Genomic DNA, 71,304 nt, shown 5'->3' with positions numbered 1-71,304 from the left:
GATGGTAAGAGTCTCACGCAACACAGCATCTCAGAAGAGGATTTGACCTCAACTTCATAAATACTGCCCATCAACAATTCCTGCATGTAGCTATAACACCTCAGAAAGTTTAATTACCACTTAAGAAATGGAAGACAAAATGAGCTACGTGACCTTTCCCACCCCAGATCCTGTAGGTCAGCATTATTTAAGACAACTGGGAGCCTGAAAAGCTAAACATTAGTGTTGGCAGATGAACAGATGGATGGATCGCTGCCAGCATAATCCATCTTCCCACTTGCCTCCGTAGGACCGTGTGACATTCAAAACTAACTACTTCCCTATGCAAAGAGAAATGCACGCAATGCAATGAGCAGGCTTTAAAATGGACTCATCAGCTGGCAGGACCAGTGGCAAAATGCTTTATGGCTGCTATTTAATGTTTCAGGCAAGGCTGTGAACAAGAGACATCAGGCTGTGATGAAAGTGGGGAATGTAGTGACCACAGTGGATTTGCTGTAAGCCAACCCCTGAGCAAGTTGTAAAAATCTGCCAGGATGCTGTCATTTTTCCTTTGTGTATAAATGCTCTAAATCTAATTAACCTTTTAATCAGAGCGGATAAAATTATGGTATTATCATCAAAGGGGATGCTCTACCTACAGTTTCATGAAAAATTTCCATCTCTGCTCAACTTGGATTTTTTTTTTTTTTTTTTTTTTTTGCTTGGAGCTCTACGAGTAAATCCCCCAAACACTGAAAAATAGAAGAGTAAAGTCCATTTCGCAAGAGATTTCTTAACACGGCCAGTTACTGTGCAGACATCAGCTTGCCTGATGCCAGATGGGACTCGGTCCAGAGCTTTCAGATCCAGCTCAAATACCTGTTGCCTGAGCACAGAGAACGCCCCTGCTCCGTGACCAGGGCAGGCACAACAGGAGCTGTGACATGGTGCACCAGAATGAATCACATTACCCTCCCCGACAGAAAGGGCACTGAAACCCATGGACTCCCACATATCCCAGGACTTTCAGGTGCTCAGCAAGGATTCAAAGCTAAAAGAATTTCCTTCATCTACTAGGTATAGCAGACCGCTCTGTCAGCTACCAGACTACAACACAACTTTTCTAAATTGACACAAATAACTCTAACATGTACATTTGTACCTATAGTACCCCAAAGGACAGACACCTCTGTCTCTGGTCTACAATATGACCCGGATCAGACTGTATGTTGTTGGGTTTTTTTTACAATGGATGAAGTCTTCAGGATTTTCTACATCTGCCGCCAAACATCAGTACTGTTGACAAAGTCAGCCAGTACAGCCAACTGCAGAAATAACCCCAATCAAGATCTGAGCCTGGGACTCCAGGTGAATGAAACTTCCTGACTAACCCACTGCAGCATCTGGCTTCACTGAACTTGCCTGTGTAATCTGAACCAAAAAAGCACTCATTTCCATTTACTATTGCCCATATGCCACCTCTAAGTACACTTACATATCAGCATTTATGTAACATTCAGTACAAAATCCATATGGCTCCTTTCAGCAAGCAGCAACAGCAAAAAGGGGAACTTGCAGAGTCTGGAGATGGAGCTTGTGAAGATCTCTTTCTAAGCACCCTATAACATTCATTGCAGTTGGATGGTGATGGTAGAGTTGTTACAACCTGCTCCAGATGGGCCATGTTTTCTTTTTTGCATGAAGCTAAAATGGATTTCTTTTATATGAAGTGCCTACTAGAGATCCCTCTGGAACTGAAGTTGGGTAGCAGAACAGATCCAGGCCTAGGCTGAGGAGTGTCAGAGCCCCTAGTACAACAGCCTGTGATTACCTCGACCAGCCTCATCTGGGACCTCCACCCTTGCTCCTGCCACCCACTGGCCTGGGAGCTGTATTTAAGTCCTTGCCCTGGTCCTTGCTTGAGCTAGGCTGTATGTATACTGACTCTGCCCCAGCCAACTTGACTTCCTGGGTGACAGCAGAACTGTGTTAGGACTATGGCTTTCTCTGTTGATTGCTGGACTGTTGGCTGAACCAAGATACAGTCATAGGGCTCACTCCGCTCTTCCCATTTGGGTGCAGGGGAACTCTACCCCTTGCCCAAGGTTGCTGTCTCAACCTGCCCTGCTGCCTGGCTTCTACCTCACCTTCCTTTCCAGAGATGTCCACTCTTACTTGCTCCCTCACAAGGAGTTTTCCAAGCCCTTGGGTTTGGTGAATATTACTTCCCCAGGTTATACAGAAGAAAGAATTGTTCACGTAGAACAAAAGAGTAGAAAATCAAGAGTTTTCAAATGTCCCATGCAGCAACCACTGCCAGGAGACCTTCCAGGATGGTCTCCTTTCACAAGTGGCCTTCTGCCTTCTGAATGGCAAATCACCCAAATGAGAGCCTTTGAACATGAAGGATTTGCTTTAACAGATAAAGGGCAAAAATGTGTTTGCTGTCACTGCCTAAATCACAGAAAAAAATGGGGCTATCAATTAACTACTTCTCAATAATGCTTATCTTAACCATCAAGACTACAAGACCATTAAATATTCACATGCACTGAAAGAGAAAAAGGCTACATGCCTGTAAGAGACTGCAGTCAGAGTGGTAAGTCAGGGGCCTCATGCTGCTATTACTCCCAATCTTATAGATGATGGGTTCTTAACTCAAAAAATTGTTGTATCCCTTGTGGGCACATGCTGTGTTAGACTTAATCTTGACAGATAGCAAGGAATTGATCACAGAATTAAAAACATAACTGGTTGCTTAGTTACCAATGATCACTACACAGTCCTATTTGCTGTGTGCAAACAGAGCCCAGTGCAAACCAATTGTCCATCATTATGACTCTAAAAATGTCAATTTCAGAGAGCTGAAAACAACCCTGAGCCAGGTAATAAAGTAAATTTGAGTAGAAAAATAAAAATTATAATTGGGAGCCTATTCTTTTTGCTAAATGTTCAAATAGCCACAATCCTGTGGCTGAGGAAAGTAAATATATTGGTTTGGAAAAAAGTAGGATTCTTGTTTATTGGGAAAGTGAAAGCAAGCGTGTTATGTGGATAAACACTGGGAAAATAGAAAGTAGTAAATAAAAATGACAAGCTAAGAATTGCACAAAACTGATAAGGGAAAAAAGACACAGGGAGAATTCAAGAGCTTTAGGCTTAATGATGGCACAAAGGAACTGAAATACATTGGGTCCTAAAAACAGCATAGTGTCATTCCAAAAATGAAGTGGAACTACAGTTAGTAGCAGTGCCATGAACGTAGAGTAAGTAGAAGGCTACCTCTGCCAGCTGCTCAGCAATAACTGTCTTGGGAGCTCTGCAGCATTAATCTGAGATGATTTTTTTTTTTTTTTAATTGAATACCAAAACATGAGATAAGAGTGGCCTTAGATTTATGTCAGTTTGGATAATACATTTCATAAGAGCAGCACTGCTAGAATAAAGCAGACTACAGAAAGGTCCATGATTTCATAGTGAAGCTATTTAACCTCTAGGACAATTTTCTGGGGGCTGTGATGATTAGTGGGAATGGCTCGGGCACGGGAAACAGCCCTATGTCTGTGTGCAGCAGACTAGAAGAGCCAGCAGGTGCAATGGTTCCAGGGATCTGTGAATGTCCCTCCCCCTTCCTGAAACACAGATATATGCATATTGCTATTTAATACACTGTGAGGGGCCACACACTTATTTCTCACAATTAAGTGCTATTCTTTCATATTCCATCCCCAAAGATCAAATCATTAAATCTCCCACAACGGTGACCTTCCTTTAGCAAGGTCTGTCTTTCACCTATCAGTCAAACCAAGCCTTGGTACCAGATCTGTGGATAAGCTGCTGTACTTGGATGCCTTACCAGAAGCACATTCATGAGAGCATACATCATGTACATGCTGTCAGGTTAGATACTTATGGGCTAACCCGCGCACTGAATTTATTACCATGGCTGTAAACAATTCATGCTCTGCATTGCTGGTGTCCAGTCTCTCTTCTCCTCAGCAGTTCATCTTCCTTCTCCTAAAATATATGATAACAAGAGCAGCTACAGAGATTTCTACCTTCCTTGCATGTGCTGTGAAGTGCAGCTATGCTGTAGCTGATCATACCCTCATGACAATTAAGCTCTCTGAAGACAGGAATAGTCAGGGCTGGATGCAGCCACAGTAGAAATGGGTTTGGGCTGAACGCTCTGCTTCTCTCCAGTAAAAACTGCGTGTTCTGTGTACATGGGGCCATGAGCACTAAACTCTCTACAAGACTTGGGCTGGAGAAATCCCCTGCCCTGAGTAACCCACAGTTTACAGAGAAGGAGAAAAAGAAGGACATAGGTCAATCTGACTTCTTTATGCAACACAGCAAAATATGGTAAAAATAAATTCTATAGGGGATACAAAGCATCTTTCTGCCTTTGATTCCATTATGAGATCGGTTCTTATTTGGCCAGGAGAGTGGAAGCAACGAACAAACTGAGCAATTTTGAGGTTGACTGATAGCGAATGAACAGAGACAAGAGTGTTCCTGCGTACTCAAGGGTTGTATAGAAAGTGCTAATAGTGCTTCAGGGTCAGAAAGTATTTTCTGTTGTTGAGTTTAAGCAGAAGCTGAGGGAAAGATAGGCAACAAGAGTCATCAGAACAACTTCGCATTTGCTGTGGCAGCTATTGTGCTGTGAAGAAGTTTGTCAGCAGCCTGGACAGGATGCATGCAGTGAACCAAGAGATGCTGCTTGCATATGTATTCACAGTTGTGCATGGCAATGCGTGCATGTGTTACATATAAGATTGATCCACATAGATGCTTACTAAATGGGATTGGTTCATAAACACCACAATCTGCCTGCTCTGGAGAAATATTAGAGACCTAGGAACAATTTCATGAGAGTGAGTCTGTCTGAAAGATGGGAAGTGCCTCTCTCAGCTGCTGTGGTGTCCAGGCCATCTGTCTGAAGGGTTACGCTCTGCCCTGGAGGTCAGCACGTAGCAGCTGAGTCCGTTTCTGTACATGCAAAGTCATCTTGCCTGTGTAAAGACAGGGCTTTGCCACCTCCTGAGAGATGGGGGAGTTCTGTTGCCTCTTCTGCCCACTGTAGATCTACCCCAAATTAGCACTGTCTGCTACTAACCTCCTGTTAACTATAAAGGCGTTCAGGTATGTAAACCTGGACCAAATGAAAAAGGCCCCAGGAAATAATGGGCTTACCTCATCATATCCCAGCTGGCAGCACTGCCTAGAACATGGTGGAAAACTTGAGTTATTAAAATTAATGAAGGAACTGGCTAGTCTTGAATAATTCATTACATATCAGCTGCTGCTGAGGTAATAGGAGCTCAGCAAGATCCTCTTTAGCACTGCACTGCCTAAAATCTTGAAAGAAAATTAAGTCAAAGATAGGCTAGTTAAAGATTGAAGGGCTTTTTCCCTGTGACGTGGGAGGCCCTGATTCCTGAGCCTGAGGTCATCCGGCTGCCATCTGCGAAAATTGATGAGATCTCTCAAACGGAAGCCAGCCTGCTAACATCACCAATGTTTGCCAGGGCACAAAGCATTCTGCCTCAGCCATCAACTTCTGCAGAATATAATGGCTCCATTTTTCTTGATTCTTACTGAAATCAAGTTTAGATTTTGACATTTACCATAAACTAGGAATGTCTGAGCATGTTGGCTTGCTTTTCTGATCATTAGGTATGAAAATAAATCAGCTGGACGTGCAAAGAAGTAGGCACTACCATCTGAGTACACAGATCTTAAGATGCAATCTCTGTTGCTGCTCAGGGCTTTCGTCAGTGCCAGCAGAATCAAATTATCCACAGCCTGGGCAGTGTCAGGGCTGGATTTTGCAAGCATGTCAGAAGCCCTGGAACAAAATCCCACTAACTTAATCTGGTGCCACTTGAGGGAACAAGTGCTCTTTTTCAACTCTGCTGAAATCAATAGTAAAACCTTTGATAAATGTGTAAAAGCAGCAGCAAAATCAGGCACTGTAATTAGATGGTTGAGACTCCTCTTCCTGTATGTCCTCTTTCTGCAGAGGTCAGAGGAATTGTAGTTAATAAAGAAAGAGGAAAAACAGATAAATGCAATGAACGCCCTCCTGCCTCCCAGCTGCTGATACGGGGTCTCCTACCGCAACCATGAAACTCTCTGCTAGCCACAGCTGAAGACCCTCCCTGAAACCCATCACTTTCTCTCTTTCCAACTGGTGACAATGGGAACTGGCCCCACAGGCCAGCGCTGTGTCCCGTGATGGTACTGTTCTCAGCTCCAGCTCAGGTTTGCATTGCCTTCCTTCGTCCCACACTGGGCACCTAGGAATTTGTGGTGCCCTGATAGTACAGCAGTTCTGGATCGTATTAAGACGGTTGCACAGGACAGCCTTTGACTCAAGATCCTGATGAATAGGGAGAGATCCTGATGCCTTGTTGATTGCCTCAAGCCAGATTTTATTTCCAGATGCCATTCCTGCCTTGGCCAGAGCAGATGATTTTGGCCAGGCCTCAGTGTCTGAAGTATTTTGGTAGAAGTACTCTGATGTAGGCAGTTGGCATCATGAGACATTTGACCTAGCCCTGGGAGACTGCCAGTCTCCTCTCTTCTCCAGAAATACTACTTCATCCATCACTTTTGAGAGTGTTTTAAAAATTAAAGCCAACTCCCCTTTCCTTGAAATGGAGGCAGCACTTTCTCCTCTTGCTGTCTGTTAATAGCCTCTTTGTGGGAGGTCACAGGACATTGATTTACACTCCCGAACTTTCTGTGGACATAGGTTAAGATCATTTGGACGTTGTGACTTCTCACTCTGAAGTGTGTGAATGAAGCAAATATTGTAACTCACAGCTGCAGAGTGGGAGATGCTGTGAACATGTTGTAACCTGGTAACATGTGAGACTGACGTCTGTTCCCTGATTTCCTGGGGTCCTCCCAGACAAGACACTCCAATTCCTGTGTTTTGGCTCTAATATCTGTAAAAGGAGATAATAAAACTACCTTCCAGCATCTGCGAGAATTAGACCCTTCCTCTCCTTACAGTCTTTGAGCACCAAGGAAAGTCGGGTAAGGTTTCCTAAAACTGAAGTGTAATTATTTGGAACTAATGGAGCTCTGGGACCTGTGTTCAAGTGTAACAGCTCCAAGCCACTGTCTGAGCACAAGCTGGCATGGCTGTAGCTACCTCAAAGGACACGGGTGCCTTCCCCTCTCAAGCTGTAAGGAAATGCAGGTATGTGGGCAAGGACAGGACTGCGGTATCAAAGGACCAGTCCGTGAAGCATACATGCCTCTCTTACACACCACCAGGGTAACTGTGTGTGTGGTTGTGTCTTCGCAGCTGCTTTTGGACTTTCACCATTGTTTTCTTCTCCTTTTCTTTCTTTCTCTCTCTTTCTCCCTCTTTATTTTTTTATACAGTCATCTGTTATCTTCTGGAAAGGGCACCTGACTAGTGATGATGTACAATTGCTCTGGGAGCTGGTTTAGAAGGCATGGTGCCCCTCTGACTTGCTAGACAACAGCAGTTGCTACATGGCTTCCTTTGCTTTGTTCCTTCAGGAGACCAGTTTGTATTTAAAGCATTTTCTCTAAGCAAGGCATCATCCCTGAGATATACTCACATGAGAATGTGAGGGAATTCCAGCTGGGAGGTGAAGTGTAAAGGATTTTATCATTAAAAAACCCCCAAGACACCACACCACAAAAAACCCCACAAACCCCAAAGAAATCCTGGAGGGGATGCTGTTTCTTTCCAAGTGATTCTGTGACGTAGGGACTGTAAGAGAAGTAGGGAGGCAAGAGTTTTTCCAGTTCCAATACAATCCCTTTTTTTTTCAGGAAGATGTTAAAAGTCAATTTCAATGCAAACTATTTTGGGGAAGGGTGGAAGCAGGAGCCTGTTCAAATAGTCACCTGGTTTCCACTTTCCCAGCGTAAACAGTGAAAAAAAGTTAGAGAAGGGCACAAAGCAGCCTAGTTCTTATTCCAGGCAGAAAGGAAGGCAAACTTGGTGTAAATCAAGAGTAGCACAATTTAGATGCTTCTGTTAAGTTTGTTATTTCTTTTTTAACGTGAAAGATATAAAATGGATGTAATTGAGCTAGCTGGCTAGGACTTTGGGGACACTGGTGTGGCTGGGCTGGGATCACAAAACAGTCTGTAAGTTGCTTGAAGAGACACATTTGTTTCCCCAGGGTACAACAGTGAGGGAACAGAAGGGCTCTCTCTTCTCCTGGTTCTCCCAGTTCTGCCCTCGATGGTGGTGTGCTGAAGGCACACTCAGTGCCGCTGATGGGTTAGCCCAGCTAAGTGTTAAACTTGGCTTAGTCTAAGCAGGAAAAAAAATAAGTTAAGTGCTTTTGTATTTTCTCTAAGGATATGGTGGAACTGAGCCAGAAGTGTGTATTTGTACTGCTTCGCCTAAGGCAGCATAAGCACCTTCTCTGGTGAATCACTAGGTCCCCAAAGCTTTTGTTCCTCCTAAATGAATGCCAAGTATCCTGGGGAAATGCTGCCAGGTACAAGGACACTATGACACCGCTGGGCTAATGCATGATGGGTGTTCACGGCTGAGGGTCTGCAGGATTCTGCCCCAAGCTCCCTAGGATGATGACATTTGGGATCTAATCCTCAGTATGTGATTTTTCACTGTGCCCCTATTTACCTCAGTTTTTCTGCCTAGTGCTATTTTCTAATATTCCAAAAAGCATTTTCCCAATCTGTTGCCCAGATCTGGAAGCTGGTGACAGCAGTTCCTCACTGTTCAGGGGCCAGCATGAGCAGGATGTTGGGAGGTAGATGCACAGGATAGCTTTGGAGGTGAAGGAAGACAGAGATGGACAGAAGATTGCTGCCACCATGATGCTATGGACAAGTCACACATGGCAAGGTTTGGAAACAAAACTTCTGCGAGATGGAGATAAGGGGGGCAGGCACAAATGCACTCAGATAAATGTAAGGCTTCCTTGCAGCTCCAACAGCCATGTTAACATACACTGGATGAAGACCAGACTCAACTGTTTTGATGTTAATTGCCTGTCTGCTTTAATTGGATATAGGCTTCTAAGTCCTAAAGTCAGCTGTGTGACAAGACAAACTGGTATTTACCTCTCATCTCCTTTATCATGGCTTGCACAGTGCTGCATATCAGTACATATGTTCCCGTGCATTAGAATTGTCAAGAGAGCTGATGGATTTCTTTGCAAATGGAACAAGTAACATTTCACACCTGAAGTGACTGTTCAGACTCCGAGTTGAGGCAAATCTACTCTGGCCTAAGTTCAGTTTCTGCTCCATGGAATGCCTCCAAGGCACTGATAACCATCATCAGCAACCAGACAGTAATCCCTGAGCTGCAGGGCTACTCATTGGCAGTGCAATGACTGCACTTGGATACCCAACGGCCTCTGATGACGTGACACTTGCACCACTCACACAATGCAGTCAGTGTTCCTCTGGACTTGCTGAGGGACACAGTGGTCTCACGCTGTAACGACACACAGAGCTAGAGTATCAGTTACCACAAAGCAGTGTTTTCAGCTGCAAAATTATAAGTATGGCTGAGGATGTGGTGGCTTTCTAAGATGAGTCTTGGCACACCGGGCTTCCTGCTACGGTCCGTGCCAAGGGGCTGGCATGCGGAGGGATGCAGGGCTGCCGAGTCCAACTTCTGCTTTTCTCCTCCCTTTCTTCTTTGGCTCTTTGCTATCTAAGAGACATAGGATAGGAATATCATGGGGGACAGAAAACACCCCCACTGCTTCTGAACACTGCACTGCCCCATGAGCTAATTTGATTAGGTGGAGCACCAGGTTTGCAGCCAGGCCCAGCAAGCCACCAGCAGCCAGGAACAGCAGGCTGTGTGGTGCACAGCTAGTGTGTGGTTCCAGGCTAGGGCTGGCCATGCACTTGCACCAATACACTGACACACCCAGCCTGGCTCCACTGGGGTGTCTCTGAGCCTCTGGAGTGAATTCCTACTAATGTGGCTGTAGGTTATCTTGCAGTCACCCCTGTTAGAGCCAGAAAGGCATTGTCTCAACCTCCTTATCTCCCCCTCTGGTTGGGCTTTGTACTGAGAGAACTCAGAATCTGTCCCTACCCCCGTTACAGCTTCAATGATGTAAAAGCAGAGGAAGACAGACATGAATTACTCTGCATTAAGGACTGCAGGGTCTTTCTCTAGAGAAAGTGGGGGAGGATCCCTTGGTACGGTGTAGTCTCATACCACAAGCTTTGCTGTCAGGTTCCCTCACTGGAGGGAGGCCCTGAGGCTAAGAGTATCACTGCTGGTCCACAACTCTGTGGACAACTGGGCAGTGGTGTGGTCTACCATGTGCCCATCAGCCAAGCCTGGCACATGGGTACAGGGGCAAGAGGCTGGCCACTGCCTTGCAAAGGGGCTTCCTTGGAGGAGTGTGTGTGCTTGGAGGAGTGCTGCTGGAAGATACTTCTGACTACAGCTCTCCTCCCGCCTTGCAAGATGATTCCCCGCAGTGAGGACCACCTCTGTGTGCTGGGCCTAGAAGCAGGTTCATCTCCATCAAATGACCACAAACCTGTCCTCACACTCAGTACATTGAACAGAAAGGAAGGTGGGAGACCTGGACTATTGCATATAAAGAGGCACTACCATAGAGCCGAGTTTATCCTCAGTTACATGGGTGTAAATAACCTGATCAGATGCAAGCAAAGGTACCTGATTTTGGCTACTGCTGGAGTGAGGAGGACACTGCATGCGGTACAGGGCTACCAAGGGAAGCTACAGTGAAATCAACCACCTCTGTGAGCCATTTACCACATCATGAGGCAAGATGAATCAATAATATGTATTGAGCTGGGAAAGTTAATCTGCATTCAGAGCATCATAACAAATTAAAAGGAAATAACATCACTACAATTCCACTGGCTCTCATTACTATCACAGTGGAGAGTAATTAAAATCCATGGGCCAAATTCAACGCTGGAAGAACTCTCCTGAAGCCGGAGGCACTGTACAAGGGCATTGCTTTTTCCAGATGCTGTGTGTTTCAAACAGCAGCAGGAATGGCAAAATGGGCAGAGAGGATAGGACAGGGTATGAGGGGAACCTATTTAGAAGCCAGACATTCTGCTTCTTGCTCTTCCTCACCTGGAGTCATGCTGCTCGCCTGCTGCTTTGGTGCTTGATGGGGCTGAATCTCAAAAGTTCCAGGCATTTGTATGTGGGGCTCCTACCTTGATTACAAGGTCTTCCCAAGCCAATACACAACTGCCATTCATCAGCCCTGGCTAACACCCCTGTCCTGCCTCTTCCCTGCTGCACTGCCTTACCCTGCTCCCTCTGAGCTCCTCTCTCCTCCCCACTCCTCAGCACAGCCACCCCTGCTCTCTTCCCTGTTACAGAAACTCCTTTCCCTACCACAGTGCACCCTCTGCTACCCTGTAGCCTGACGAGGCTCTCAACCCATCTTTCTGCGCTTTCCTATAAACTCCTCATCCTTTGGTCCTCCCAGACCCCTGAAGAAGCAGCAGCTGAAGGAGGACTATCACCTGCCCCCAAAGCCACAGCCACTTGCACTCCCATTACAGCTTTGGTCCAGCCCTGCATGAATTAAGCTGGAGCTGTGCTATGAAGCAGGGATTCAACTTGAAGCATCATCTGCTGCCCACACCTTGATACCCTGCCCCTCTGCAAGGCCCCAGTGCCCCACCAGCTTCTGCCTCAGCTCAGTCCAGCAGCTGATTCCCATTGAGTGGAAGGATAAAGTGTGATGCACCAAAAGCACATCCCCCATCACCACACACAGCACCGTGTCCAACTAATCAGCACTGCAGCACGAGGTGAGAGCCACCGCACAGGCACCCAGAGAGGCAGTGGATGGTGACACCAGCTGCTGACAGCTAGCAAGGCTGGGGATGTGAATGCCAAAGTTTGGTTCACAGGGCTCAGGGGCTGGCAACAGCCATTAAAGGAGAGAGTCACTGGACAGAAGAAAGCAGTGTGGAGAAGTCCTATAGCAAAAGATTACATCTCAGCATTCTTGTTAAGGCTTCAAGTTTATGAACCTCTTATCTCCTGTTACCACACCCTGTGTAATCAGCAGAATTATGCAGCTGCTAAATAGCGTGTGTGGCAAACTCCAGTCTGCACACATATGTTACTGCTGAGGGCTTTTACACATGGACACATTTACTATGCAATAATTATTATAATCTACAGAGATAATACAAAGTGGATTGTTAACGCTATTTTACAAATTGATGTAGTGTGGTCCTGCAGGTGGAACCATGGACTGAGAGTTGTATTTCCAGACATACCATGATCTTGTTCACTGTCTGGAAAGGTGGACATCTCACTTGACCTAGCTTTGCCTCAGTGTTTTAAAAGTTCAGTCACTCTGCTAGGACATATCCACCTCTCTAACCATGTTCAGATCCACCAATGAACAGCACAAAAGCCTCATTCTTAAAAGTGTTCAGCACCTATACTCATAGCCATATTATCACAGAATGTGCTACATCATTTCACCAAAAATAAGCGCTTGAATCTTTCAAAACAATTCAGCAGGAACTGCAAGAGACCCCCTGAAAATCTGCCCCTTAAATAAGTACCTCTCTAGGGGCCAACCTCCCTCATTTCTCTAATTTTCATCTGAAAACAGCAGACCATCTCTCCTGCTCCAGAAAGCCAGGACTTCTCTGCTAGGACACCTTTTTAGCTAGCCCACTGAAAATGAACAGCATGAGCTTCTGCTGTGTCATGCAAGCAGGGGCATTCACCTTGGCTACTGTGGGAGGGAAAGGCTGGGTCTTGTTCTGGGAGGAAAGCAGAAGGCATGACCAGGTAAGGGGAAGTGTTTCTTCCACAGATCCTAAGAAATGAAAGCATGTCTAAATTGTTCTCTTTATGGTGGGCTAGAAGTATTATTTTTAATGATGTACCACTTAGTTTGTATATATATGTATATATATATAATCTGCCTTACCTATTACAACAACTTTGAGTTGATTTGTGTAACATTCAGACATTCTCAAAGGGATTACTCCCTATGGCAGTGTTAGCTTGAGGCATAACTGGAGTTTTGTCCTGAATATGACTTTACTCAAAAATGACTGTTTTTTGACAGTCTTTATATGAGGTGAGATACAGGTAAAAGCATGGCTCTTATTGCAATGAAGAAATAAAGCTGCTGACTGTCATCCCTCTGGACAGGCCAGAAGGAGTAGGGAGCTTCTTCCCATGGAGGTCAAAAGCCATCCTGTACAAAAAAATCCAAGCTACACGCTAATGCATACTGCACTGTCGTAAGCATCGAGGGCATGGCTGACCTGACTGTGGGCTCTGCTAGTGCCTGTGGTTGCTTCTGGACTGGGCTAGCTCTGTTTTATGGATTTACTTCATGCTACTGCTATAATGAAGAAAAGGCTGAGGAGTGTGCTGAGAGCCAGAATAAAAAGTGTTGCAGAGTTATTGCTCTACTGTTTTCATGTGACCAGAAATAACACAGTGCTGTGTAGATGAGCGATGGGGGACATGGGGGACATGGCTATAAGGGGGACATGGCTATAAGGCAACCAGGTAGGACAGAACCTGGAATAACGGGCAGAAGATCCTCCCTGAAAGACACAAGTGGCTGTAGAGGCACTTTTGTATTAGCAGACCTGGTTCCCAGAGAATGGGATGTCAGCTCTTCCCATACTTCCTGGAAGGTGTCCTGAGACTCAGGAGGCAGATCAAACAAGCAAGCTGTGCACCTAATCTTAAAAAGCTCATCAGCTCAGGGGCTGCTTATCGGTAAGTAAGGCTTCCACAGCCTACTCCTTCCTCTTCCAAAAACAGATTTTCTTTTTCTTTCTTTTTTCTCCTGTCACTTTGGCTGATGTTTGTTCTCAATGATACTGAGCTTTCAAAGAAGCTGAACGAATGACTTGTGAGGTCTCCCCACTGCAGGTATGGCTTCTGCAAGCATAAAGCATCAATTTCCAAAATGATGTCTAGCCCTTAAACTAGGAAGAGGACTGCTGCATTGGGGCTCGCAGACAGGTTATCTTGTGTTGTGGAAACCTGAACCCTGATTGTCCACAGAGAACAGAGCTGTTGCAACAGCTGTGGTAAAAAATGGGGCACATCAGTGCAAAACAGTTAAGCACCGCAAACCAGGACTCCTCAGGGAGTACTCTCAGATCTTCTAGTAATTGAGAGGTCTCAGTTCAGTTCAGGCCTGAGGTTTTTCCAGGTTAAACTACCACAGCATGGATTAGCAGTGAAACTCTATTGATCCTTTATGAGAAGCAGTTACCTCCCTGGCTCTTGAAAGGCACTTTCAAGAGGGACCTCCTCTTGAAAGGGGTTGCTTCTGAGTACTCCTAGAAGCAGGCTGGAAGGATCAGCCACACCACCATGAGTGACAGGAGTACTTCTGCACAGAGCTGATTAATATCCCCAGGCATCAATGTCCTCTTAGTCCAGAGGACTCAGCTTCAATCTGGTACCAGCCATGGCTGGTGCTAATTCTGCTCCAGACAAACTCTGAACCACTGCTTTGCCTCTAGACCTCTCTGCAGGGTGGGTTTATTGAGCGAGGTGTCTGAGATGCAAAGATCCTTAAGATGAGCAAGGACTTGATTAAAGGGAATGGTAGGCAAGTTGTCCTTGAGACAAGCTATGAAGCCAGCAGATAAATCTGTCACAGCAACTCTGACTGGCTGTGGCACTAGGAACTAATGTGTATCACTTCTGTGCTAGGTCTGAATGGAGCTGTCTCTCCTCAGTGTCTGAGAGTCTTTAATTCCCTTCTTCCTGGGGGAAGAACCTCGCATAAAAATTTCAGCTGTGTGTAGTCCGAGTCTTGTGGATCAGTCGCTTGTGGTAAAAGCCACCGTTATCTTTCAGTCGCTAACGGGCTTCCTAAACATGCCTGCAGAAACAGTCAGATCGCTGTGTTGCAAACAAATGAGTTTTGACAAGACACTGCCAGCACTGCTCCCAGATGCTGCGGAAGCCACAAGATGGGCTACACAATGTCTCACTGGAGCAGCTCTAGCACTGCATCCACAGATAGTGCAGTGTCTGGCTGCTTCTCCAAGCACTGACAAAGAACCAAGCCTGTAAACTCCCACTAGCATCTGCTGAAGCTTCATATCCCAAAGGAAAAATGGATTTTTGCTTACACGTATTTTTAAGCATTTCAGCAGCAGAGAAGGCAAGGGCGTAGACACTCTCTAACTAAAAACACAAAAGCCATGTTTTTTCTTTGTAAGAAAAAAATTACTGGTGCTCCTTGACTTCCTGTCTAGGACAGGAGATGGAGAAGGATTTCAAAAGCTTTAGTACCTTCAGTTCTTTCCTGGGAAGAAGTCTTTAGGACAGGTACTGTTTAATTCCCAATCAGGTTACTTCTAGGTGAGGGGACTGTCTCAAACCCAGGTTCCAAAAGGTCTGCAGAGGGCCCTGAGCTGTTCCAGGCCCTGAGTTGTTACATGGTAAATGAGTATCAGCAGACAGTGGAGATTTTTTTTTTTCTTTTTCCCCTTGTGCTTCACCTTGAAGCAGCTGTTAGCAAAGCCAGAAAACTCCTCTGCCCCTCAGTGTACAGCCTTGGCAAAGGGACTGCAGTCTGTCGTCTCATGAATATGGGAATTGCCTAATTCTCCAGCTATTCTTATTACCTCAGCCTGAGGGTCCCAGCTTTCCATAACTAATTCCTGAAATCACAGACTTCCCACTGTCCTTGCTGTCCTTGAACAGCAAATCGCTGCTCCTCATATAAACGATGCTGGTGTCTGCTGTGGTGACACAGGTTTTCCCAGGTTCCTCCCTGAGCAGGGATGGCACTGTAGACAAGGGAACTGACCCCAGCACTCCTGTGCAGTTCCAGAAGCTGCTCACCCTTTGTTGCTGTAGCTTACAGTAGGGTGTGTTGAAAATAACAAATGCTGCATGGCACTCTGCAGTGGCTCAGGGCTGGCTGAACAGCTCTGAAGCCTGGGTAGCGGGCTGGCAGGCTGGCAGCAGTAATGCAATCTTTCCCTGGCAGCAGAGGAGATCCCTCACCCTGTTCCTACAAGCTACAGAGCTCCCTGCCTCTTTCCACGTCCTACCTTGTCTGCAGCTCCCACAAAGCCTAGGGGTTTGCAGTGCCTCCTACCTGTCGTTTCATTTCCCCCTCCTTCTCACATATGTTCTCAGTCTACCTTCCTCCCTGTGCCCATGCACGTGTATTCTGCTCCTTCAATAATTTTCCTAATAGCACTGATCCTGCCAGCCCTGTCCATCCTCCCAAGACTCAGAGCTAAAGCTGTTCCTGTGCTGGAAGGTGATAACGGACACCAGGAACCAGCTGTTAGGGCTGCTGCGAACTGCAAAGCAACTGGAAGCTGAGGCTGAGATAATTATGAAGCAGGGACTGTGAAACTTGTGGAGGTTCTGGACAGAGGTGCCTAGTTTATTCCCAGAGACAAACGGGCGCATCCTTTGAATGTCGGCAGGTGACATGTGAGCAGGAATGTCACCAAGCTGTGGACAGATTTACAGTCCTGGCTACGGGATGCTGCATGTGATGCCTCCTCATCTCACAAACACTCATGACTGCTGCTGTCAAGCTGCTCTGGACAAGGAGAATGTGCTCACGTGCTGCAGTGGCAGCTGAGGAAATCTTAATGCTGATCTCAAGGGCCAGATTCCTGCAGAGCATAGGCAGGTAAGAGCTTTTCTCAGAGGCCAAGAAGTAGCTACAGTAGCACAGGCTACTGAGTCAGGATCATGGCAAGGTGGAAAAAACCTGCAAGTTCTTCCTGTTTCTTTTGCGATAAAGGATTTTTTCCCTTAGAGTTTGCTAAAAGGGTAACTGCATCAATGGTAAATAAAAACTGGATTATGTCTTCTAGTAGTTCATTTCTTCTTCATGGTTCAGAACTGGCCTATACAGAAGCAGCAGAAGGAATCACCTTGGAAATCCATGGTTTTGTAATCAGAACCTCCCTTTCAATTAGTCATACTATAGGGCTGTAAATAATAATAATTCTATCAATACTATGGAACAGCCATGCTGCATTTGTATTATCATAAACGAGTACTAACGTGCCATAGAGCTAATCTGGTGTGACACTAATTGGCTGATGCCCAGCCATGGAGGCCCTGGAGCTATGCTTGCTCTCTCTTCTCTACATGAACTGTCCTCTGAAACACTAGAAAGGAAACAAACTGTGATACCACATCTTGCCTGCCAGCAATGAACGATGCTTCTCGCAACTGCAGCACGGAGGTGTTTGGCAGGGAGTGTATTTAAAGTGGAACTTGATCTCCTACAAACTTAAATATTAAGAAATCAGGATTTTCAGAACACCTTGTAATGCTTCATCAGACTTGGCAAGCACCCAATGGGTATTAAACCCAGAAAAGCCATAAAAGCATTCAGTCTGCTCCTTTCCCTTCCCTCTGTGACTACTGGGAGCTATACAACATCACCTAGTCTGCACTAGGTTTTTCTTACACAGATGAAGCTTAAGAAGCTTAAAACTTTGTAAATGCTTTTGGGGCTACCGTTGTTATCTTGTGCAGTGCTCTACAGACAGGGCAGCGAGACTTAAATCTCAGACTGCAGCTGGGGTTCTCTGGTTAAAGGCCTTAAAGTAGATCAGCATAAGCAATGCCTAATGATGGGAACCCGATTCTCAAACACAGCCCACCTCCTGTCTGGACAATGAAACCAAGTGGACAGACTCTCAAAAACAGGCTAGGATCAGGAGTCTTCTGGGTTACCGTCACAATAGGAACCACTTATTTTGCTTTTGGAAATATGTCCTTCAAAGAGAATCTTAGTGATGAGAGACCCTCTCTCTTTTGTGGGAGTGGCTGTCAAAGAAGTCATAGCAGGTATCTAGGCTTTCTGTATTTGGCTCATCAGCTCTGTGCATGCTTTGCTGTCTGGCTGTACAATGCCTTGCCTAATGCACCCTCACCCATGATGGAGCTCTTGGGTTCTACCCCAGTACAAACCAAACAACAATCAGAGACTTGTTTTAAGCAGAAACCATCCTTCTCAACAGTATGGCACTAATGGCACACCATTTTTGGCAATATGCAAGAGCAGTATTTTAAAATCCCAAAGCATACATGGCCTGTCAGTGCCCAAAACAGCTCCTGGAGCAGCCAGTGAAATTAAGAGAGAATTTCATTAGAGGAGGTGGGGAAGAGTACCCTAAACAGATGATTTAGGATCTGTGAGATGATGGCTTAGGTTTTGGATTTTACTTAAATCTTTCTAGGTCTCTGATCTGCTCCTCCATGTGTAAAATGGGATCAGTGCAGCAGGGCTCCCAGTCTTAACTGATGTCTGTGCAGCATTTTGAGAGCCATGAATGAAAGAAACCATTACCAAGCCCTTAGGCCTTACTATAATACCAACAAACAATGCAGAGTTGTTTATAATGCTTTTCAGTGCCACAATGACTAGGAAATAAGGGAAGGCGAAAGTGTAGATGCATCCAGGGCTGCTTTGCTGCAGTGTAAATAAAAATGGTAGGAGCAGGTTTTATAGATTTCCCTCCAGGGAATTCTGTTGTAGCTACTATTTTTATAGATTTCCCTCCAGGGAATTCTGTTGTAGCTACTATTTTCAATAATGCAGTAAAACTTCTACCTCTATGGATGCAAACAGATGCCCTTGCTAATAGCTCAGGTATCAAAACCTATTATGAATTTGGGAAAATGCATCCTGGAGTTGAAAACGTTATGAATCGCATGGAAACAAATTAAGAAATGACTCACTCGCACCCCACAGGTTTGAAGAGCTAGGTGTTGCTCAGCCACCCCTTACAACGTTACACTCAGGCTAATACCGTAGCCGCACTCAATATTCCACCTTGCACAGGACAAAAGCCCCTAGGCATCTAAAAGGCTCTGACCTGCCGATTTGCAACGTTGCCTCTGCGGATGCTGTCTGAGGACGCCGAGAGAAAAGGCGGGGGGCTCACCCGAAGCCCTGCGCAGCGAGGGCAGCAGCCCGCGGCCCGGGCGAACAATCTGCCCCGAGCAGAGCGCTTCAGCCCGCTCTTCGGCGCCAACGGGAGCCATCGCTAAGCGCTGCGAGTGAGGAGCTGGCAAAGGCAGGGGTGGGGGGCATGCAGGTCCCCCAGCAACGAGCAGGTGTCAGCCGGGAAAGGTGTGGAAGGGTTTGGGAAGCGTGTGTCCACCCCGCCCCCCCCTCCCGCAGCGCTCCCCGGGCTGGGTGCCGAGCAGGCGGCTGTACCCGAAGGGCCCCGCCGGGGCAGGCAGAAGGACCCGGGGAACGAGACCCAGTGAATAAATACATGAAAGGCTGCGCCCGGTTCCGCTCCGTGAGCCGCCCCGAGAGAGGGGCAGAGCCAGGCAGAGGCAGGGAGGCCACCGCCAGCCCCGCAGCCCTCCCCGGCGCGCAGCCATTTGCCTTTGTTGCAGTCCCGCGCCCGCAAGGTGCGGCGCCGGGCCGGGGCCGGGGCCGGGGCAGGGGCAGGAGCCTGCGCCCAGGGTCGCTCTCCCCTGAGAAAAACGGCCCCCGCAACGCGGCGGCGAGGAGACATCCTGCGGGAGCGGCTCCCGAGGGGAACCTGCCCGCGCCCGCCCGCCGCCCGCACCTACCTACCTGCGGAGCCCGCCCGGGACGCGTCGCCTCCCGCCTTTGTTGTGCATGCCCCGGCAGCGCCGAGCCGCCGGCCCGCCGCCGCCGCCTGTTCGCCCCCTCTGCGCCCGCCGAGCCGCAGCCAGGCCCCGGCTTAGCCCGTCGCCACGGCAACGGCGGGCGCGCGGCGGCGCGTGCGGCGCTGGTGGGGTAACGGCCGCCCCGCAACAGCCGCGGGGCCCCGCCCGCCGCGCGCCCCGGGCGGGGGCGGTGAGGAGAGGTGGGCGGCGGCTGAGGGGGCAGAGCTCGGTGTCCCCGCGGGGCGTGAGGCGGGTGCCGGGAGGAGGCGGCCCCTCAGCCTCGGCTTTATGGGCACTTGACTTCGGTGAGGGCTTGGTGAGCCCTCGCGCTCCTGGAAGGGGAGAGGGTGGCAGCCCTGCCAGCCCCTCGCCGCTCCCGGCGGCACCGCGGCGGCTCCCCGACCCGCCGCGGCCAGGACGGAGGGCGGGAGGTGCCGGGCGGCGGCTCGCCTCGGCTCGGCAGCCACCCGCCCCTCTCCCCAGCCCTGCTCGCCTCCTTGGCTAGCGTGCCTGGCAGTTTCCGAGACACCACCGAGTAAGAAGGATTTGGGCTAGCTCTCAGCTTCCTCTTACGGTGCTCGGGATCCCTCATTTTCCGTGTCCAGTACATTTCCTTTCGATTGACCACCTCGGAAGTCCCTAGTATCTGGTCACAGATTGCCCGTTATTTGTCCTGAAGCAAGCATGGCTCTGGTGACTTGCCTGACTATCTTTCTGCATCAGCCTTCACAGGCTTTTCAATGTGACGGCCAGTCTCGCTCGAACCAGTGGAGCTGCTCAAAGAAAGCCAAGGCGATGGCAATGCCTCCATTCTTCCCTGTTCCTGAGCATAGTACTGAGTTGTATCCTGCATTTGCAACTATTTTATTTTAATTCGCCACTCATTTTAGGGGTAGCAGTGCCACCTTGAACACCTCTTCCCTTTCAAACAGTAAGGACTTGGCAAACTTAATGGTTGCTTTGGTTGTTTCTAGGGTTAAGTGTTGCAGTTCACTGGCTCTATCATGCAATGTTAGATTGAGCTGGGTTTTATTATCCATCTTGTGTGTCTGTATGTTCACCCTGTTCCAGCAGGTTCTGGATTGGTGAGGTGTGTTAAATGAAGTTTCCCTCATCAGAACTGCTTGCTTTCACGGGTTTTATAAGTGACCAAGCATAGGTAAAGACATTGTTTCTGTTTGAGGACGTAATTAAATAGAGAAGAACTAAATTCTGCAGAGAAAAGCTGAATTCGGAGAGAAATAAATAGCACGGCAACCCCGAGCTCTTTCTGTCTGTTCAACATCTGATTATACAAATGTTTTTTCTTTCCGGGGCCTGTCCAACTCCCATTTCACCTTAGTACAAAGGGATTTCAGTGGCACTGGGCTCACACAGCATCCTCCACTGAAGGCTCCTAAAACAAATTACAATGCAACATACAAAACCTCCTCAGTAAGCCTCATCTAAGAGAGGAAAAGGCAGAGACAGAATGTGCTCAAGGTCACAGAGGAGTTCTCCAGGACAGCTGGGAAAAATTGCCAGAGCTGCGTTGTCCTGACCTTGCCTCACCTGCCAGACTTTGCCCTTCTGTCCTGAAGCAGCAGCTGGGGTGAACCCAGCCCTCCCTTCAGGGAGGGCAGGGGAGAGAGGATGGGAGGCACCCGTCCTTTAGTTCCCCTTGATAAATCTGGGCCCGTATATTGCTCATTTAGTAAACAATCTCTTTATTAAAGAGTTTTTCTTTGTACACAAGGATGCCTGGAGGATGACCCAGTGTTACTGTGCTATAAAGAATAATAAGGAGAACTTGGAGACCTATTGTGATGACCTTTGCAGCTCCCCCTGCAAAGAGCTGCCTCCTTTTCTCATGCATGCTAATTTATAAATAGCCCCGATTCTGCTACTTGGAGAAAGCTTTCATTTCTCCTTGTACTTGACGTATGTGATACTCTGCAGTGGAGAGCAGATGTTTGTACCAGATTCTGCTCCCATGGAAATCGGCAGTAGAAAACTTGGAGGTGAGAGGTGAAATAGCGTCGGGGTTATCTCCTGTCCTCAGCTCAGAGCTCCTGTTACAGCCAGTCTGAAAGGTCAGGAGATGCCCTTGGACTTAGCAGCGTAGTCTCAAGCGCATGCCTGTGTCTCTGCTGGAGATGAGCATCCTGTTGTTTGCAGAGTCCAGTTACAGCTAAAGCTGAAAAAAAAAAAAAAAGTATTTGTCTGCATAAAAAGGAATTTTCCTCAATTGCAGGAGCCAGCAAAGGACACTGCTTTGTCTCTGGCTCTGAAAGGGCTGAGTGATTTTTTTGGGGGTTTTTTGTTCATTTTGCTGCCTTCTTCCTGCTCCATGCCTCTGGTGGCACCTTCAGCAGAACAGTCACTGTCCCTTCTTTTTTATCCATATCCATCAGAGGATTTTGGTTTCCAGATTGTTTGCTGCTGCTGAAGCTGTAGCAATAATGCTCCTGTATAGCTTTACTTAAGGGAGGGAAGAAACAAAACCACATGACAAATTGGTCCAATTTATCACAGCAACAGAAACCTGCAATTCAGCTAAATCGCCCCCACAGGCCAGCTTAGACGGCATCAATATTTAATGACCTGAGCACCGCTGCCTTCGCAGCTCCGGCTTCACCTCTGCCCCTCCTCACGTGACAGCGTGCCCCCCAGGTTTGCCACTCCACGGGTCGGGGAGGGCACCCCCACGCTTCCTCTGGGCTGAGCAGGGTCTGTCTGCAGGCTGCAAGGGCAGGCCTGCTTGCTATCCCAAGTGGCACCGCCCAGACCTCCTGGGCACGACCAAATTCTGCCCCTTTTCCTATCTGCCTGGACCACCTGTGCTGCACGTCTATGCCCGAGTAACAGCTCCCAGCTTTCTGGGCATGCCTGTGGTCTGCGGCAAGCAGACAAGCAGGAGCAGGACCGGGCCCATCTCAGCTCACAGCCTCTCTCACAGTCTTTTTTGGGGTGATCAGACAGGACTCTTCACCTCGTAGCAGGCTGGAGGTGGCTTCTGTTCAGCTGTCTGTGTCTGTTCCCGTTTTTCAGGCAGGAGTATTTTATCCTAGAAGCAGCTACCCTGAAATAAATTGCCAGCAACATGTCCTGTGCATGCTGCAGGAGGACCTGAAAAGAGGATGAGCCAAGCTATGCCAAATCCCTCCCCCCCATAAGCAAAAGGAGGGCAGCAGCAGAGCTCAGGGATCTCTTCTGCTGGGCCCAGGCTCCAAGCTGGCCACAGCAACTGGCATCTGAGTGCATCTCCTCGCTCCTCCCTGGCATGCTGCAGTGCCTCCTTTCTGGCTTGCTCTGCCCGGGACAGTAACAGGAACAAACAACAAGTTACACAGTTATATATGGCCATAGGTGCGTTCTCTCATGGCTCTCTTGCCTCGGTTCCTCTGGTCTGTAAAATGGAGATGACAGATCTGGTGACAAGCACAAAGTAAGAAGAAACATTTTTATTTATCAGAGCAGTGGTGGGGCAGGGAAATTTGCACTGCTGGGCTGGTAATAAATGACCCAGCAACCTGAATTCCTCCAGCAAGACTGCACCTTCCACCAGGCTCTCTGTTCACTTAAAAACCCCATTATCCAGCAAATTGCATATTCCAAAGGGGGAGTTCATTATCCACTCCAACGGCACTGAGTGGCAGAGGCCATTACAATAAATGGCTTTTTGGTAAGATGGCTCTATAAATCACTTGGTATTTAACACTGGTCAGGGGGGCTCATCTCTTTACGTAAAATACATTAAGCAAAGCACCTTTGTGAACATCCCCCTGCGCTAAGAGCTGTTATAATGAAGGTGATTAGGAACGAACGTAACAGCAGAGGCTGCTGTCTCAAAATAGGTTGGGTCAGTGGCTGCATGGCAGAGGGGACTGTGATGTGGACAGAGGACTCATGTATTTGCGAGGGAACAGCTGGCCTGCTGCAGTTCATCCAGAGATGCTGGGCATTTTCCAGTGCCAGAGCCTGGAAGCTGCTGGTGGGGGGGCGGGGGGAAGCTTCCATCCCCTGGAGTGCTTGGTGACTGCCCCCCAGCCCCTCCACTCTGGTGGTTGTAGGACACCTGTCTCGTTATGGCCACGGTCTAAAACTAATAGCAGGGCTGTGCAGAACAGTATGTAACTCAACAGACACATGTAAGTGCTCTGGCAAATACTTAACGGATTGTTCCACCAGTTAACTCTCCAAGAAAGGACCTGAGAGCCAATTCAGTGCCTTCCGAATCACAGCTCTGTTAAAAAAAATTAACCTACAACACAGCTCTTCCTCTTGGCAGCTGTCCAGTTATTAATTTCAATGTATCAGCTGCATCTGAATGGGCTTGGGCTGCTGCCCACTATTTCTATTTATTTGTTTTCCATTCATCCCCACTAAAATTAAAACTCAAAACCTTCTAGAGGGAATGGAAAACAAACATGCTGAACCAGTATTGCTGCCCACATACAACTGGCAGAAATCACTGCATTGTTTCCTCCTCTGTAGTGAGGTAAAATCTAATTCTTAAGACTCTCTAGGCCTCTCACCTAAAAAACAGCACAGGCACCTGCAGCACTAGCTGCAGCCTTGAGTTTTCCTTGCTTTCTGGGCACATCAGTAAGCAGCAGCCTTCGGCCCTTGACTGTAGGTTTTCACCGCGGATCGGGTCACAGTGACTGTAGAGGCCATGTGCTGGAGACCTTTCTGGATTAAACAGCATCTGCATGGTTTAAGATGGTCCAGATGGTCACACTGAGGCTACAATCCCATATAACAGTTTGGAGTGCACCCCTGTTACAATGCACTGCATTGGCTGTGGAAAGTACTGCATGCTTTTAAAGGAAAACACATATAAGCCAAGAATATTAGCCTTTTTTTTTTTCTCCTCCCTTTGCTTTTTTCCTTGTTGCTATCAAGAGGCTAATGGAGCTTGCTCAGGCCAAGCTTGCTTCTGCTGACTGGAGTTAGCTGCTCTACCGTGCTGTAAGCACCCAGCCTGCCTAGAGCTTGCTTGACTTCTTACTGATGCCTTGGTGTGTTCTGAACCCATCTTTATCTCAAAGCACATTCACCTGACAAAATGGTTTGCTATAAAAGCCCAGGCTTTTACAATGGCATGATTCTTTACACATCCAAGTGTGAATAAGAACTGAAAAGCCAAAGGTTATGAACTTACTTTTAAAGTGATGCAAATGACAAAATATCCTTATTTACAACTACAGTATTTAAATCCTATTTGCAACAGCACAATCAATAGGATCTAACTGCTGATGTACAGGAAGAGATTCTTAAGAAGATAAGTAAAATGCACTAAAATGAGGCTTTGGTCTTTTTCAGTGCTTTGTCTTACAATTCAAGTGTTTTCTGTCCTTAAAAACACATGCAAGTGAATGCATAGTGCAAGGTATGAGTCTGGCTGAGTAAGAAATTCTTCCGCCTGTTACCTAAAAGGATTTCCTTCCACCAATAAACAGACTTCCCAGTTCTGCATTTAGGGCATCATCAGGAATGACATCATCCTCCACAAACTCATCTCCAAGCTTCTTCCACCATGGCCAGTGAGTGTATTTCAGCATAGTGTTGTGGGATTGTCTTGCCTTGGTAGCTACAGGGACTGATCGACTCATAAAGACATCAAGATCTTTTTCTGTGGTCTCCGCTAACCCTGGAGCATCTGTAAGAACAAGGAGAAAAGTTTTCTGTATTTAGTTTGTGGTTTTATGATTATTTCAAACAAAAAAAAAGAGCGCTACCCTCCCACTTCCCACTGCCCTAGGTCACGTCCTTCCCCATGTTGGCATTACAATTTTATGGCAGCATGATAAACCTGATTGGAAAAGCAATCCAAATTAAGGCTAATCTGAAAAAATAAATACATCATGGGGGAGGGAGAAGAAGGGGGGAAAGCAGGACTACTTCATTCAGGTGCAGTGCTGCCATCCACCAAAACGACTTCTTGTGAAACTATGACCTAACAGAAAGAGGATGTCCTCGTTGCTACTGCTGGATCAGCGCTCCTGGCGCAGGGTGACATCAGCGTAGTGTTTCCACAGCTCCAGTGCAGCAGCACTGCGTATTGCCTCCCTGGGGGGCCCAGCACAGTCTAAGAGTGTGTTGCTGATTTGCCTGGTCAGAGAGCCGAGCTGCAGTGACACAGCATGTGACAGAGTAAGTAATGGAATTCAGTTAACTTGCTGAATTTTGTCCTGCTTGGGTGCTCTCTGGTGGCTGCAGTTTGCTATTCTCGCTCTTTCACTCCAGGCTACTTGTCTGGAATTAAGATAGCACAATAGTGAATTCCGATTCAAATAAAGCCCAGCCAGAGAAAATGAAAACATGACTTGGAATTCATAGCTCAAAAATTTCCCTCTTTATCTGGAAGAGGTGAGGGTGCTTCAACCAGCAGCTTGCTTACCACACAAGAAAACAGAACAAAGCAAAACAAATGTAGAGGAAGAGGTTGTGTGAGATCCCCTTCTGAGAAATTCTAATGCCTTTTACAGGGCCATTGCTTTTCTTGTGAACATATCAGAGAGACTGCTAGCAGAAGAATAAGCTGCTTTTTGAAAAGCAGGTGGATATACTTAACCTATAGCAACACCTGGATAATCTCTAACAAAGCCTGAATCTCAAGATAAGGCATATAGCAAAGGAAGAAAGATACTTCAGTTTTGAAATGAGGCTTTACCACTGTTTCCTCTAATTTTCTCTCTAAATTAGTTTAATCCAAAAGGTAATCAAAACCATGACCAGAGCAGTCACATACTCATTAGCAGCTCCACATCGGTGTTGACCTGAGCCAGCAACGTCTCTCTCCGCTGTGCTGCTCTCTGATCCAGTCTGCTCCTCAACAGGAACTGTGCCAGCTTTTCCTGGGCCTGCATATGTAATTCTTTACTCATTTCTTCTGACATTTGGGAAGCCTGGAGGAAAATAACAGTTTATTACCATTAGGAGCTGGTTATTTTAAATTTTTCGGGGACAGAATAATGTCTAAACAAGGAATGCAAATGCTGTTCTTAATTGTTAAATTCATAATTTTGCTTCCTCTGCAGCTGTCTCCAAAACTATCCCTCATCAAGTATATAAATTTTCCAATTACAGCTTGCTTTGACCCTTTTTATTAGATTAATTAAAATCCCCAATATCCTAGTACCTTGCTCTCAAACAATCAGGGTTAATATATGCATACCTCACATGGATTATCTTGATAAGAATTTATGAAGCTGAATATATTTCATCCCTACAGTATTTTATGTTGCATCATTAATGCGAATTATGAAATGACTAAGAAACAGACCGGATGCAATTTGATGTAGTCATCCACCTTCTGCTGCAAAGCTAGTCTCTGCTCATCAGTCAGTCCCTTGGGATCTTTCCAAGGAGAGAGAGGTCTCCTCCTCCTTCGTTTTTCCAAGAATTTACAAGCCTTTGTAAAGAACATACGAGAATAGGACAATCACAAACAGGAAGTTTGTCTTCTCGCTTCGTTTGTAATCAATCAGTGAAAGAAAAATGTTTCAGTACTGCATTTGTTAAAGCATAAATTTAGCTATGATGCTAAAAAGACAACATACAATGGTCAGCATGAATACTGAATAGTAAGTAAGAACACATAATAAATTAGTGACCCATCTGTAGTGTGGTGAAATTCCAACCTTAGGTTTCAAAGTGGCAGCTCTTAACATTTTAGTTACAAGACTGTATCAGGCTTTGTAACCTATGCAAGGTTTAACCCATCTAAGTGTTGCAAATGGGAGATTTAGATCACTTAAAGAATCACCATCAAAGCTATTAGCGAAAGTGGTTTTAACATGATGTTGTAAAAGTGCAACTTAACGAAGTTCCATGGCAAGGTTCACTCTATTAACTACTGCATGGAAGAAACATACAAAGGAGAATTGAGTTACACTCCAGTTAGAATGATTCACAGAGAGACCGGGGATGCAAAGGGTAAGGAAGACCCTCCCGTCGAGTCAGAAGTGAACCCCACTGCTTTCTAAACTCCTGATGGAGCTTTAGGTGCAGCTAGGACCAATCTTAGTCTCAGACTCAGTCAACAGTTTATGTCTAAAGGATTATTATATGCAAAGTTCATGTAATATTTCATTAGCATCAATTCAGCATGCAATCAAAGTTACCAAGGCAAAATCAAAGTTATCATATGTGATTATGCACGATATCGGTCCAAAGACCTGTCATTTTCAAAAGGTCTCTCTGCCTTGAGCAGCAACCTTGAGAGGTGTCCCAGCTCAAAGGGAGATCACTGCCATGCAGCAATGCCGCTTAGCAGGGAGAGCTCAAAGAAGGCTCGCTTAGGCTATCATATTTATGGAATAAAGTGGTTGGCTTGTAGCCAAATTACATGCAATAGAAAATGTATGCATGAGACTCCTTGTACCCACAACTTTCTTTGTTCCTTGATAAGTAAGTCTTGGAAAAGCCACCCACTATTCATGTGTCAATCGCATGATCGGTGTTCCAAGCTCACATGCATCGATGCTCACTGTGTCACTCTGCTCCTTTGCGGGTTTTCAGAGAACAGATTGGAAGTAGAGGAATTCATGGCCCGGCTACGGCTCAGGCCTTTACCTCCTCCGGAGCCTGCACCAAACCACCAGCAGTCTGGTCAAGGGGTTGAGCACACCTGTCACACTAAGCAACTTGTGGCTCTAGACTATCATCCTCTGAATAATTTTTTAATAAAATATGGCTACCTTGACAGTAAGAGAATAAACAGAGCTTTTTGAGGCATCACAATAATCCACTCAGTCCTATCTAACGTTAGAACAAAGTATATATACTTACCGCTCTCTGAATGACAACAGCTGCTTTATACTCTTTAAGAGATTGTCTCTGTTGATGAAAATTTCTTCTTGCTCTATACCCTCGCCAGAATCTCTGGATAGTTAATGCTGATTTCCCCTCCATTTCCTCCATGTACTTATTTACCTGACCTACAAATGTAACAAAAATCCAGTTATAAGACTGTGGGTTGGGATCTCTTAACAATTAGCATTTTTAATCCTCAAAATAGATAGTACCAAAAAAAGCTCAGGTGCTATCAGTTAAAAACCCCTCTTCATCGAAGGTCTGCTAGCTGTAGGCCATGTCTCAGAGACTTGTAGCTGCAATGGAGCTTTGTAACACAAGAAAAGTGGGTCTCCCTTTCTCCTGCACCATTTTGAAGGCAGCAGATCTTGACCAGTAATTACTGAGCCCTTGTAGAATTAGCGTATTCTCTGACAGATAATTGGGTGAGGAGAAGAGATAGTAAGACTACAGTGCAAACAGACATGCACGATTAGGAAATATATTTGGGGAAATTGTTCTTAAGGAGACCTAGACAGTTTAATCTTCTGATGTAGTTTAATATAAATCATACTGGCATGGATTATTTCCAGTAAGGCCAGCTGTCGTTCATGGAAGACTCTCATGGCCCTCTGCCTCTGAAGTTGCATTTGCAGTTTTAGAGCCTCATCTTCCTTCTGTTTTTTTAAATGCTGCAGCTCCTGTTCCTGTTTAGCTCTGCAATACACAAATACATTAACAATTAGCTTAAGTTGTACATTTCTTAAAAGCATCTCTCTTTCTGTTAAATGGTCCAGCACTGAGGGAGGAAATCCACAAAATAATCTGCCATCCCAGCTGTTGGCTGCAGGACCACACCAAGCAATGAGAAATCACCGCAAGCTAACAAATTACCGCATTATCTATAGCCACGAAAAATTCTGAGCCAGTCACTCAATCTGGTATCAAATCAGAGGATATATTCTCACTTAGGATAAAGTTTTACGGACCCTGAAAGGAACGATGCTTCATGTGGACCATTCCCAGCCAGCATGAACTAGAACAACAATTGTGATTCCATCATCTGGGGAAGAGGTAAAGCAACATTAGCCATCTGCTCCAGTATGCACCTTTTCCAGTGGATCCATCAGCACGCATGGCACCTGCTTTCCACAATACATACTGTTATTTTTGTACCAACTGCAAGAGTACATCAGAATGTTGGCTGTTAAGGCTCGCTTCTTAAATTTGGAGGGATTTTTTTTCCTCCAGAAAATACAGACTGACACATTTTCTCAATTAACTTTGTTAACAGAACACTGGGAAAGAATTTTCTTGCAAATTCTTCCTGATCTGTACTAGTTGTTGTAATTTGATGTTAGGATGTTGCCCCACTGTGCTTGGCGTTGGAAAAGCCCCAGCAGATGTTTCACAGATGAGATAACTGAAAACTCTGTAATTGGCCCTGGAGTGTTTAAGCTAATAATAGCCTGTATATCAATTATATTTACACTAACATATTAATATAGAGACTAATATATTAATACTAAATATACTAATGTATAGATACTAATAATTACTGAGACCATTTGGACACGGTCTCAGTGAAGCATAAGGCGCTGTGAACTAGGGCTCCCCCTCCCTTCACTACCCCCTTCTCGTCCCAATGGACCTGACCTCATTAGCAGCTTAACGCTTGAGACTTTACGAGTTCACCCCACAATGAGGTAATGATGTGACTCCTCCTATCGCAGCAAAATCACTGAGTTCTGCTCTCCTCTAGCACTTTTCCAGGGACAATGAAAGGAGCACCTCAAACACTAGGAAAGAGAACAAATGGATGGAGCACATGCATAAGGGGTGCCAGAACGGGGAAAAAAAAGGCTGTAGACTAGAACTAATGTCCAGCAATTTTGGTATTGCTGCATGTCACATACACAAATAACTTGATAATACTGTGAGTCTAAAGATGTTTCCCGTCGCTAATATAAATTGAGTTGTAATTTTTCCACCAAACATACTTTCTCCTCAGTCTCCGTAACTCGGTGGGGAAAGATGGGAGGGAAGCTATTTTGTGAAAGAGATGCTCTGGTTTTAAAGATCTGGCCTTAACTGATAAAATAGCCTCCACCATGATCTGAGAGACCATGATCCTTGTATAACAGTAACGCAGACTTGAAGTGTGCCCACACATCTACCTACAGAGACAGATCATGTTATATGTGATTACATCAGAATGGTCTCAAGGAAACTAGACGTTTTCAGCCCATACATTTCTTTGAATTAGAGCTGTAAATCTTTGCATTTTTAATCCAGGCAGGCACATATTATACATCTAAGTGGAATGATGTCACAGGATCAAACAGGACTTTTGATGACATTTTCTTAATAAAACTATTAATAATTTTCCCTAGAAATTTTTATCAGCTCCACTAGGTGGAAAACTACAAGAATGTTTCATGAACTTCTCAGGTGTGTATCTGTGAAACTACCAATAGTGTCTGTCACGTATTTAAATGTTTCTTTGATACCGATTCTTTCCCGTGTAGTCTGCAAAACACATGCTCCTCTTCATTCTCTGTTCCTCCTAATGATAAGACATATTTGTTTGCACAAAACCACACTGTGACAGGGAAATGCCTCTGAACAGAAGCAAAACACATGCAGAGTAGGATCCAAGCTTCCTTCAGCGGTTCATGGCTCCCTCTGATCATGTCTATATATATATAAAATGGTTTGATTTTTGACACATGATTAATACAAATTATTGCCATTTTAACAGTTCTACAATTAGCTACGTAACAGTGGACTAACTTCAAGGAGAGATTACAGGCTTTAACGTTCACCGAGGAGACATTTTTGAAACCACAGAGTTTCAGAAGTTTATAACTTGCAGAGCTTAAGATCTTCCACTGCAGCTGCAGGTGAACCAAGTTTGGAGTTTCAACCTCAGCAGTATTTAACCACACTTATTCTAAATCTGTGAATATAACCAAACACTAACTGTTAAAAATTAAAAAAGCCCTCTTGAAAGCTTTTCTAAAGTCATGCTTACGGTATTCCAAACACTATTTTTCAGCATAACACTAACTGCAGCTTTGACCTAGACAGAAAAAAACCACAACACTGGAGCTGTACAGTTACTATATTTACTCGTACATTGGGACTGACCGAGCCATGAACACACGACTGTAAGAATATTAATACATCACCATTCCTCTCAATATTAAACACACACATTCAAAAGTCTATTCAAATGACTCAAGAACTTCTTAAGAGGCACGCACTAATACTGAAAATATGACACAAGAAAGTCAAATAGCTTATTGACTGCTGATAGCCTTGCTATCCTTTCCCTTCTGTTTTACCATGTTATGTCTTAGCTCCTCATCCACGTTTTCTGGGCTATGATTTTGGCTTGCAGGCTTGCAAGGTGCTTTTTGAGGGCAGGAATATTGGCTCAAAGGGTATGGTGGAGTAAAAAGGCGTGACAAGGATGTCGTTCTTGGTGTTTCAGTCAAGTTGGCCCTCAATACACACACTGCTTTCCCCCTGCAAATTTTCCAGAATTTAAAGATTACACCCTAGACAGCCCAATATCATCTTAATGACACTCTAGATGACAATCTTAAATGTCTGCTTTTAACACCCTGATCATAATGCAATGTGGTTTGACTAATTGGTTTCTAAGACCTAGTTTTGACACAGTAGTGCTCAAAATGTGCAAAGAAAGGTTGAAAAAACCTGCTGTGGAGTCTGAACTTGATTTAGATTCCTTAACCTATGCTAAATTCACACTAAATTTCTCAAAAGAGTTAGCCTAACATGTGCTAACATTACTGCTGAAATCCTACTTCAAGTAAGACAAGCATTATTTACGTAGCTTCATTTTTCTGTGGTGCTCCAAGTCAGAGGATACTATTTCTAGGTCATTGAAGTGACTCCACTTCTGAGAGTCAAAGATTTCAAATATTAATGAAGAACAAGGTCTTTCAAGCACTATACTGAGCAAACACTAGGGTCCTTGGTTTCTGTAGCACTCTGGCATGGCAGATTGCAAACTCCGTGACAGCTCCACATTCAATTTACAGTGGAATTTTGTGTCAAGTTAACTGTGAACCAGTTAACTGTTCTACCACCAGTACATTATCTTCTAGTGCTATTTAGTGTAATCCCATGCTACAGTGTGCCACACTTTTAGTTTTCCATATGCCATAAATTTTTACACTGAAAACATATAAAAGCATCATAGAAGAAAGTTTTTTCATTAAGTTTGGCAGCTGGGAAAGGGACAGTTGGAGCTTTTGGCACCAGTAGCAGTTTGGTACTGCTGGAAAAGCATATTGTTTGGATGTTTCTGCTAAAAGAATCTGTAGTGAAACAGCTGATATTGGCATTACATTACCTTTATGTTTCATAAATAACAGCTGAGTGGAAAAAGGCATCTTCAAGATGAAGGAACTTTTGGTCAGCCCAAACTTATGCCCTGGGACATGGGAACAAATCCTCAGGGAAGCTATTTCCAGGAAGGACAGGAAGTGAATGGGAATAGCCAGCATAAATGTATCACAGGCAAATCATGTTTGACCAGCCTGATTGCCTTCTGTGATGAGATGACTGGCTCTGTGGATGAGAGGAGAGCAGTGGATGTCATCTTCCTTATCACAGGTGTCATCACAGTCTCCCAAGCAGGGCAGGGCTGACACTCAGAGGAATCTCCACAAACACAGAAAATGGGTCAACAGAAACAACATGAAGTTCAAATGGGAAGTTCTACACCTGGTACAAAATAACCTCATGAACAAGGACAGGTCACGCACTGACTACGTGGACAGCAGCTCCAATGATAATGACCTGGGGTTCCTGGTGGGTAACAAGTTCAACACAAGCCAGTAGCGTGTCCTTGCAGTAAGAAAGGCTACTTGTGTTGTGGGCTGCATTAGCAAAAGCAGAGGCAGCAGGTCAAGGAAGATTATTATTTCGCTTTACTCTGCATTCTTGCGGACACATCTGGAATACTGGCCACACTCTATGGCACCCCCCCCACCCCAGTAGAAGACAAATATTGACAAACTGAAGAGATAGAGACTGTTCAGATGGGGACAATTAGGGCTATGGAATGTATGATACACAAAGACAGGTGAAGAGAGGGGTTTGTTTAGACTAAAGGAAGGGAAATCTAATTTCTATCTTCCACTACCTAAAGGAAGGGAAGACAGAGCCAGACTCGTAGAGGTGCACAGAAAAAGGACTAGAGGCAGTGGTAAAGAGCTGCAACAAGGAAATTCCCACAGGCTGTAATGGAAGAATTCTTCACAAGGCAAGTCATGCAGCAGCAGGACAGGGACCAAGTGAGATGGTGGGATCTCCATCCTTGGAGACCTCCAGAACTGGATACAGCCCTGAGCAGCTGGATCCCATTTTGAGGCTGGCCCTACTTCAAGCAGGAGATTGGATTAGATGACCTTAATTTTTCCTGTGAGTGTAACCTGAGAAAAACCAAACCAAACTAAACCTTCTTACTAGATTCTTCTCTTTAGTGCTTCTTACAAAGCCATGCTGTTTACCTGAAGCTTCTCTGTAAAGTGGTCACTGCTTGGGGTAGTTTTTTCAGCCTTTTCCTTGTCTGAAATCCCCTCCACATAGCCTGGATTATACAAGCTGCTTGATGCTGCCTCTGAAATTAATAAAGCAGTTGGTAGAATATATTTTCTGCATATAAAACCACTTTATTACTGCTTGCATATTTGGAACTATCTCAACATTTGGCCAAAACCCATCAGTTTTCAGATACATCAAAATTCAGTATTTGTAACAGCTTGGGGAATTTAAAGTCCTATAAGATGGTTATTATCATGACACCTGTGCTTGCTCCGAAGGCAGCTAATCTGATTATCTGGATCAATGCTCTCTGTGGTAAACAAATGAATCTACAGCACAAATAAAAAATATATATTAGCTGCATTAATCAATGTTAGAAATTTGTATGTAAAACACCTAAAGCACTTGATATTTCAAGTGGTGATTCAATCAAAATACCTGCACTAGAGAGGACAGAAAGACAAGTTTGGTGAATCAGCAGCAGGAAAATTTTTACATTTGCTGTATGAGGTCACTGAAATGCAATAAACATGGGGAAAAAAAAAAAATCAATTCCATTAAAAAAACCCAACCAAACAAAAAAAGATGTTGAAGATGAAAGCAGGTCTCTACCAACATAACTCTGATTTCCTTTAAAGTATTGTCTCTGAGAAACCTGCATGTAAAATTTTGGTAAGAAGTTCATAAAACACATGTTGTCTCTTTTACTGGGAACAGAGACCAGAAGGTGTTCTTACTGAAAATTTTCTCTATATGACTTAATTCTCTGTGAATGCTGCTTAGAATTAAGAGATCTAAATTCGTAACATTGATGTGAGAAAAGCAGATACAGTTATTTTTGTTTTGTAGTTAGCAAAACTAAGTTTTCCCCCCCTACAGTTGTATAGAAATCTATGGTGAATCTGCAACAGAAAGTCAATCTCTTGAGTCACAGTCTCATACCTTCATCACTGGAAAATTTCTTGATGTCTTCAAAAATGATGGAGGGAAAAAAATTTAATAAATAGGAAATTTAAAAATCCATTAATATAGTGGAAAAATAACACAGGCTTTGAAAAGCATCACCAAAGTGATAGAGTAAATCCATTTTAAATGTATATAAATCACATGTAACTAGGATTTCACATACAAAAGTCTCATTAAACTTCAGCACCTGCATTTCTCCTTTTCCATTGGATTGTTCCAAGTACAGCAGGTCCAAGAGTTGACTGAGATCCCTGTCAAATCCTTTGCCAGCCCACTGTTTACTTAAAAGCCCTTTTAATCCTAAGAGAGAGAGAAGAATCATGTGATACCGCTAAGGTGAATTTTTCTTTTAATGATTTCAAAATAACAATTTTCAAGTCAAAAAATCAAATCTGATTCTATGAGCAAAGGACACTAGAGCTGAACACCATCAGTCATCTCCGAGTTTCAATACAGAATATTATCAATGAATATCTGGTGCTCCAACCATCACACAAAAGTATTACACAGTGATTGTAACTTTTTATGTCCAAATCACTATCTATTGTGTTTATATAACTGGCAGTTAAATTATCAATGTACTTTTAGTGTCTTATCAGTAAGTCATTGTAAGGTACTGGAATTCTTTGATGTCTTATCTGTACAGCACAGTCTAACTGTGAGTACATGTGCATCCAATCCCTGAGACAAAATAGCTTTTTAGGTTCACAGTAGCTGAAAAGCACACTTGTGCTCCCCCCACAACACACGCACACTCCCTGTGCTGCACACAGGGAACAAGTAGACAGTAACACATGCTTTTTAGCTTTGTATCAGACAAATCCCAGAGCTTGAGAGTTCTGCAGGGAGTTGGAGGGAAAAGGAAGGAGGGCAGGAAGTAGACATATGTTTGGATAGCCTCTTGAAGAACTGCAGATTCAAGCAACTTTTCAGTCTTCAAATCATTGTCCATAAGCTTATCCATACACTGGGCAACTCCAACACTCATATATACTTACAGGATCCAGATATAGAGCACAAAGTCCTTCATGCAAACAGAAATGGCACCTTTGTTCTATCACACGCGCACCATTTTGGAAAGATGATGGTGGTTAAGCACTTCAGGAGAGAGACAGACGAGACTCCAAATGGAGTCAGTGGGTGCCCTAAGGCTGCCTGAGCTTTGCAAAAGCATGCAGCCTGGCTACACAAGGCAGTTCCCTCACGGAAGTCCTTTGGGTCTGACGCAACCATTTGCCAGTTTCTGTACAGACTACACAGCCATACGCACCTTTCAGCTACTGACAGAGCACCTCAAGCATGCCTCTTGGATGTGTCAACCCATGCAGACAAAAAGACCAGGCCCTCCTGGAAACCTGATGTAAAGACTGTGCTACTCTTGGAGATGTGAGGTTCAGGTGATGTCCTCACCTCTGGCAGGCTGCCTTTACTGACAGAAAGGTTACACTGAAGTACTTCATACCGGCAACAGCTCTGCGCCACTGTGAAGCCAAGTTACTTCAATGAGATGGCCAGACGGTGGAAATGCTGTAATGCTTTCTTTGTTGCTGCTGTTCCTCAAACTATCTAAAGGATTCCAAAGCCTGAGTGAAAACTAAAATAAGGACTCCAACTTCAAAAAAAATAGAGGAAAAAAGTAGTATTTTTTTTCTTAGTGGAAACAGGAAACGTGTACAGAAGAGAGATGAAGAGTCTCTAAATGACTGTGGCATGTTGTGATTCTAAAGCAAAATAAAGCATAATCCTTTGAAGGAGACTTGCACCTCTTCAGACAAGCCAGCATTCTACAGCTGGGACAATCAGACCGTCACAGCAGCTTCACAAGAATCTGCAATGTGATACCAGCTTTAGGCACGTTATACTTAATTTCATATGAAAAGGAAGCCCTGCTCTCAATTCCGTAGGCAAAAGGGTGGCAACTGCCCATCTGGTCCAGAAATTTATCTGGCTGGTACTGCCTAATAAGTAGCCAGCACAAACATAAAAAAAAGGAAAATGGACCTTTTTGTCTAGCATACCCACTTCTTACTGTCTTTGTCCCCAAAGGACTGAGGCTCCTCACAAGTAGTTTTGACCATCAATAACATCCAGAATATAAAAGACCTGGCAAACATCAAAGCCTCTTTCTTAGTCTCCATGGGCATGACAGAGAACAAAGGGGTTTCCTGGAGCTCCCTGCTAGGCTAGAGACAGAAACACTAAATGCGACACTTCATTAAATGATCAATAACATAGAGCAAATTGTATGCATACTCAGCCTCCTCATCTAAAGGCATCAAGACAAAACAATAAACTCATCTCATGATTTCTTGGAAAGAGTTCATTTCAATCACTTGGATATCAAAAGACAGTCAGCTCCTCAGTAACAGAAGAGCACCTATCAGATAAGCAGACCTGTAACAGCCAGGGTCAGAAGTTGGCTTTAAGTAAAACTTTCATGCTTCTGGATTAGCGAGCCTTAGCACACTTGCAGATGTCTGACACACAGCTTTTACTGTGGCAGTACAGGCATGCTGCTACTAGGATCTCTCAATATCCAGCCTGCACAAGAAAAAAGACGTAGAACATCACATGGAAAGAACTAAAAAAAGCCCATCAGGTTGGAAGTGACAAACAACAACAGCTTTAAGAGACAAGTTGCCACATGCAGAGTCCTCAATACACAGAAGAAAATAAATCTAGGAAACAGAAAGAGGTGTGGCACTTTAAACTACAATGAAAATGAACAGAAGGAAAAAAAAACCCAACACAGCACTGCAGTTTCCATCTGTATTGGATAGTTATTGAACTGAGATGGGAAACCTCCATCTTTGTATTTTTACAGTAAATGTAAGAGGAGACCAAGTGATTGGTCCCATGCATGTTTACAAACCTTTGTAGCGAGCTGTGAGTAACTTCACAAGCTGCTTGCAAGATTTTGCCATCAACAATAGCAGTTTTGTAGCAGCATTTCCTATGACAGGATTGGTGGTAGATGAAAGCTTATAAACAAGTTCATCCAAAACAGAGTGAAGGGTCTCTTCATCAACCTGAAGCAAGACAGAACTTTAAAGAGAAGGAAAAAAAAAAAAAAGGCAGGGGGGATAGAATTGAAGTGTTAATTACAAACTATGAATTTTTAACAGTGACTTATTTTTAGATATGTCAGGAATTCAGCAAGCCAACATGCCCAGCTAGCTGGTCCAGCAATCTGATCCAGGCAGTACTACTGTTTCAATCAACTGATTCCCATTCCCTTAATTTAACAACAAGATAAAGAAAATAGCTAATTTTTTTTCTATTTCTACAACAAAGACTAGGGAAAAAACCAACCAACATGAAAATTCTCGTATATGAGAGAGTTCTATTTTACCAAGCAGTAATTAACCGAGTTTTAAATTTAAATTCAGAAAAATCAATTATAAGAAAACAACTAACCTATTGACCCTCAAAATACTGTGTAAAACAGCCATCATTGTAATTGCTGTTTCAACATCATCTGTTATTAACAACTGCAGGAAGTGATCATTTTGCAGTACTGCAAAACAAAAAAACCAAAAAACAAGCAAAACAGAAATCACACAATCAGAACCAGACTTGAAAATACTATAAAACAAATAATCTTCATTATGGAACATAAGCCATAGCAAGTAAAACCAGATACTGTTTCTGGAACAAACTCCCTCTTTTATAATTTTTACACTGCAACTTACTGGAATAAGTAAACTGCTTCAACACCCAAAAAACGTGTTAAGCCCTGTTTTTTCTGCCTTTGGGTATCCCTCAGGCACTGGTGTTGCAATGGAATAAAAGCTTTAAAACCTTTTATGTTACACTAGTACCAGTTTCTTATTACAACAGTGGAATTATCACTGGGGAAACAATATCCGGAAAAGATAAGGACTTGAACCTTGACAGTTTGTTACACCAGGTTTATTTAATGCAAGTCCACTAATGTCATTAAAACACCATCTTTTTTATTCCAGTGTATCACTGCCTACATATTTAGTAATTTTTCTGCCCATGTGTGTTTTTAGTTACACATCTTATGATCCTTAGGTTTTTGTTCTACATTAGAAACAAAACCAAATTCTGTTTTTTTTTTTTTAAATCAGTGTGATTAACATTGGTTTAATTGAAAGTTTATTTTGGTCAGAAGTGTATAGTGAAGTTTGTTAGATATCTGTAAAATTGCCTGTCATGGCAACAACTTCAGATATCTGCTTTCAAGTCTATCCACTTTTCACAGCCAGCAATGTACTCCGGTCAAATTTCTGCATATGTTAATCACACACAGGTAAAAAGATCAACTGTATCTTATCAGAAAAAAAATATGATTTTTTAAAGGTATAGAATTACAAAGGGAAATTACAGGAAAACACTTCTAATGTTTCTCTCTGAAAGACTAGAAGGGGAACCTTTTAGTGGATCTTTTCCATTTTAGATATTGCTGTTTCTGTTGAGTGGAGTTGAGTGAGTACTTTAAGAGATTGATTTAACATCTACTCCAATTTAGAAAACTAGGTGGAGATTAGCTTAAGAGTGATTCTTGATACCTGTAGTTACCATAAATAAATTGTCAGGTGTTCTACGGGTTTACTTTTCCCTTACCGCACGCTGCTAGTTGAATATGCCCGCCAAACAGCCAGCAGATGGCATCAGTTACTGTTTGGAACCAGCGTAAAAAATCTTGTTTTTCTTCATCCTAAACAAAAAAGAAGTAGGTAAAAGCGTGTGTACGTATCTTCACTGAGGACTTCAGCTTGATGTAGCGGGAAAGTTTGTATGCTTCAGGGGCTTGGAGACCAAAACTCCATCAAATCCCAAATGAGATCAGTGAAACTGTAGGAACCAGTAAAAAAAAAAAAACTTGCAAGTCCTTCAAGGCCAGAGATCAATCAAGAAAATATAAACATGCTAAAAAAAAATAAAATCCATTCCTGAAGACATCATAACAGGTAGACAGAAGTCTTGTTTACTCCTTAAAAAAATACTTGATAGTATATAGGAGGACTAAGACAACAAATAACAGCTCAGTACAAATGCATCATAGATTTAATCCATGAAATGGGAAATACATTATTTAAGATTAAAGCACAGGAAAAAAGGGTACAAAGTGGCCAAGGACACAGTTAAAATGGAAAAGTTCCCTAAAAACCAGCACGATGAGGCTTCAGAAGCACCTCCTAGTTGGAGGTCTGGGAGCAAACACCAAACCACTATTAAGCTGAAGTTTGATCACTTTGCCAAACAGACTACGTTATGTGCTTGCCTGTGATAACACTGGACTGGAAAAAATGACCAGGAAGAATCCAGGTTTTAATACGTGAATGCACATGCACACGCACAGTCTAAAGTCTGTATTCCAGGTGTGAGCCACAGGCCACTGGAAATCTAAAATCATGGTGTGTGGACAGCAAAGGGGCTTTTGATATTACTACATTGCTGACAAATGTTGTTATAAAGCACTAGGCCTGGTATCTCCCACATTAATTGTGCCTCCACAAATGAAACGCTGGAAAGTCTTATTCCTAGATACGTGCTGTAAGTCCCAGCTGTCAGTCATGGTTTAACTTTGTATTTGGTTCTTACTGACAATGAGAGATACAAAATCACAGTAATACGTTAAGCAGTAATACTATCTATTCTGTGTTTTGGCAATACATCAGTTTCTGAAAGCAATTTCAGTGCTTCCCTTGACTTCAAAGACTTGTGCAAAAGGCAAACGAGGGCAGAATAAACTACTAATCTCCAGTGGTAGAGTGGGATTTCCAAAGTTCCACTGAGCAAGCACCAAGTCTGGGTGCCCAGTCACCTCTGAGACCACAAGGTTTAAAAGCCAAAGTACTAATTATAATGTAGACTGCATTTACATTCAAAAGAAATCTTTGCCCACAAGCATGACTCAAGTAGCATGTAGGCTGAGACATAATAAGAAAGTGTGGGGGAAATTACATATTGCAGATAAGACTCGAGTCTCCTGGGATGTCATTCAGGAAGCTTCCTTCTTAAGCACTAAATGCACTTCTAAAGTATTGCACTATCAGAAAATATGTTACTGTACTGATACTTTTTGAGAATTGATTGTGTTTGTGGTGCCCAGCACAATACTCCATAGGAAAACTTTGGCTAAGTACAAGAAGCCAGTGAGCCAAGAAATGAAATACTAAGGGAAAACGGGGATATTAGAAGAAACTATCAGAATCCATAAGGTTGGTATTTAAATTATTCGTGGGTTTCATTTATTGTTTTTTTTCTTCTGATTCTGGAATTCAGAATGCTTCAAAAGCATGAAGAAACCTAGCTGAGCAAAACCCTTCTCTGCAAAGAGCGAGAGAAATGTGAGAAAGTGTTCAAATCTACAAATTCACAAAGTCTGCCTTTGGGGTTCCCAACGTGCAGGTTCAGAAGCAGTGAACATTTTTGGAATTTTTTGCCAATTTTGCAGCAGAAATTGTATGCCAAAATGAACTTCAACAAATCTTAAGTTAAAGTCTTAAGACTGCCTAAACCTTTCTTGTAAAGCTGAATAAAGCAGTGGGAACAGAGACGTTACAAAGACTGAACTAATTATATGCAAAGTTAAAAAGACACTACTGTGACTGGGATGCTGCCTTTTGTAAGGCATTTTTTTCTATCCTACTGCTCTAATTCTTCTATCCTACTTAGAATTGCATTCCTTCCCCCACCTTTAAAACTTGCAAAAAGTAGTAGCCAAACTCTCTAAACAAACCTATGGTAACAAAATAGCTTTCTACACGTAATGGACCAAATGTTCCACAATGACAGATTTCCGTTTCAAAGCTCCAAGACATAAGAAAAAGTATTGTAATTTCTGGAAAAGAAATTTTCATAATACAGTGTCCCTAGAATAATATCCTACTTACACAATACGTAACCTTGGAAAGTTTACAGAGATTCTCTGCTCTTTTAACTATGAAATTTGAATACCTTGATTGCTCGGATAAATCGTGCTTGCAAGCGTCTTCCCAAAAACAGCAAGCTGTCTACAGCTGAAGGAAGAAATTTCTTGTAAAATTCCTCAGGATCTTCTTTCACCTCTAGTCCTACACAACAATGACTGAAATGGAAAAAGAAAAAAAAAAAAAACCAACCAGAATAGTCGAGGGCCTGTTTGAACAGCTTTGAATGAATGTCACGTCATCAGAAAAGAAATGCTTCACTGGCATGGGACAATTCAACACTGAACAACAGTTAACTGCTGTGACTGGCTCCAAGGTAGCTGCCTCAAAAGGAAGAGGAATCACTGGCAGACTGGAGACAGCAAGTATATTACTACTTATTATAGCACGTCTCGGTTTAAAACTTATCCAAGGCACTTTCTCCTTTAGCTTCATAGGATCTGTTCAGGCTTGTTCCACATGCTAGGGAAGGGCTCTGATGGTCATAAACTAAAAAAAAGGCAAAATAGAAAGGTAGACAAAAACCTGATAAAGGAAACCTGATGAAGGGGGTGCAGATCAGGCAATGAAAATATGTATAAAAAAGTATTACTTGCCACAAAATCTTCAGCGAATCTGTCTACAATTTTCCTCTAACTGAGGAATACACGTGGCTAGAAATCAGGTCTTCGGATCTCAGTTTTCTTATTTTACTCACCACAAACATGTCGATCATTTCTGGAAGACTTTTTACAAGAAACTGCATGTTTTACAACTGGGAAGTTTTTCATTTCTGTACTCCGCACTGATACTAGTGCAACAAAAGAGTCTTCCTAACTTTTTATGAATTTTGCTTTCTGACATCTTATCTAGGCTTTGTTAGCTTTTTGTGAATGCACACACGTAAAGCTTTGCTTACCAAAGCCCTTGGAAAGTAAATTCTAGGCATGAAGCTGAGATTCATCTAGCTAGAAAAGGACATTTTTATAGCTAAAATAAATCTCAGTTTTCTCTGCAAACTGAAATAGCTTATAGGGGATGATTTAACTATCACACAACTCTGGAGATAAATCTTGCATCTCTTAGTGAAAGTCCTGGCATTAAAAAGTCATACTGCAGATATGGCATAAATAAAAGACGGTTGCCTAATTGCTTCATGCCTTAGAATTTTGCTTCCTAGTTAAGCCAAAAATCAAGTACAACTTGAGGAAAATTTAAAACTTATTATTTTTCCTGACATCAAAGATTGAGATTGGTTCACCGGGGATTTGAGTTTAATGTTGTCTTATTTACTAGCTATGAATTAAACTTAATTATGCCATTCTCACAATATCACTACATCAAGCTACCTAGTCTGTACAAACTGTGTCCTCTATTGTGTTTAAAATGTAAATACATATTTAAAATAGGTATATTAAATAAATACTTAAATAGATTCAAGCCAAGCTGTGAGTCAATCAGGATGAAGATTTTTGCAAGATGAAATCTAAGGAAACAAACTTTTTAAAATAACTGCAATTCAAAAATGAGTAATTACTGTGTAAGAACTGTGGCACTGATGAGTACTGTTCACAAAAAAAGGTAAAGCCGACACAAAAACTGTTCCCACCAAACAGTTTACCCAGCTCTATGAAACACAATGCGAATGAATTAAACAGGACCAATTAGGCTATGCCTGACCCCTCTGCTCTTGACTGCTCCCTGCACTTTAACCCTGGCCTTTCCTGAACAACAAGCCTTGTTCTGGATGGGAGCCAATGTATTACAGATTGAAAAGAAAAAGAGCTAGATGAAAGGCCAGAAAGAAAACAAGAAGAGAACTTCTTTACCATTCTTTTTTTACCTTAGTATCTCTGCTAGCTGGGCAGCAGTAGCCCAGCCTCCACGCAGTCGAGAGTGGTCTTGTCTAAGGACCAGCATGCAGTACTGAGTAAGGTCATAATCGTATATATCTTGCTTAATTTTTTTTGATTCTTCACATCCCAAGGAAGAACTATTTAAAATTCCTGTGTGAAGCAAGCAGGAGAGAGACAAAGAGGAGCATAAGATTCTGATGTGCAAGATTTTTTTTTTTCTTTTTCCAAAACATAAGAGGAATACATGTACACAAGGCCAGGATTAAAGTAATTCTAAAAATGCTAACGACAGCATAAAATATTTTGTCAGCATTTTTCACTCCTACAGCTATAATCAATTTGTTAGATTAGATGACAATTGGGAAGGATAGCTAAACTTAGGTTTCCATTTTCTCATTACACATTTAGTAGCAAAACATACATTACCTGGGATATAGCCCATTTGTATGAATTTCCTAGGCCAGATAAAACCACAACTGCTGTGAAACATATAGCTTCCTTATAATTACATCCCAATTTAGAACAGGACCCAACTTGTTTTTACTGTTTCTATGAGCAGTGGCTATGTGGAAAAAGGAAAGACAGGGGGAGTCACAGAGGAGCTCACGATTGCGTTTCTATGTTAAGACTTAAAAATTGAATACTTGATGACCACTCTGGCTCTCTACCCAAAAGCACTGGGAGAAATTATTTGACCAAGTGTAAGATCCTTGCCCACATCAGCAGGGGTCTAGCAAACACGGTGACAGCTGAGAGGGAGAAGAGGCTTTCTCTCCATTTGCTCCCCAGCTCCTCCTCCTTATTGTTGCCAAGCCAAATGCCACTCAACACCACTCTCAGGAAAAGCCATATTACCAACCTTACAGAGTTTCCAGCCCTGCCAGAAATATTCAGAAAAACCTTCTGTATTTAAGAAGGCAGAAAGAAGAAGGACTGGCCATACTCCACTACCTCATCCTTTTATTTTAGAAACGGTTATTAATTACCCTTTAACTTCAGAAGTAGCGGAGGGATGTCCTGCTCTCTGCTCTCAGTGACCTGAGCAGCTAAGGCCAGTACTTGGGGGTCCGCAGCTGCCAGCCCCACGCTGGGTGCGTTGGCCATAGGAAAGAGAGAGAGGCCCGCAATAACATCGATTCAAGGCTCTTTCCCTTTTTAATTGTTTCGTGGGGTCCTTAAGCCACTACTTCCACCAAACCTCCAGCTCCTGCACGGTCAGCTGGAAGCCCACGCTCCGCTCTGCGCCTCGGGCTGCAGGCCTCCCCCTGCGGAAGGAAACAAACATGGAGGAAGCCCCATCCACGCTCCCTCACGTCGCCTCTCAAGGCCGCGGGCAGCGGGACCGGCTCTGCCGGCAGCGCAGGGCTCCAGCAGGGCGGCCCGAGAGAGGCCCCACGGGGCGGGCAGCGTGAGAGGCCTTCCTGAGGGCCGCCAGCAGCACCTCACCCACGGGCGGGGGAGGTGGAAGGGGCCACGGGGCGGGACAGGTGCCCTCTCCCACCAGAGTCACCTCAGTGCCCTCACGGCCTCCACTAGTGGCGGTCCCGATGCCACGGAGCCCCCGGGACCGTCGGCGACGCTCTGAGGGCAGCCCCTTACCCCCGACACCCCACCGACCCCTCTCACCGCCGCGCGGAGGCTCCCCCGCTTCAGCGGTGGGGGATTGGAAGACCGAACGCGCCGGCTCTAACCCGACCGCTCCCCCCCCCCCCCCCAGCTGCGTGGTCGCGGCCGCTCTCCACCAACCAGAGCTCTCCCCTGAAGGAGGAGGGTGTCATTTGCATATCGGCGTGCGGGCTGGCGCCTCCGACAGTTCCACTCGTGGAAATCTACAGAGGGCCGCCTCGCCGCCCAATCCAAGCCCACGCTGCCCGTGACGCTCGGCTTGAAGGGGAGGGGCTCCGCCGGTAGCAACCTGTGGGAGCCCGTGTGGGCAGGGCTTACCCTGGCGGCGGGGGGCGCGTCCACCCTCCGTGCGGGCGCGTGGGCGTGTCCGGGCGGTGCGAGGGATGTTTGGCGGCGGCGGCGGCGGCGGGGGCCGCTTGGGCTCGCCATGGTCTGAAGCGCGGTCTGAGGCGCCGCGATGAACGGAGCGGTCCCGTCGCTTTTCGATCCGAAGGAGCGGGTGTTGAAGCTGGGAGAGAGCTTCGAGAAGCAGCCGCGCTGCGCTTTCCACACCGTCCGCTGTGAGCGTGGGGCTGGGGCAGCCCCTCAGGGGACCGTCGCGTCCGGGGGGGGGGGCCCAGGGTGCCGCCGGACGGCGGCACCCTGGGCCCCCCCCCCCGGGCGCGACGGTCCCCTGAGGGGGGGGAACGCTGGCCGGGCAGGTGCCGCGGCCCGGCTTGGCCTTGCGCGCAGGCCCGGCGGGCGGGAGCGGAGGGTGGGTCGGAGCAGGCCCGGGCGGGCATCGGTGTGAGGGAGGGCTATGGCGTGGCAGGCGGCCGGGCGCTGGGGGAGAAGGGCAGCGTGGCAAAAGTGCCGCGGGGTTTGTGGGCGCTGCGGCCGGGCTCGGGGTCCGCTGTTTGGGCAGGCACCGGAGCGCTGTCTCTGGAGGAGCTTACCTGTGCAGTAGGCAGGTCGTACCGGTAGCCTGAAGGGAGCTGGAATACCAGTCAGCTGCACAGGCAAGGCCCGGGAAGCTGAAATGAGTTGGCTGCCTTCCTCCCGGGATCCTGGGGCACACCTGGGAAGCGAGTCCCTAATGCTGGGGTGCTGGCCCGGGATCTCGGGAGCAATGCGGTGCAGATCAGGTTTAGTCGCTCCTGCGAGCGTGTTGCTGGTGAGGTGTACGGCTGTTGTATCCCAATACTGCCCCTCGCTGCTTTCTGGGCACTAACTTCGCTTTTTACGCCTTTTGCGTCCAGAATAGTGTCTCGATGCAGTTCTGCTGAAAACCAAATCGGGCTGAAGCTCTGGCTTTGCCCTCTTCCCTTGTGCTTAGTTTTTAGAAGTTAAGTACAATGCAGCAATCAAAGGTTAAAGGCAGTATTAATCACAAAGCTAGTATACCCTCCCTGCGTACATAATTACTATCTAGAGAGGTGTGTGTTCAAAGATTCTGAGGGTAGCTAGGAAACAAATGCTCTCAGGATTATAGTTCTGGTAATTTAGGACTGCTGCTTCTGGTTTTGATGTCTCATTATTTATAGACTGATCCTCAAGATTCAGTCTTACGTACGTTCTCTGGAGAATGTCCCGTATGCTTTCACGCAGTGCAGCAAGATGGGTAATGTGCTTTCTGTGAGCAAATGGATTGTCTGCAACTGGGGGGGGGGGGGGGAGAGGGGAGGGAGCAGGCAAAAGCTATAAATGGATTCAAACAAATGCTGTAACTTGAAATTTACCCTAATTTTAAAGTGAACTAAAACCCACGTCTGGTACCTCCTACCCTTACGATTTCTTGCTGACTCCTGTAATTTCATGATTTATTCTGAAATCTGTTTTGAAATCTCTCTTCCTTTCCAACACATGAGACATAGAAACTGGCACATTCATCAGTTCTGTCAAATCCACGTGTAAAAATATCCTTCTGTGACACCTGAAGTTTTTGTTAACAAACGAATAAAGGGGAAGACATCTGCTGGTTAAAAGTTAAGATCAGAAGTCCGTTTATGGACATTGGAATCAGTATCTTAATTTTCTAAAGTATTAACCACCCAGTGGCCGTATATTAAAGCAGACATTCTCTAATTCGGTGGGAAACTTTGGAACTATTGTACCTTTATCCCTGTAAGACAATGTGTGGGGTTTTGCCGTAAACAAGGTTAGCAGGCACTGTTACCTGTGTCTTAGCTCAAAGGCTTCTGCCGTGCGCATAGTCCTGCCCACCAGCTCCCGAAGCTTGGTTTTCTTGCCTGGTTGGTGTGCAAGCTGGAGCCATGGCTCCCAGCTGTGGTCTGTGCCGCCTGGCCCATGGGTTGCAGGCAGTGTTTCTGGACTGGGAAGCTCCCCAGCTGTAACAGTGCTGCTGCCTGTAAGCAGTGGCGGGTGACGTGACAGGTTGCGAGGCACAGAGCATGTGCTGTGCTGCGGCCAGGGAGTGTGCCGTCTAATGGGTCCCCTTTACGCGCCTGGTCCCTCTGCGCTTCTCTTCAGCTGCAACAGGGTGCCTATCCCCAGCATGCGAGGCAGGGCACCGGGCATCTGCGGGGTGCAAGGCTGGCCCTGTGTTTGCTGGAACCACGGGTTCAAACCTACATCTGTTACCACGTGCCTTGCAGAGCCTCTTGATGCTGTCCTATCTCTCTAGATCTGTGTAGGCAGGCCTTTTAGCTGTAGCCCTTCCCAATTCATTCATGGTGGAAATAATATTTTTATAGATAGTGGTATGTTACATAGCTGCAGTGCTGATGCCTGAACACATGCTCATTTTCAATGTCTTGGATTTTTGAAAAGGACCAGAAATTGATATGTTCTTTTGTTTAAAACTTATTTTAATCAATACTTTAGAAGCTGAAAAAGACAAAAAGGAAATTCGTCTTTTATTGGGAAGTAATTTCACTTTTGACAAAAATAAATATACTGAAACTCAAGTTTTGGTCAGCTTCGGACATGCATGTTATAGTAAAATCAGAAATAGTTACAGAAATGGATATTGAGGATTGATGTTGTTGTTTGCATTTTCAGTCACTTGTCTCCATCTCCCATCTTTGGGATCAACATTTTTAAGAACTATTGATTTTTCTAAAAGTAATTATGTGAGGATTTATTGTTTGAAATATAACACAGCTCATTCAGCCTCTTTATGCATTAAAACCTGAAAGCATTTTACTAACTTTAACCAAAAGGTTTTAACACTTATAACGAATCTTGAGAAAACCATCTTGACTTTGAATTCTACTGACTTACGGAATGATCTGCTTAGGGGAATGGTAGATGATGCACTAGCAAAAAAGGCTTTAACTTAACAGCCTCCAACTGCAATTAAAAGGTGTCTACATTTATAAGATTACTGAAAAGCCTGTAAATAATCCAGTTTGTTTTTATATTTAGATGACTTTAAGCCTGCATCTATTGATATGTCCTGTGAAGGAGACCTTGAAGTTGGCAAAGGTGAACAGGTGACAATAACACTGCCAAATATTGAGGTAAGTGGGGTGGCTGAAGAGTGGTGGGCCTAAGGGAATGATTTATTTTGTTGTCATAAGTATATACCGAATATAGAATGATACAAAGTTTCAGTGCTGTTTCAGAGCTGCTTGTGTGATTTCTAGAGTAGTAAAACAATTGCTATAAGAATGTAAAACTACAAAAGACCTAAAGGTTAAACAGCTGTGCTGTAGCTTTAAGTGTATTCACCGCATTGGAAATACGTTGTAGGATGACCCAGAAGTGTTGCGTACACAGAAAAGCTTCATGTGGATGTTGGCAATGTGAGTTTCCCCTTGGTATTTATTGCTCTAGTGCAGTTCTAAAGCAGGAAAGACTGGAAAGGGAAAATCTACTACCTGCCATGCTTTACTGCTCTGCTGATATGGCAACTGAAACCCCTTTTGGTAAAAGCAGTCCTACAGTGAGCATGTTCTCATTGGGCAATAAGCATTTAATGAGTTTCAAACTAAGCTAAACTGGGTGAAATCCCGTTCCAGTCAGTCACCAGCTGCTTGTGGTCATGGCTACTGTGAATCTAATTTGAATTAACCGGTAACATTTTTAAAGGCTAGGAATGATCACTTGTAGTGAAGCTGTTATCACTGTGATGGACTGCTGTTTCTAAGAAAAATAAGAGTACAGTAGTAACGCTTACTGGACTTCTGATTTAATAGGGCTCAACTCCACCAGTGACTGTGTTCAAGGGCTCAAAGAAGCCTTACCTAAAAGAATGTATCTTAATTATCAACCATGACACTGGAGAATGTCGCCTAGAGAAACTTAGTAGCAACATCACTGTGAAAAAAACCAGGTGGGTGATTTACAGGAGAAACAAATGTGCTTTAGTCATTGTGAAAATTGATTTGTTACTGAGTCTAAATTGAGATGCAAGACTACCCATTACTATTTTTAGCAAAACATCATTTTTAGAAAGTACCTGGCCGTGTTCAATAGAGTGAAAAGCCTGCTTTCTCAGCACACTGACTTCACAGCTTTCGAGTCTTGACTGGCGGAAGAAATGGGAATGTGGTTTTTTTTTAACTAACAACTGTCACATTGTTGAAAGAGATGGTAACTATTTTCTGATGAGTTGGGGGGGGGGGGGGGGGGAATCTGTTTGGAAAGTAGCTTGCCTCCTGTCCTCTGACTTCTAAATGAGAAAATGAAAAAGATAATTTTTGTGACATGTTTCAGTAATATTAATGGCTTGTTTTTCTCATACCAAGTTTTTGATTATTTTTTTTTTCTGCTGCTGAGTCCACATAAGTAATTTCCAGCTGAATTATTATTAAGTAATTATTAGCCAGGTATAAAAACAAATCAATGGACAAAAGGTTAAAAAGTTAGCACTGTATTAAAAAACAATTTTTAATACATCTATATATAATTATATGCCAGTATAATAACATACCTAGAAATCTAATGATGCTATTTAGAAAGGCATGACAAATAATTCCATAACTTATGGTACTGTATCCCCTGTATTCTTGCCTTCTTCCTTGCATCTTGTCTTCTAGTAATTAAAAATCTTTTGCTTTTACACATAGAGCTGAAGGAAGCAGTAAAGTCCAGTCTCGCATAGAGCAGCAACAGCAGCAAATGCGAAATGCAACTAAGGTTCCAAACAATGTTAAAAATTCTCCACCAAAAGAAAAGATGTTTCCGTCTTCTCCTATGGATGATATTGAACGAGGTAAGCTCCACTGGCACATAAGTTTCAGAAACTTTGCTCTTAACTAGCAATTAGTTTTTACGTGGCAAGGTGTTTTGTTTGTTTGTTTTAATTTGCGATTCACACTAGAAGCTGATTATGTAAGCACTTTACCCTGATATGGAAATGACCACTCTGGCTCAAGTGGTAACAAAGCAATATTTGAAACTTGCTAAGGTAAAAAATCGGATGAACCATTAGGCTTAATAATGCCAAATCTCCTACTGCTCTCTCCTTGATTCTGTCTTGCGCTGCTACTTTAATCAAGTATATAGTTGGTTGTATTGTGGCTCTGGAACCAACTGAGTCGCTTCCGTTTTGACATTGCTCCTCATTCTTTCTCTGCACTCAGCAAACATAGGTTACAGTGCTTTACAACTCAAAATACATTTTAAATTACAGGATAAGACCTTGTGAAAGATGAGGTTCCAATGAAAAAGACAGCTAAAAACCTGCATAAATCAACCCTTGAACAGGGCTATGTACTGTATTTGTGAGAGGCTCTGGTTTGGTGCGACACTCGTATTTCACTAAGAGGAGACCTTATTTCCTTTTGGAGGACAAGGAAGATGGCAGGTGGTAATTACTTGCTACAGAAATGCTGACAGGTGGCAGTTTCATTAACTGGAATTGACATCTGCCTCCCAAGATGTTCTGAATTCCTTTAAACAGATTTTTTTTAGATGTGTTATTACGAAGGTGGGGTTTTTTTCCATTTTGGTCTTAAACTCTGACTAGAAATCTATACTACAGAACAGTCTAGAATACATCTAAGGTTGCAAAGAGGAAGGAGTACTTGAGCACACGGAATAAAATGATACTTTTTCTTGGTGGCCTGTTGTTTTGGGGGGAGGGATGATGTCAAACATGTTGGAAGTCACCAAAGTGGCTGCCAACATGTATCAAACTCTTGTGTAGTGCCAGTCCAATTTTTGAGTACGACTAAAGAATGTGGAATAATTGACAAATAGGGATGGTAGGGACCTTTTTAAAGTCATCTAGTCCATTCTTCTGTCCTAAAGTCAGATTTCTGACATAATTTTTTAACCTGTTCATAAAGCCTTCCAGTGACAGATCCTGTGTTCTCTCTGGCAATCCATTCCAGGGCTTTGCTCTCCTTACTCTTCAGGTTCTTCCTAATAAATAATCTGACAGTAAGCCCATTACTACTTTCATATTTATCATGCAAGTATAGACCAGGTTACTCTGCTGCTTTTGAGCATGTACTTCATGTACTCAGAAGCTGCTATGTTTTTCCCATTCTTTATGCAAAATGATGCCAGCTGGTTCAATCTTTCCTTGGAAGTTAAGTTTTCTGGATCCCCAATTTATTGTCACTCTCCTTTAGCTATCTTTCAATGAGTCCAAAAACTTCCTGAAGTATAGAGCTTAAATACATTTACTGTTTCAGCTAAGGTTTCAGCAGTGCTGCGTTGAGCAAGACGACTGTCTTACAGGCACTATTCATCTCTGTACACAAAGACCAAATAGTATCACATCCCAGCGTAATGCTTGTCACTTCTGCAATAGCACGGTGTGGTAGAACTGTGCGTAGTGATCCACTGTAACTGACAGACTCTTCAGAAGTGTTGCCTATTTAATCCTTCTTCATCCCGTGGTTGTGTAACTGACTATTCCTGCTTAAGTACACTACCTTGAACTTGTTACTAACTTTGTTTTCTTGGATGGGGGAAAGATCACTCTACCTTTGTCCTCTAGTATACGTTCAGCCCTTCCTTCACTGTTTGAAAATACTTAGTTTAAATTCTGTCAGATTAAATTATGTCAAAATTCAAAGCAGAGATCTTATTCCTTAGATTTTGGTAATAACTGTTAGCCTTTCACGTAAATTTTTTCTCTTATTAGACATTGGTGAGAGCAGGGACGAAGTGGAATAGGACTTGAGTGGTATCTTTCAGTTAGCTTACAGCTCCAGATGTGTGGTAGATCAGTTGTTTCTTCGTCTTTTCTTCTCTAGAATTAATTTTGAAATGACTTCTTGATCGTTCTGCTAGCTGCATTCTACTTTTTGCCTTGGCTTTTCTGTCTTCTTTTCTGTCCTTAAGCTGTTCTCTTATACATGTCCTTAGTAACAGGAGGATGCCTCCATATTTTTTTTTTATTTTTTTCCTCTCCCCTTCTCTTTCCTTATCTTTAAGTCAGCCAGTATGGTCTTTTATTGTACTTTCTGTTCTTCCTTGGCATTGGGTTAGTTTGTCCTTGTAGCCATAGCCGCGCTATTTCAGGTGCTGTTTTTCCTGAACACCATTTTCCTTTAGACTGGCCTGTGATAAGGCTGACTGGCCTAAGTACCTTTCCTTTAGAGTGGCCTTTGATAACTCAGAATTGGAAGGCTTTATGGAAGTTTGTGTTGAAGCTTATTCTTTTGTTCTCCCTTCTTCTCTTGATTAAGCTTTGAGCCGTCTTGCATCTTGGTGACTTTCATCTTCAACCTGTTCTTCTGTATTGGGTAAATTTGAAGTGAGATGAGCCACCCTCCTACTTGCTTTTTATGTCTACTATATCAAAGCTGTTCCTGAAGTATTCCAAGTGCTTGTAAGACCATCTTAACAAATGTCTGGGTGGTTACAATCTTGTCTAATGATGAACTTCTGCACGCTGGGTAACTCTTCAAGGTGCTGTATAAAATCTCCATTCACCATGATTCAGTGGTCTGTTTCAGACTTCTCACTTCAGCAGCACCCCTATTTTGCACAATTATTATGTGTACCCTTTCCACAAAACTTAACTTCCTCTGTATGTTGGACTTCGGCTAGTATATATCAAAAATGCATACTGTGCAGCATGATCTATCTAGCATACTCTCCTAAATATTCTTGTAGTCAGGTGAGTTATTTCATCAAGAATGCAAGTTGGTTGAGTCAGTTTGATCTGTTAATTTCCAGTATTTCTTGTCTACTTCATGTTGTTCTTGCTTTCCCCCTGCGCCCCAAATCTATAAAGAGAACAAGGATTTGGTGAAATCTTCCTAATAGTAAACTGTGGATGATTTCTTTGGATATTCTTCATGCTTAAATTGAGTTTTGAGCAAAATGTCACATAGTCCAAACAACTGTATTGGTTGTAACGCTGAACTGCTGGTAGGCATTTTGGGTGCAGCTGCAGACATCTTACAGCTAACTTATCTGTGTGATTGTAACTGCAGTTTTTAGTCAGTGAAAGGCATCTTTGGGGGTGCTAAGGAAAATACAGAAGACTTGCTAATTGCAGAAATTAAAGGCTATGTGGGATGCACTACCCTGTGGAATGTGGGGTTAGCATTTGGGTTCACAGTCACCCTTGTTCTAACGCTTGGCTTGAAAGGAAGAAAGTGCCCAAGCTGCAAAAGAAGAAAACCACATGACAGGCTGGATGCTTGCTTGTGCCCTTTTCTTTGTTCTGGAGAGTTGTGGTGGTTTTGGTATGGTGTTTTTAGTTGCTATAATGTGTGTACCTGATTTCTGTTGTTGATTTTTCTTATTTTTCCCCTCCTTCTTATTTCAATTATGATGAATATTAACTGAGAAACAAATCATATTGTTTGCAGAGCTAAAAGCAGAAGCCAGTATCATGGACCAGCTGAGTAGCTCTGACAGTTCATCTGACTCTAAAAGTTCTTCGTCCTCTTCATCAAGTAGTGAAAATAGTTCTAGTGATTCTGAAGACGAGGAGACAAAGCCCTCTCTTCCTATGTCAATGCCGTATTTGCAGCCACAGCCTACTGTGTCTGCCATACCACAACAGGCTGTCCCTGACAAAGATGCCAGTCATAACAGATCCCAAGAGAGCAGTGGTCATATGATGAATACACTACGTAAGTACAAAGGCTGTGCTTTTCTTAGTGCACAATTCCAGACATCAAGATTCTGAAAGGAAACCATATTGTTTTTAAGTATATCTCTGTTATAATTAAAACTGTGGGAAATGATGCTAGGGTTTGATTGTTTAGCAGCGGTCTGAATTAGACACTGGGCTAGAAGGTTCTTTGTCCCCAGAGATATAAAAGTAAAGCTGATGCAGTTGAAAATATTTCCTAAGCTCTTCTGGCTTCCTCCCAGTTATATACATTGGGACTGGAGAACAGCAATTTTGTATTGAAAATACTTGAACTAACAGGGCACTCCCAAAACACATGCTTATAATTTCTTGGGTAGAACTATGGGAAAGACACTATATTCGCAATACTCTGAATTACAGAAGAGATGGTGTATTCTTACCTACTTCAGTTACTATTATCCATGGCACTGTTCCACTGGACAGCATGGCAAAACTGTCCTTTGCATATAAGGAAGGAGGCGATTTGCTTTCAGGTGACACTATCTTGTTCCACCCATTCAGGCAACTAAAACTGTAATTTGAAGAGTAGCTGTGATCTTCTTCAAGAAGCCTGGAATTGAATGCTCAGTGTGTTCAAAAAAGGAGAGTTTGGACAGAAAAAAATCCCAGTAGGTAGAGAATCTTAAGTTCGCTACCTAAATAGCAGGAGTATTCAGACATAGAAGTGAGTATTCAGCCATGGTGACTCTTTGAAAATGATTACGTTTTTAATTAGGTGCTTAGCTGCAGGCTCCTGGTTTGAAAAGATTCCCATCAACCCTGGTAAAGGTTTATCATTTATATGTAAACTTGTTATACTGAAATTTTAGACTCTGGCAGATCTACTTTTATTTCAGTGTTTAATGGGTAACATGAACAGGTTTTTTTTGTAGCTAGTATTTGAATACTTAAATAACCAGCACAGATATTTAATTATGTACTGCATTAACAGATAAGATCAGGCTGAAAAGTCCTGTGACTTCATGTGCAAAGGACTAAATGCTGCTTTCATTTTACTGTCACTGTAGAGAACAATGTCTTCATGTTTATAATTTGCGTAACTTTAGAGCATGCCATTTATTTCAACCCTTATTCACAAATGGGATTTCCCGTTCTTCATGCTTTAAATAAAACTGTTATGAAAATGAGATTAACTCTATCCCCAGTGACAGAATCCCAGCTGGCAAAGCTTCCACTGAGAAATACACTTACAAGTACAGGTGGCCAAGCCCACCAGTTCCAACAGTCATAGTGAGAAAATGCTGCTTAAAACATGACAACATCAAAACTGTTACAGGGAAAGTTGGTGGCTTGATGGTGCTCAAGAACCACATTGACAGGTAGAATCTTTGTCTGTAGCATCAAGCCTTGGGCTTGAATATCTGAGATTGCCTAGATCTTTAGCTTAATCCCATTTACTTTTGTTATGGTTAAAGATCTATTTACTGCTTAAAACGATTCTGTCCTCAACTTCCAGTACGGTTAACACTTAAAATACACTTCAACTAGACAAAGATCTAACAGTTACTTTCAAGGAGAATGTGTTTCTCTAGCTCTCTTGCTGAGGGAATTTGGCAGGAGAGTGAAACCTGGAGAAACACATGGTTCTAGCTTGAATGGCAAGAGTTCTCAGTCGGGGTCCTGTACAGTCATGTCTTCCATCTCAAATAATGTTTTACAAAAATAAAATATTGAATCAACAAATATCAGCACAAGCTGTTTGCTTGTCTAATCCTGTTCTGAGGTTTGACCACTAATGTGTGTGACTAGTTTTGGGCACCTCTGTAGGATCAGGGCCATACTGGGTAATTAGTGAAGCTTTCCTTTGGCTTGCTGTGTGCAGGCAGAAGGCTGGGGGAAGGCTTAGAGAGCAGAGTTTCATCTTGCATGTAGAAGTCATACAGCTGAGGTTTTGTGGAACTTGGAAAACACAGGAGGTGGTGTCTAGAGCATGGTAACCAAATACTTCTGTCAGATATACATAATCTACCTCTTCTGAAATCTGGGGCTCAAGAATGCCCCTCACCCCCAAAATACTGCTTCTTCCCCTTTCTACCATCAGAAGCTGATTATATAGGCTCACAACTTGCCTTTATAACAAAGTTTGTAAATGGTGTCACTAATTAATCTGTTCTTCATACATATTTGATCATATGTTGCTTTATGTCTACTTTTTTTTTAAACAGGAGTATGTTAAAGTAATTTTCCAAAGAAAAAATGGCGTAGATTGGCTATTCTGGGGCCTTGCGTTATGTACATAATATCCAGCACAACTTCTCTTGATACTTGGTGCTGGTACAAGTAGTTAGTCATGAAATAATTTTCCCTTGTATTAGTTTGGTGTTGGTATGACCACTAAGATCTGTGAAACACAGGTCACTCCTATGAGTTTCCCTGTCCCCTAGAACTTGCAAGAATTCAGTTGAATGTATTGTAATCACTGATTTAAAAGTTTAGGAAATGTCATAATTTGCAGTGCAATCTATTTCCCCAATTAATATTGATAATAAGCAATTGGCACTGTGAAAACTGAATTCAACAGTTTTCCCCACTTTATTGCTGCTTCCTAAGTACAATAGATCTAGATGTTTGTTCAGAGTCCTAGTTAAATGACCTTTCCATACTTGCACCAAACCCATCTGAAACCTACCAACTCTAGTCTGTGTTATTTTGCCATCTCTTTGAAGGTGGTTTTTTGGAGGTAGGGTTATAAAAATGGGGCAGAAAGTTTTCCCTGAAGTAAATCCTGATGCATTATTTCTGACTCTGGAACTTGGAGTTCTTGCTTTTCCCATCTGCTGTTTTTCACAAGCATTGGTATTTTTGGCTGTTGTTACAGGGTTTGTGTAATTTCTATTAACTATGTTGAAATAACTTTTGAAGGCTGCAGAATCACTGTTTGGAAGGTTATCTTCTTGTTCATACTCCCAGTCCTCTCCTAAAGTAGGTAGTGCATAACAGGGATGAGATTTCTGAGAATTCACTGTAAGTTTTCCTTTGAGTGATAAATGCCTGAGTTTCACTTACTAATGCCATTCTGTGCCTTGAAATATTATTTCTTAGGGTAATATATTGTCCTGAATAATTATTGACAAATTACTTGATTTTGTTCTTTCATTCAAAATTGCTTTTTTAATTTATATTAAAATAATATGTCTGTAAGTGTTGTCTCTAGATGAGGGTTGGAAAAAAATTGTGTACAGTAGTACTTTAAAGATTGCTGGAAACAGCCATCTTTACTATTCTCGTCTTTATATAAAGTGTTTTCCATTTTGTTGCAGAGAATCATATACCACTTTCTAAGCTTCAGTGGCGACATAGTGGGAAACAAAGGAAGGCTAAATGCAGCCATGTTAAAGACTTCAGTGTTCTGGCAGAAATGATATGCCTGATAAAAGATTCAATCTGAGTGTCTTGCTGGGTTTACCCTCTTGAGGTTACTTTTTTTACCCATCTGCAAAAGTGATCTGTGAAGGGTGCTGCAGCTGAGGAAAGGGCATGTGAAAATAGTGTGCCTACTCAGTTTCAGTGATTTTTTTCTTTGCTTTTTAGGCCATTTCTGCACAACCTGAGATGCATTCCTTTTTTCTTTTTTTTTTTTTTCGCTTTTTTAATGTCTGTTTTGGCAAGGGAGTTGTGAATAAAAGCATACTAGTTGGAACAAATTCTTAAAGTGTGGGAAGTTGCTAAATACGGTGTAGATTCTGTATAGCATGCTGCTGTATTTTTTTGTTAGTTATCTGGAAAGATTCCCTCCCTCCCACCCCCTAAGCTTATGGACATCCATTGTAAGCACAATGTAGTCTTTCTTCTTACTTCCCCATTTTGAAATATATATAGCCACCAAATTAAAGTGCTGTGTAAAATTTCTTTTGATGTTTTGTTTGTTCACTTGTTCCAAAACCTGTTTGAAATAGTAGGTCACTGATACATCTTTAAATGGTACATCAAAGAGCTGCTCTTCTTGATTGAGACACCACTTTGTTTTCAAGCACAGCTGAGTAGCATTCAGATGTGTTTCAAAAAAACCAACAACTCATTTTTCACAAAACTGCATTCACCAGCAGTTTTCTCACTTATGAAGCATGAAAATGTGGGTGGCAAAGATAGCTACGTGTTGTCTTCTGTGATCTGGTGATATTAAATAAATGCCCTTGTGGCTAATAAGCTAATGGCTTCCTTGCCAAGACTTCAAAATTGTAGAAAAGTGATCTCTCTAAGGTTCTGTCACTGGGGAGTTTGCTTCTACACCTATTTATTCTTTTATCGTAGAATAGTTTGGGTTAGAAGGGATCTTTAAAGATCATCTAGTCCAACCCCCCTGACCTGTTTGGTATTAGTTTTTGTAAGCCTTTAATTGGGAAAGGGAATATCTTGAAAGAAGAAAAGTATTTCTTTGAAAATGACTAATACGATGACTCTCTTTTTTTCTAGGAAATGACTTGCAGCTGAGTGAATCTGGAAGCGATAGTGATGACTGAACAAATTTTTGGCCTTAAATGTATCACCTTTTTGCTAAATATGTCTTAGCATCTGTTTTGCACTAAGATTAGATTACCAGAGACTGGAATGAATGTCCTCGATTTTGATAATAGACATCCTAATTTTTTACTGACACATCATGTCTATAATACAGCAGCATTGATATCCTGTCAGTGCTATGGTTATGTGTTTATCTTTCAAATTACTGTATTTACAGTAAAATTGTGTATGATCTGATTTTGATTATTTTTGCCTCAGCCACCTGTTTTACTTGAAACTGATTTGTAACAGCTAGTTACTTTATATAAATAGTTATGGAATGGAGAAATTTCTGCTATTTATGGAGGCAAGTTTCCTTCCTATCATTTAAATGCTGAATGCTGATCTCACAACTTTTACTTGGAGGGAGTGAAAGGGAGAACAACTAAATGAGGTCTGCTGTGTCAGCTACACTTTTTGCTCAGTTCACAGTTCATACCTTTAAGGAAACTGCTGAATAATGTGGTCCACTAGTGCAGTTACAGTTTACAATTGTTCAACACATTGCTGAATTCTTAATTTCATTGTATTATAGGACTTTATATTTCTGAGCCTCAAGATTCCTAAGGGAACTTGTCCATTCTCTGCCTTTTTTTATGTAACTTCAATAGGCTGGTCTTTTTACAAACTTTTTGTATCTAAATTTAGATAACTGCAGAGACAGCAATGAATTTCCTTCATTTAATTCTGTAACAGAAATCAGAAAATTTCTTTGTAGGAGTATAAAAGTAATTTAATAAAGCAATATTTATCATTTTCTTGTGTCTGATTCCACTTTCTACCTATAGTAGTCATGCCAGTGAAAGGGTCATGCAAAGAAATAGAAAGTAGTGAAACGATAACTAATACGGACTCCCCACCCTATCTGCAAGACTTAAGTGTTTGTTGCCTTTGCCTACATTGAGACAAGCCCTAATGAGAGCTTGCCAAAAGTTTATGGTGGTGCTAGCGTACTGTTGAATGTTTATTACACATTATATCCAAATGCCATTGGTAAGTGATATTGTATTAGACAAGAAGTGTTTGGCTAGTCTTATTTTTTCCTCATTTGAAATTATATTTCAAGATCTGAAGAACTGCAGGTAGGAGTCCAAATTTCATCTTGTAGTTCACTGAAGAGTTTTGTAACTAACAGTAGCACATGTCTGTAGGATGAATTCTGATGAGATAAATCTGCTCAGTCTTGCACAGAAGTCTCCTTTGCTAGATTGCAGTGATTGAATCACAGCTCTGTGTCTAAACTGTGAGGACTGAATTCTATATGTAAGCCTGAATACGCAGACATGAAAATATGCGCACTTCACTAAATGTATACAATAGATGGTACGAGACTAGCTTATTCTCCCAACTGCTGTAAGTATCAGCCCATGCTTACCTCTGGACAGATTAAGAGGCCAAAACCATGTCTACCCCTCACAAAGGAACCTTTATTGGTACCACCAGGCAGAAATTAAATATTGGAAATTCTGCTTTCTGATGCTTCCCCGCCTTGCGCTCTGTACCCCAAACTATGGCACTGGTCCATGCTCTGCACCAGGTAACAGCTTGCTCATCTTACAGCTTCTTGAAGTTGGTATCATAAGAGGCAAAACATTTTCTTGCTTATACTCAAAGGAAAAAGCTCAAGTTAATAACCATCGGCCAACAGGTCTTTTGGAAGAAAAGTGCTAATGAGCAACCTTGAGGAAGGATGCTATGTAATAACCTCCGTAAGATACTTGGAACTTTCTCAAGAGAAAGGGTATCGAGTTCTCTGATGGATCATTACTGTTGGTATGGGAATTCTAGCAGAGTACTTGGTTCTTGGTACCTGCTGCTAATAAAGTCTGCTACGGCGATGCGAGGAGCTGTAATGTTGCAGGTAACCTTAGGACTAAGGAGCAGCCCTGTGTGCTAAACAGAAAAGGGTGTGTGATAAAGCAGTGTCCTGAGCTAAAATGTCCTCTTTTTGCCTCCCCACAGTGGTTTATTTGCATCAAAGCCTTCCTTTAGGCCAACGCTAAATTCTAATTCTAGCTAGAATGCTGCTGATTTATCTGAACAACTGAATTCAGGGTGTATGGGAGTGAGCAGATGCATGGAAGCACTGGCTAGGCCAGGCTCTAAATCATGGAGAGTGTGTGTACTCATAGATTATAATCACTCCTTCAGTGATAAAACTGGTGAGTACAGCGTACCTGTACCTGTATATAATTGCACTCGCATGTATGCAGGTGCTTAAATATAGCTCTGGGAGTAAAGCAGATTTCCAAGTTCCTGAGTCTCAAGACTGTAACTAAGCCTGTGCTATCTTTAGGAGTTGATCTTTGGGTTGAAAGCTTTGTAGGATGGGAAGAGTCTCAGTTAAGCTTTTGTACAGCACATAGTAAAAGTGATTAGTGCCCGGTCAGGCACTACCTGGTATAAATAAGTTTATGACCTAGATGGTTATATTCTGTCAAATGCACAGTTGTGATAATTCAGGAAAGGTTCCCTTTAAATATCAAAACAAGATAAGATTCTGAAGCAGAGTTCCTACAGAGATAAGGGAAAAAGATAACAGACTTTGAACGTGTGAAGAAAAAAGTGCTGTATGCTGTGATCTGTCTCCCCTTCTCCACAAGTGTCAAACACAGGCAAGTGAGCTAAAGAGCTTGCTTGGGCCTGTCATTGTACAGAGGGGATTGGCTTGGATCTCATTTGTGACTTGCTGCGGGTATTTCTTCCCATAAGGCTTGGTTTGTGTGCCCCAAGCAGTGCTGAGTCCCCGTATCTCCTACTGCAGCTTTTTCTCAAATGGCAGGAGTGAGAAGGTGGTTGGTTGCATTGAGGTTTAGAAGCGTGAATAAGGGAAGTATTCTAGCAATAGAAAAAATCAGGATTTTTTTTTTTTTTTGGACCCTGATTTGAAAATTCTTTTCCTCTCCTTTAAAAACAGTTTTATTCCTGTCATGTCAACTTAACTAGGAATGAATAAAATCAGCAACTACTACAGGTTCCTATGACCACTGTTCCTACGACCTCTGAGTCTTTCAAAATAATCTTCTGAAATATATCTGCTTCTATATTGTTGCTTTCAGCTATTTTGTCTTTACATCCAGAGATTTAAAGCATATGTGTGTGTATGTATCTTTAAGCAGTAGATAAATTTGAAAAATATTTTAGTATGACATTATAATTAAGCTATTGTGTATGTTTTGGATTTGAGGAACATCCGCGTATCACTTACATTGACAAATCGAAAATATCTTCCAAATGCAGCTGGAAACTTCAAAATTTTTCAGTCTTCTGACTCCTGCAGTGCTAAAAGCCACTGCAGCCACAGCTCACCTGAGCCCTTCCCCCTGCACAGCACCTGGTATGTGCACAATTTGTCTAGTAACCACCTCTTCAGGGTTATAGTATTCACCCCTGTTGAGTCCTGAAATGGTGATTATGCATGCTTACCCATTGTAACTAACTTGCCTGGCAGCTTCCAATTTTTGTGAGATCTCTATCATACGCATGTTTCTCATGAACCCTGCCTTGGGGCAGGTGGACAGGCTGAGGTGATCTCTTTAGGGCAGACCTGACACCACTGTATTCCACGACTAACACCGGGATTGCCATTTCTTTGGGGTTTTCTGTCTATCTGTAAGTCCTTCTTGAGATCCTTGCCCCTAGTGATGTAATGGCCCTTTAGGAAGTTCCAGTTTATAATCATCAAACTCCATATAATGTCCATGCATTTTGTACTTGTTTGGTGAGTAATAATCTTATTTCCCATGTAATCTCTGAAAATTATTTTGATGCCTAGGCATGGATTACTGAAAACAGCTGCTCATCAAAATCATGGTATCAGCATTAGCTGGAGCACAGCTTATTGCAGTTTATTGTCAAGGCACCTGAAATGATCAGCTTTATCGCAAAGCTTTGTTTTTTATTTTGGAGGAAGGTGGGAGATAACCATTTTTCAGATTAAAGGACTTCAGTAAGTCACTTCTGTGCTAACAGACAGTGAATCATCTTGAGAACAGAGCAAGAGTATTTCTAAGAAGAATTATTTGTTGTGTCTTTCTTGACTGATTTCTGGGGAACCAAATATGAACAGATCATATCAGATAATAGTTTGTTTTGGTTCTCAAGATTTTGGCCCACAAAAATTGTATCATTTCTGGCCAACGCTTTTTATTTTCTTTAGAATTTCTACAGGAAGATTTCTGAGAATAGCCAAGCAGACTGGTGAATCCTTCTTATTAAACAGAAGAGATGAGGATGCCTAGGCTGGACAGAAATGAAGAACCCCTGAGGAGGAAAGAGAAGATGACTTGGCTCATAATGGTTCCTAGGCTGAACACTTGCAGTACATGTGAATTCCTCCTCTCACCCTTTTTGAGGTCATTCAGCTAACTACATAAGGTGCTGAGAACAGTCTAAGCAGATACGGAGTTCAGACCACCTTTTTGAGGAGATGTAAAAAAAGAGAATGAGGAAAAGAGAAGTTTTGAATAAAGGTGTTTGCATTTAGTTAAAATTTATGTTCCTGCTGCTTTGGGGGAGGTAGGGGAAATACGAAAAGAAGGTGAAGATGTACTGAAATGAGGAGATAAAAGTGTGAAGTGGTAATGTCTTTCACAGTTTAGACCTAAAACTTGATAGGGGTAGTCATCCACATCCGAGGGGAGGATTGAAAGACATATGTGTCTCAGCTATTACTCTGCCCAGTTCAATGAAACTGTGGTGACAGCTTCTCCTGGTTGTTGACTGGTTAGCAGTTCTGTCCCAAGTGATCTTGGTCCCCCTGCATAAGAATAGTTCATGATGGCTTGGGTATTTGCAGGCAGCAGCTCCTTGCTTACGTGCTATACACACAGGAATGGGCTGAATTAGTGGAAAGCTCTACAGACTCTGTTAGTATGGCTTTTATTTCACCATTTGCAGATTCTAGTGTTGGAGAAAAGCTCCTGAAGGGCAGACTCAGAGCTCAGGGTTTGTGTCAGCAGGAAGAACTATTCAGCTCCTAAGCAGAGATACCAACTTCATACAGGGTTTTCATAAAACCCATGCTATGTTGCTGTAGTGAAGGGTCAGGCCTGCTGGTAACAGCAAGGGCTTGGGTTCTAGTTGTTTCTGTGGTTTTCTGAACCCATAGAAGAAATGAGTGTGTTCTCAGATTTTCCTTCTCTGAAAAGCAAATCCCTCTGCTGTGGTGAGGAAGGAATGGAGGTTAGAGGCAAAGATGAAGGAGCCTTTCATTCAACAGAGAAGGCTTTGTTGATGTACAACACATACCTGGTGAGTTAGCTGCTGAGACCTCTCTTGACTTGCTTTGAACAGGGGCCCTTGTTACAGAACCTGTTCTCCATCTCTCATCTCCCATATGCTGTCTTTTCTGTGCAGCTTGGTTTGTCTCCTGAAAATTCATACCTGGCTTGTTCTCATAAGTGTGCTTACGCATGACAGAGGATTATTTGCTCCCTCTAAGAGATGAGGCCTTCTTCATGCTGTTATTTAAAGAAAAGTGGAGTGTCTTAAAAAGGTAATTAAAGAAGACCCAACAACAACCCAAACTGTTCTTTAATCTCTTTAGTTTCACTTCCACATGCTGTGTATCTTGTTCTACCAGTTTCAACGCTCTTGCAAAACAGTTGCACAATGACTTCCTCTTAGCAACCAGCAGAATTAAACTTGAGCTCACCTAATTGGCTGTGCCTTTTCTAAGATCCTCAATGTATTGAGTTTCCAATAAACTCCGCAACCTGCCCCCCTGCCCCCCCCCCCCCCCACTTTCCTGCACCTGTTCATTGCCATGACTTTTGGAATAAATACTCATGGACATCCTCATATACGGCTCCCATAGATACATGGGAGCTGATTGCAGCCTGAAATACCAACTCATCCCCTAAACAATTTCCTTTTTACACCTGACACTCTGCACATTGACAATTTATGAAAAGATCTAGGTTTTTACCACAGTTTTGATCCAAGTGTTTACAGTTGTATTAAAAAATCTCCCACGATGAAGTGTTCCTAAAAGCTAAGGCTGTTTTAAAGGCCAATGTCCGACTGAGGTTCCCCCTTCAAATAAGAATAGTTTTTGTGCCAGTTTCTGATTTTGCTGGAATAACAAGGGCACAACAGAGGCAGCACAAGGTAATGGGCCACTCAGAGCATCAGGGTCAGACAAACTGTTGTGGAATTAGCTGTCCTTCAGCAACTCTTCTGGAAAGGTTTGTGTGGTTTGTGATCCTCTCCCACCACAGTGTGGAACAACTTCCACTCCCGCGCTGCATGATAACCCGGGCTTTTTTTTTTTGCCCTCTGCGAAAGTTACCAAGAGACATTTAGCTAACATTTCACAAATGCTTTTTTTTATAAATACTGGTTGTCAAAAGTGTTTGCCAAATGTGACCTGAATGTAGGTGGGGAAAACTCTATGCAGATAAGCAGCTACACTTGTGTTGCTCCCTTATTTGAGCTCCTTTTGCCCTTACAAACCAGACTTTGCCTAGTAACCTTCACCAGGATATGGTATTTGTCAAAGATACTGATGATCAGTGGCTGTGGCTATGTTTAACCGAGGATGCAATACCGTTAAGCTATTTAAGAAGTTCTTGCCACAATGAGTACATTTTAGAAAGTACCACCTGGAAGGAGCATACTGAGCTTAGTGGGGACTTTTTATCCCCATTAATTTGTAAAACAAAATGACTGCTAAAAGGTTAGAACCCATCCCTGCTTTTGTACTTTCCATTTGACTCCCTCCTGGTGATGAAACAACAGCTACTCACAGGTGAATAATTGAGGTCCCCGAGAGAGAAACTTGTTAAAATTTTAATAATGTCTCAGCTATATTTATAATTCTGTGGAGAGACTCTGAGCTGAGCGAGCCAAAGAATCTGCCATGTTACATCAGAGCCTTTGATCCAAATGACCTCTGTTCTGGAAACAAGAAGTGCTTATGCTGCACAAATCTCTCTAAACCTAAGAAAAATATGTGTGAGATTGTCTGCGCTGTACTGGAGAAAGATCACTGTCAGGTAACTTCAGCCGCTGTTAAATAGGAGTAGCTCTGTGATAGGAGGTTGGCAAACAGCCAGTGTCCATGGGATGTGTTTGACGGTGCTGGTGGATTGATCTGATGATTCCTAGGACCTTGAGAACAATCCCCAGGCAGGTGTGTGGGTTGCTGGAAGCTCAGAGACTGCAAACTGCTCTCTACTGCCACGGTAGCTTGTGAACCTCTTGGGTCTTATCAGCAGCTCACACCGCACAGAGACCTCCTGCCTGATATAGATGCTCAGCTGCAAGAGGCTGCCTCGCAGCTGTGTTTTCTTCACCTTGTACTTCTTTGACAAGGAGGAGGGGCTGTACAAATGGTAAATTTGTTTTCCAAGCTAAATTAAAACTGTAATTTCAAGCTTGCTTGCCTTGGCACCTTACACCTTTCCAGTTTACAGGGGTAGCGACAGGGTGCTTGGCAGTGAGGGAAATATTTTTGTCATCCCACAATAAGATGAGGTGACTGTTCAAGGTCGCACAGTGGCTCAGCAGCAGGACTCCTTGCTGCCGTACTCTGCTCAGGTGACAAAACCATACAATTTAATACCCAGCCAGCTTGCTGCACTACTACAGCCTTCCCAGACTCACACACAACATGATTCCAGAGAAATCAGGCCACTTGGTCTCACAGGCCTCTTTCCTCCCATGCCTGCATGAGCTTCCCTCCTCTATTCTCACAGGAGAGGGTATTTAGGATTGTGTTAACTGCACCTGGTATGGGGAAGTGATAATATGCCCCTGCTCCTTCCTGGCTTTGCTGAGGCCTCCTTAGCCTGGTCTCATGGGGTAAACCACTGAAGTTCCTTCCCACTGCATCAGGGGAGGAAATTAAAAGCACCATTGCAATGCATACAGCTGCTCCACTCCCTCTGACTGCAGGAGGTGGAGACAACTCTTCTGTCTCTCAGCCTCAGTGGCAAGGACAACATCAGGTACCTTCTCTGAAGGCTGAAGCACGACTATGCTGAAGTCAAGCTGGAGCCACAAGGGAACATCTGGGTTACCTTGCATGGTGGTGTGTGGTTGGGTGGCCCATGAGGTGAAAAGAGAAATAGGGCATCTGTATGTCCTCTCCTGGATCCCCTGTCTCCCTGACTTGCCTGGGGCAGCTCTGTAGCAGCGCTGCATTGTTTCCTTGCAGACATGCAGCTGCAATGGGTGGCAGGTCCTGTGTCCATAACCAGTGGGCATGACTCTCTAACCCTACTCTTCATGCAGCTATTCTACATTGGTCCAGTTGATGCGATAGTGTTTTACGTCATGGCTGTGTCCCTTCTGACAAAAGGGAATGAGGCCCAGTCTTCCTAAAAGGACCACTTTCAAAGCACAAAGAAAGAGCATCTCAGAAGGGAGGCAAGCCATGGGAAACACACCAGGTAGTCCTTTTCCCTCTGAGCCTGAGTTAGTCACATATCCAAGCTCACAGTCCTGTCAGAGCATAACCCACTCAGCTGCATGGTCTCCCAGCCTCCGGCGCTACTGTTCATGAGGAAAGAAAAAGCAAAAAATGCAAATGTTTGAGTCACAAACAAAGGGTGGGTGAGTAGGATTAGGCGAGGCTGTGCTGACTAACCCACCCCGGCAACAGGCAAGTATTGCTCCCAATTTGTCCTGAAGGAGACGGATCTGGCTGTGCTGAAGCTCAAGGTGGTGTTGGAAGGCACTGCTGGTGTAGAAACCTCTGAACTCTGATCCTGGGCCACCCTGCCAAAATGGCACCTCAGGCCTGGGTCTGGCTGGATTTACACGGCGACATCACAAAATCGATGATAAAAAGCAAACCAGGGATATACCGTTGCTAGTGTTGCATCTGACAAAGGAGAGTCGAATCCCTTGAGGCAGAAACAATTTATCTCTGGCCCAAAATGACTCATTAGGAACTGTTTCAAACAATCAGCGTTTTTGTATTGAAAAGGCACGTCCTGATGAATTTGGCAAGGACACAATTTCAGATTATTTCATAGTCTGCTTTGTAGAGCTGTACACAGGGTTAATGACAGTTTAGTATTAATTGTGTATCTCTGGCAATTTGCAGAGAGACATTTGTCTGACTAGAATCTTGTTCCTGCTTTTAACATTTCTAGTTCTTGAACAACAAAACAACTAGAAATTAGAGCGCTGCTTTCTCAAATGGCTTTAGCTGAGGCTTTCAGGGTATGATACAATTAAGCATTTAATTGTGAGGCCCTGTATGTACAGCATGAAATTTACTCATCTCCAGCCACAGTGCAGCCTCCCCTAGACTAAAGTGTGATGGCTGTTTGTTAGCGGCCAGCAGTGCCAAAATAACTCTTTGGAGAGGCAGGCTTACAGCTGGCTGAAGCCGGGCTGGGAGGAAATGAGATGGTCAGGACGTATTTAGCAGTGTAACAGCTTACCTGTTCAGTCACACTGACAGATGCATAAATACAAAAGTGTGGCTTCTTATCACAAGCAACACGTGTGAGCGGCGTCTGAGACCTGGCTGCTTTGAATTTCCAGGAATTAGCTGGTAATGTATTAGCTGTGTTAAGATAAAACCACATGTCTGCAAGGCCTGGTGTTAACTCTCCTTTGTGTGTGTGTGCTGAGATACAGACAGCTCTGAAGAAAGAGTGTTTGGTGCTGTATATTCTGGTCTTGACTTCAACAGGATGAAGATAACTGTTAGGCAGCAATTGTCTGGTGAAGGGCACTTGTTCAGTGCAAGGGAGAAATGGTTGATAAATTTCATTTTTCATTTACAACAGCTTTAAATGCCTCAGTGTAGTAACATGGATTTTAAATTCTGACCATTATTTAAATTAATTGTAAAATTCTAACTGACTTCCATGTGACCAAAGTGACAACTTGAATTTACAAATCTCCAAGTGGCATTCTTCAGGGCATGGAAAAGTAATTTCCACGGGGATTAGGTACGTGCACAACAATGTCTGCAGTCCCTTTTCTCAGCTTATTTTGAATGACTGGTGTGGTTTGATTGGTCTTTCTCCACTTCACTCTTCTAATGATTGCCAGCAGGACCACTCATCCCTATGCACAAGCACAGCTGGGCTGTCAGTGGGAAGAGTGTAAAGGCCCTGAGAGCATCCCCTCTCCTGGAGGTTTTGGTGCCTGGACGTGGGCTGAGCTAGAGCTAGAGCTGCTCTCCAGCAGAGAGGAAGTTTAAATCCAAGCAGGAATTTTTTTTTTTTTTTATTTAAACTGGGATTAAAAGACATCCCAACTGGTGAAAGTACTTGCATTTCATGTGCTTGCAGGTTTCCAAAAGCCTAAACTTGGCATCCCAAATAGTTCAACCTCTTTGACCAGACTGACTGCAAGTCTAGTTTGTACCCTCTCTGGGTAAACCTTTACTTAAGTTTCAGTTCGTGCAGATATACACCTTTTTCCAGCATCTTGTCTTTCCCCAAAGAGCTACATTTGCATGCTGGTGAAGCACATATATAACTTTCCTTAAAACTGGTGTTTCAGCACACGGCACTGGGGGATTTGTGTGCGAGACAGGAGACAGTGCTGTGTTCAGGAATAGTTTCATTCCCTGGACTCTTGGTTTGCAAGGAAATCTGAAGCAATTTGGTTTGGGGCCTCTTCCCACAATGTTCTTAAAACTGTTATTTTTCCATGCTGCGTGCTTTTCTTCTTGTGCAACCACAGTTTGCCAAGGAAGGCAGACCATTTTTCCACAACCTCAGATTGAGAGTGGAGAGATCCTCTGAGGCCTGGGGCAGGAACCAGCCCCATGAGAGCTGGTGTCAGTATCGATTAGGACTTATAGAGCTCAGAGGGCTTCCCAAGGTTATTCCACAGAGCAGTCCAGAGCAGGACCTTTTACTAACCGATTTCTTAATGATTGCCTGGGTGCCGCCAGATCCTCTAACCAAGACACTGAGAATTGGGCACCTAGAAGATGAAGCTGATTACTAGCAGGGATAGAAAAAAGAAAAAAAAGACGAATAGAGTGGAGCTTTTTGAAACATCTCCCACAGAAGGTGTTCTCCCCAAGGGAACTCTGACAACAGTTGTACAAACACCCAGATGGCAGCTGTGTGTGCCCTGTATCCCATGGGCTTGATTCCCTGTTGGGTCCCACACGGCCATGCCTGTGAGCTTTGCTACCCTGTTTATCCCCAGCTCCTACTAAAGGACTCCTCCAGTGGGGATAACGTGCCTTGGCACTCAGGCCAGGTGCCAGACTGGGCAGTTGCCCAGAGTTTTGCTGTGTTTGAAGAACGCCCGTGTTTGGGATCTCTGACTCCCTTTTTAGAAGTACTCTTGATGTTTTAGTTCATCTTGTGATGCTGTTTAGCCCTGCTGAAAAATCAGGCCTCGCTGTTGATTTGTATGTGTACGTCTACATACGGGTGAGTTGAGAGTAACTCCTGAAGGGCACTATTTCCTTCTGCAGTTCCACCAGAGACTGCCATGTGTCCCAAGGACTGCGTTCCCAACAGCAGCCCTGAAAGAAAAACATTTCCAAAGAACCAGCCATGTAAACCCCCCAACTTTATGCTGCGTTTTTGCTGTTTGTAAGTGGGTATTTTCTCCTGCGTTTCCTGAGGTCTGTCGCAAGCACCTAGTCCCAGCTGTCACATCAAACATTCCCTGACAGAATTCCTGCCGCAGCCCGAAAGCACCAGCCTGGCACCGAAGCTGTTTGGCAATCGCTCAGCGGCGATTTAAAGGTAGAGACAACTGAGGAGAGCGCCAGGGAGAGCGCGTTACTCCTCTGTAGCCTGATCCAGAGGAAAGATAAAAATCCTCCTGGCAGCAGGTCCAGGCCTAGGCGTTCACAAGCCGCCTCACCCCCCTGTTCCCTGGACTGCTCCGACTGGTGCTGGAAAAATTGTTCCGTAGGCAGCAAATGTCCTGGTCTCCACAGGTGATGGTTTAATCCTGCCTGCTGAAGGCTGCTGTCGCAAAAAAATGGCGTTTTCCCTCCCAGGGGTGACCCCGTACGTTCCCGTTTCCCCTAACCCTGTGTCACCGGGGCCAGGGAGCTCTGCCCAGGCCAGGCCGGGCTGGAGGCAGCCGCCCCGGGGAGGGGTCGGCGGTGGTCCGAAGCGCTCCCCGGGGCTCTCCCCCTCTCGCCGGGGCTCTGGAGGCGGGCGAGGAGAGGCGGGAAGGGGCCGCAGCAGCGCCCCGAGGGCCAGCCAGCACCGGCGGACTCACGTCCCGCAGGCGGCTCTCGCTCGCGGGCGCCTTTCACGCCGCGACCTGCGGTCACAGCCGCGTGGGGGATGGCGCCTGTTCCCCTGCGGGCATGGCAAGGGGCTGTTTTATTTCAATCGCTGCCTCGGGGGACAGGGAGGTTTCCTCCATCGTACTTTACCTCAGCGCCCCGCAGGTGCCGCCCCCCCAGCCCCGCGCAGAAGGCGGCGATGGTTGAGGGGCCGGCGCCACCTCCTGGGCTCCGCCGCACGGCAGAGAGAGCAGGGGCCGGGCTGGGGAGCGACGGGGAAGCGCCGCTGAGGG

General features: G+C 43.7%; 2 protein-coding genes across 2 annotated transcripts; one reads left to right on the top strand and one right to left on the bottom strand.

The window, feature by feature from the left end:
* Positions 1 to 23,156: 23,156 nt before the first annotated feature.
* IQCB1 (IQ motif containing B1) lies at positions 23,157 to 45,357 on the bottom strand. Its single transcript, XM_059820121.1, has 14 exons — positions 45,318 to 45,357; positions 44,678 to 44,956; positions 43,679 to 43,841; positions 41,885 to 42,014; positions 39,545 to 39,638; positions 38,372 to 38,471; positions 37,827 to 37,999; positions 35,142 to 35,254; positions 33,955 to 34,064; positions 28,983 to 29,125; positions 28,406 to 28,554; positions 26,898 to 27,026; positions 26,364 to 26,520; positions 23,157 to 25,271 (listed from the first exon to the last, which is right to left on the bottom strand). The coding sequence occupies exons 2-14, from the start codon at positions 44,793 to 44,795 to the stop codon at positions 25,042 to 25,044; spliced, it is 1,809 nt and encodes a 602-aa protein (XP_059676104.1). The 5' UTR covers positions 44,796 to 44,956; positions 45,318 to 45,357; the 3' UTR covers positions 23,157 to 25,041.
* A 387-nt stretch (positions 45,358 to 45,744) lies between these two features.
* Positions 45,745 to 58,965, top strand: EAF2 (ELL associated factor 2). Its single transcript, XM_059820538.1, has 6 exons — positions 45,745 to 45,877; positions 48,684 to 48,778; positions 49,457 to 49,593; positions 50,330 to 50,475; positions 54,041 to 54,307; positions 58,744 to 58,965. The coding sequence occupies exons 1-6, from the start codon at positions 45,775 to 45,777 to the stop codon at positions 58,788 to 58,790; spliced, it is 795 nt and encodes a 264-aa protein (XP_059676521.1). The 5' UTR covers positions 45,745 to 45,774; the 3' UTR covers positions 58,791 to 58,965.
* Positions 58,966 to 71,304: the final 12,339 nt, after the last annotated feature.

The sequence above is a fragment of the Gavia stellata genome, chromosome 8, assembly GCF_030936135.1.
Source record: "Gavia stellata isolate bGavSte3 chromosome 8, bGavSte3.hap2, whole genome shotgun sequence".
Classification (NCBI taxonomy): Eukaryota; Metazoa; Chordata; class Aves; order Gaviiformes; family Gaviidae; genus Gavia; species Gavia stellata.
Note: the sequence above shows the minus strand (reverse complement) of the source record. Positions and strands in the feature narration are given on the sequence as shown.

What these genes read in the sequence shown, in the direction of transcription:
- IQCB1 (XM_059820121.1), bottom strand. Translation starts at nt 44,795, where the DNA reads ATGGCCAACGCACCCAGCGTGGGGCTGGCAGCTGCGGACCCCCAAGTA. An exon ending in ACTACATCAAATTGCATCCG is followed by an intron (nt 26,521 to 26,897) that starts GTCTGTTTCTTA and finishes ATTTTCCTCCAG; the next exon opens with GCTTCCCAAATGTCAGAAGA. An exon ending in CGATGTGGAGCTGCTAATGA is followed by an intron (nt 25,272 to 26,363) that starts GTATGTGACTGC and finishes TTGTTCTTACAG; the next exon opens with ATGCTCCAGGGTTAGCGGAG.
- EAF2 (XM_059820538.1), top strand. Translation starts at nt 45,775, where the DNA reads ATGAACGGAGCGGTCCCGTCGCTTTTCGATCCGAAGGAGCGGGTGTTG. An exon ending in ATCACTGTGAAAAAAACCAG is followed by an intron (nt 49,594 to 50,329) that starts GTGGGTGATTTA and finishes TTTTACACATAG; the next exon opens with AGCTGAAGGAAGCAGTAAAG. An exon ending in TATGGATGATATTGAACGAG is followed by an intron (nt 50,476 to 54,040) that starts GTAAGCTCCACT and finishes TATTGTTTGCAG; the next exon opens with AGCTAAAAGCAGAAGCCAGT.